This window comes from Salmo salar, chromosome 17 (genome assembly GCF_965601325.2).
Source record: "Salmo salar chromosome 17, fSalSal1, whole genome shotgun sequence".
In the NCBI taxonomy this organism is placed as follows: domain Eukaryota; kingdom Metazoa; phylum Chordata; class Actinopteri; order Salmoniformes; family Salmonidae; genus Salmo; species Salmo salar.
Genome location: NC_138307.1, coordinates 8,901,541 through 8,954,962, shown reverse-complemented (window position 1 = coordinate 8,954,962; position 53,422 = coordinate 8,901,541). Strand labels below are relative to the sequence as shown.

Sequence of the window (53,422 nt, the reverse complement as noted above, 5' to 3'; positions counted from 1 at the left end):
AGGAATACCTAGGATAGGATAAAGTAATCCTTCTAAACCCCCCCCCCCCCTTAAAAGATTTAGATGCACTATTGTAAAGTGGTTGTTCCACTGGATATCATAAGGTGAATGCACCATTTTGTAAGTCGCTCTGGATAAGAGCGTCTGCTAAATGACTTAAATGTAAATGTAAATGTAAGTAAAAGGTTGATGGCCAATACCCTAGATATATACAAGGTGTATTAGTATCTAATGATATTATATTATAATGCCATTCACAAGCACACACACACACTCTGTGATACATTTCTCCTCAACACCAATTTGCATTTATTACAGGGCAGATTCATCTATATGTATTAGCTTCATAGTAAAGGTCAACAGAGCAAAAGTCCCAGTTATACACCTCCGAATAACCTGGTATGAATCAGATTTGATTTGAGGGCATAGCCACAGGAAATAGGGGTGCTGCAGCACCGATGACAAATCTGCATTAAAAAATCATTAAAAAATATATATATTTTTGAAAATATAATTTCTTCACAAAAGTAGTGCACTGGGCCTTTACTAGTCCTGTATTAGCAGACCGATATAGCTGTCTGTAGCATGAACAAACTTTATTTTTCAGCATCCCCTCCCCCCACCCAAACTACTTCAATCGGCTATGTTTAAGGGGATCTAGGGGACTGGAGGTTACCACAGCACAGCACAACACCAGACCCTCCTGTCAATCCCTTTCTATAACTCCCTGGCACCCTCCTCAGTCTCGGGGTAGGAAGCGCAGGTTGATGGGTTTGGATGGGATGAGCAGTGTTCTAGTCTTGGGCTCTGTGGTCGGGGCCCCATCCTCTGGCTGGATCTCATAATGCTGCATCAGCTGTAGAGGGGGTACAAGAGTTCAAGTTCAAGGGTTTAGTGTTAATGAGCCACCTGGTTGTCTGACGTCTCTCTAGCCAGAGAATCAGTTTACAACCATAAAATTAAGTCTCTATAACATCCCATGCCAACTTGGATAGTAAAAGCAGAATATGGGCCCCGCTCATAAAAATGGGTTTCGTCACACCTGTTGTAAGTGTTGCACACTTAACTTCCCACACACTCAGATTGCTTCTGGGGATTTACCATTAGCAAATCACCACAGATGATGGACGAAATCCAACAACAATCACCTCCAACAGTCTGTGGTAACTTCATTTTGACACTGATGGCTTTTTGTTACTCAACATTCCTTGGAAATCTCAATTCAATACTTCTCTTACTCACCCTGGAGAGGGCAAAGTACATCTCTAGCTCTGCCACTCTCTTGCCCACACAGGCTCTCACGCCCACCCCGAAGGGTATAAAGCTGTAGGGGTGGTGTTGGTACGACTCTGGGTCTCCTCTCAGCCAACGCTCAGGCCTGAAACACTCTGCATCCACAAACTCCGCCTCGTCATGACTGGCAGCATAGTGACACAGATGGAACTGGGTCTGACAGAGAGGAATAGGAAGTAGTAGGCATACAGGAAGTAGAGCGACTGACAGAATTTCATAGAAAATACATCTCATCCTTTGGGGAAAGAAATAGAGATTTCTTAAGTATTGACAAAGGTGAAAGAGAGAGATGTTTATCTTTCTCTCTTCATCGCCTGCCCCTACCTTCTTTGGGAACCAGTAGTTGTCCACAACAACTTCATTGTCTACGGTGAGACGGCCATTCCCTGGAACTACAGGGTACATCCTGCAGAGAGAACAGCTTCAACAACATGCGGAGCCTCTGTAGGACTGCTTTATATAAACCTTTGTGTGGCTAGGAATGTTCAGTATACCAGACCTGCCAACCCTTTAGAGTACCAGACGCACACAGCAAATTGGAGATTCAACTCGCAAATTTAGTGCAAAGGCATTTTAGAAGCATTACCTCTATAGCTAATACTGGACACTCATTATTCTTTCATCGCGCAGTCTTCTAAACTCCCGACTCCATTTAATGCCAAGATGTTTATATTTATTTTGGATTATACTTTTGTAATGCTTTTTGTGATGTGGATCATAATTACAGTCTATCAGGTTGCGTGATCCTCGTCATGTTACGTGTAAAATACAACTAATGGGACGCAGAATTAAATGTACATCACACTCGCACAAATGCGACCAGTTACTTTTCGTATTTGCATTTCATTTCTTTCACTAGCAAATGAACTGCTGGCACTTCAGAGCCCACTGAATGTCCATCTTATGTTCTCTAACGTTAGCTTGAAACCATTAGTGTTTACCTTCCCACAACACACGGAGTCCAAAAGGGATTTGTCCATGTGTTTACGTACAGCATCACAACAAGCAGGAGGGGCAGACACCGGGTAGCTACGTCCAATAATGATGTATTCATCTCCATGTCCGTTGACACAAACTCTGTACATGTCTGTGTGTTGCAGCTCGAGATTTGGGATGTTAGTGGATATATCTTTATTAAAATGTAAATAACATCAGGCCCTATTCATTACCCGCGTACACGGACAGAGATTTGCGTAGTTGGTATGCAAAATGCGTGCATGTTGACAGGTCTGGTCGCATTGGTATTTGATACACCTAAATACCAGAGAGTTGGCAATGGCAGGTTGTGATTCTGACCTAGTTGTTGTTGAGCATTTGAATCATTAGAAAATCAAGGACACACAGGATAAATGGCTATGACCATATAGGAAGAGGTGGAGGGGGGCCAATTTCCTTCTATAAGCCTGTCATCCAGGACCTCTATACCAGGCGGTGTCAAAGGAAGGCCCTAAAAATTGTCAAAAGACTCCAGCCACCCAAGTCATCGACTGTTCTCTCTGCTACCGCACGGCAAACGGTACTGGAGAGCTAAGTCTGGGAGCAAAAGGCTCCTGAACAGCTTCTAGCCACAAGCCATAAGACTGCTAACTAGTTCACCAATAGTTCACCTGGACTATCTGCATTGAACCTTTTTGACACATACTTACTCTAACACATACACACACTCACCCACAGATAACATGTACACACAGGCACACATTTGCCACACACACACACACATCACATACGCTGTTGCTTCCGTCTAATCTATCCTGTTGCCTGGTCACTTTACCCCTACCGATATGTACATCTCTACCTCAATTACCTCATACCCCTGCACATTGACTCAGTATTGGTACCCAGTGTACATAGCCAAGTAAATATTACTCATTGTGTATGTATTCCTTGTGTTACAATGTTTTTTATTTATTATTATTAAAAATATATATAGTATTCTGCATTGTTGGGATTAGTTCACACCTGTTCTTTACGAAGCATGTGAAAATTAAAATTTGAACACAACATTCAGGTTATATAAGGACATTTCTACCCCCCCCTTACATAAGCTATCCAAAAAGCATGCCCCATGCCTCTACCTTGACCCTCTGCACTCCGAATGAAATGCCAACATGTTATCTCACTTATCAGTCATCATCAGTATAATTAGGGAAAGGAAAATGCAAGCACACAGGCACACAAACTCTTTGACCAGGCATGCTCAAAACAAGAGGCCAGTTGCAGGTCGCCGTTCTTGGCGTGTGTGTGTGTGTGTGTGTGTGTGTGTGTGTGTGTGTGTGTGTGTGCGTGTGCGTGTGTTCATCTCAGAACCTGTGTGTGTGTACGTGTACATGCATCCGTGCCTACGTGCGTGTGTGTGTGTTCACCTCAGAGTCTCCTTGATGACAGCCTTCAGGTAGGGCATCCTGCTCAGGTCCTCTGATCTGGGCTGCTGTCTTCCCGGACACACGGACGTGATCTCACGGTACAGCCTGTCCTGGGACGCGGCGTCGCGAGCCAACTGGTACAATGCCCACGACAAGGTGTTGGACGTCTGAGGCGAAAGGAGAAGGATGGTAGAAAGAAAGAGGGGTTTACTTAGAGTGAAGTGATATGATATATACTGAACAAAAATCTGAACGTAACATGTAAAGTGTTAGTCCCATGTTTTATGAGTTGAAAGAAAAGATGCCAGGAATTGTCCATACTCACAAAAAGCTTATTTCTCTCAAATGTTGTTCACAAATTTGTTTACATCCCTAGTGAGCATTTCTCCTTCGCCAAGATAATCCATCCACCTGACCGGGGTGGCATATCAAGAAGCTGGTTAAATAGCACGATCATTACACAGGTGCACTTTGTGCTGGGGACAATAAAAGTCTGTTATAAAATGTGCAGTTTTGTCACACTACACTGCCACAGATGTCTCAAGTTTTGAAGGAGCGTGCAATTGGTATGCTGACTGCAGGAATGTCCACCAGAGCTGTTGCCAGAGCATTGAATGTTCATTACTCTACCATAAGCGGTTTGATGATGTCAACGTTGTAAACAGAGTGCCCCATGGTGGCGGTGGGGTTATGGTATAGGCTGGCATAAGCTATGGACAACGAACACAACTGCATTTTAGCAATGGCAATTTGAATGCACAGAGATGCCGTGATGAGATCCTGACTGTTGTGCCATTCATCTGCTGCCATCACCTCATGTTTCAGCATGATAATGCACTGCCCCATGTTGCAAGGATCTGTACACAATTCCTGGAAGCTGATGTCCCAGTTCTTCCATGGCTTGCATACTCACCAGGCATGTCATGCATTGAGCATGTTTGGGCTTATCTAAATGACAGCGTGTTCCAGTTCCCATCCATATCCAGCAACTTAGCACAGCCATTGAAGAGGAGTCAGATAATATTCCACAATCCACCGCCTGATCAACTCTATGTGAAAGAGATGTGTCGTGCTGCATGAGGCAAATGGTGGTCACGCCAGATACTGACTGGTTTTCTGATCCACGCCCCAACTTTTCTCTCATATTCTTATTACTTTTACCCCTTTTTCTCCCCAATTGGTAGTTACAGTCTTGTCCCATCGCTGGAACTTCCGTACGGACTCAGGAGAGGCGAAGCTCGAGAGCCATGCATCCTCCGAAACACGACCCTACCAAGCTGCACTGCTTCTTGACACACTGCTCGCTTAGCCGGAGGAAACACAGTACAACTGGCGACCGTGTCAGAGTACGTGTGCCCGGCCAGCCACAGGAGTTGCTAGAGCGCGATGGGACAAGGACATCCTGGCTGGCCAAACCCTCCCCTAACCCGGACGACGCTGGGACAATTATGCGTCGTCTCATGGGTCTCCCGGTCGCGGCCGGCTGCGACACAGGCCGGGATCGAACCCGGATCTGTAGTGGCGCCTCAAGCACTGCAGTGCCTTAGACCGCTGCGCCACTCAGGAGGCCCTACTTTTTATTTTAAGGTATCTGTTACCAACAGATGCATATCTGTATTCCCAGTCATGTGAAATCCATAGATTAGGGCCGAATAAATTCATTTCAATTGACTGATTTCCTTATATGAACTGTAACTCTGTAAAACCTTTGAAATTGTTGCGTTTTCGATTTTTGTTCAGTATACTTTATCGTCCCTGAGGGGAAATTTGACTTGGACAATTAAAGTGCTGATGTTTCTAAAAAAAAATTATTCAAAGTTGAGAGAGTGGTGGAGGCTGTATGAGAGACAAGTTATCAGTGATCATCAACATTTATTGACATCAATTCATTATAAAAGCAGCAGAGGAAATGACTTTGGAACAGTAGATCAATTCAAGTGACATCTAATCATTGAACAAGACCATCTCAAGTGAGAACACCGATTTCCAGTGAGAAAAACACATTTATCTCCATGACGTAACATAAAGGTTGAATAAATGGAGCTTGAGGCTTGTGTTTTATCCAGCAACAGATCCCAGAAAGCAACAAAGATAAGCAAAGACAAGACCAGACTGCACCAGGAAATGCAGCCAGGCAGGTCTACACGGACAAGTTCTGGCCTGGTTTATCAAGACTGTTTCAAGGACAGCTTTTTTCCATCTACGTTACATTGCAAAAATGATGCAGAAAAATTAATCCATGCTTTTGTCACTTCTAGGTTGGACTACTGCAATGCTCTACTTTCCGGCTACCCGGATAAAGCACTAAATAAACTTCAGTTAGTGCTAAATACGGCTGCTAGAATTCTGACTAGAACCAAAAAATTTGATCATATTACTCCAGTGCTAGCCTCTCTACACTGGCTTCCTGATTTCAAGGTTTTACTGCTAACCATCAAAGCATTACGTGGGCTTGCTCCTACCCATCTTTCCGATTTGGTCCTGCCGTACATACCTACACGTACGCTACGGTCACAAGACGCAGGCCTCCTAATTGTCCCTACAATTTCTAAGCAAACACCTGGAGGCAGGGCTTTCTCCTATAGAGCTCAATTTTTATGGAACGGTCTGCCTACCCATGTGAGAGACGCAGACTCGGTCTCAATCTTTAAGTCTTTACTGAAGACTCATCTCTTCAGTAGGTCCAATGATTGAGTGTAGTCTGGCCCAGGAGTGTGAAGGTGAACGGAAAGGCACTGGAGCAACGAACCGCCCTTGCTGTCTCTGCCTGGCCGGTTCCCCTCTCTCCACTGGGATTCTCTGCCTCTAACCCTATTACAGGGGCTGAGTCACTGGCTTATTGGTGTTCTTCCATGCCGTCCCTAGCAGGGGTGCGTCACTTGAGTGGGTTGAGTCACTGACGTGGTCTTCCTGTCTAGGTTGGCGCCCCCCCTTGGGTTGTGCCGTGGCAGAGATCTTTGTGGGCTATACTCGGCCTTGTCTCAGGATGGTAAGTTGGTGGTTGAATATATCCCTCTAGTGGTGTGGGGGCTGTGCTTTGGCAAAGTGGGTGGGGTTATATCCTGCCTGTTTGGCCCTGTCCGGGGGTATCATCGGATGGGGCCACTGTGTCTCCTGACCCCTCCTGTCACAGCCTCCAGTATTTATGCTGCAGTAGTTTATGTGTCGGGGGGCTAGTGTCAGTCTGTTATATCTGGAGTATTTCTCCTGTCTTATCCAGTGTCCTGTGTGATTTTAAGTATGCTCTAATTCTCTCTTTCTCTCTTTCTTTCTTTCTCTCTCTCTCTCTCTCTCTCTCTCTCGGAGGACCTGAGCTCTAGGACCATGCCTCAGGACTACCTGACATGATGACTCCTTGCTGTCCCCAGTCCACCTGGCCGTGCTGCTGCTCCAGTTTCAACTGTTCTGCCTGCGGCTATGGAACCCTGACCTGTTCACCGGACGTGCTACCTGTCCCAGACCTGCTGTTTTCAACTCTCTAGAGACAGCAGGAGCGGTAGAGATACTCTCAATGATCGGCTATGAAAAGCCAACTGACATTTACTCGAGGTGCTGACTTGTTGCACCCTCGACAACCACTGTGATTATTATTATTTGACCATGCTGGTCATTTATGAACATTTTAACATCTTGGCCATGTTCTGTTATAATCTCCACCCGGCACAGCCAGAAGAGGACTGGCCACCCCTCATAGCCTGGTTCCTCTCTAGGTTTCTTCCTAGGTTTTGGCCTTTCATGGGAGTTTTTCCTAGCCACCGTGCTTCTACACCTGCATTACTTGCTGTTTGGGGTTTTAGGCTGGGTTTCTGTACAGCACTTTGAGATATCAGCTGATGTAAGAAGGGCTATATAAATACATTTGATTTGATTTAGTGTTTGTACGGTTACTGTGTATCTGTCTGTGGTTATGTGAGTGTATGTGAGAGCATTTTGTACCCTCTAAAATAAATACAAAGTTACGCCGCAAATATATGTCTACAAACTAAAGTAAATGGTTTCAGTATTTATGGCCTGGGGAGAACCGTGTAATCTTAAAGCCAAAATACACCTCCACCCTACAAAAGCCTCTGACTCCATCACTTCCCCCATTCCCTAGGACATGTCCAGTAGGCACAAAACAGAATAAAACATTTTGAAATGTAGAGGAAATAATATAATTTTGCCAATGAGAAATTCACGTGTTCGTTTTCCATTTCAAAAGGTTTGTTTACGGTGTACCCTACTGAACGTGACCCTGCTGTTATGAATGGCACCACCCTCCTTTCTGTATGACCTCCCATGACCCTCTCCTCTCACCGTGTCCACTCCACCCAGCAACAGCTCTGTGATGCTGATGTACACCTCTCCCAGGGTCAGTTTATCACAGGACAGCAGGTAGGTGAGATACATCCCGTCCACCTGCTTCCCAGCCAGCACCTGGGCATCCATCTGCGCCAACTTATGGTCAATGAGACGTTGAGCTGAGGGTTTATGTAGAAATCAATGAACACACACATTCATTTAGGGGACGCACACAAACACACACACACAAAATTAGTCTCAATACTGAACATAGCTCAACAGTTAGTCTCCCTAGGCAGACGAGTTGCCTCCCACATTAACTTCTTGGTGACAGGGGGCAGTATTCGGAAATTCAGATTAATAATGTGCCCAAGTTAAACTGCCTGCTACTCGGGCCCAGAAGGTAGGATATGCATATTAGTAGATTTGGATAGAAAACACTCTGAAGTTTCTAAAACTATTTGAATGATGTCTGTGAGTATAACAGAACTCATATGGCAGGCAAAAATCTGAGAAAAAATCCAACCAGGAAGTGGTTTGTAGTTTTTCAAGTGATTCCCTATCCAGTATACAGTGTCTGTGGGGTCATTTTGCACTTCCTAAGGCTTCCACTAGATGTCAACAGTCTTTAGAACGTTGTTTCATGCTTCTACTGTGAATAGGGAGAGAATAAGAGGTCCTGGAGTCAGATGACTGAGAGAATGACATGAGTTCAGTGGCGCGCCCTCACGTGAGAGTTAGCTGCGTTCCTTTTCTTTTCTGAAGACATTGGAATTGTCCGGTTGGAATATTACTGAAGATTTATGATAAAAACATCCTAATGATTGATGCTATACATCGTTTGACATGTTTCTACGAACGTAAATAAAACTTTTTTTTAACTTTTCGTCGTGACATTTTGCACGCGCTTCCTGCATTTGGAGTAGTGGACTAAACGCCCGAACAAAAAGGAGGTATTTGGACATAAATGATGGACTTTATCGAGCAAAACAAACATTTATTGTGGAACTGGGATTCCTGGGAGTGCATTCTGATGAAGATCATCAAAGGTAAGTGAATATTTATAATGCTGTTTCTGATTTTAGTTGACTCCAAAATGGTGGGTATCTGTATTGCTTGTTGTTGTTGTCTGAGCGCTGTACTCAGATTATTGCAAAGTGTGCTTCCGCTGTAAAGTTTTTGGGAAATCTGACACAGCGGTTGCATTAAGGAGAAGTGTATCTATAATTCTTTGAATAACAGTTTAATATTTTATCAACGTTTATGATGAGTATTTCTGTAAATTGATGTGCTCATTCACCGGAAGTTTTGGGAGGCAAAACATTTCTGAACATTACACTCCAATGTAAAATGTTTTTTAAAAATATAAATGTGAACTTTATCGAGCAAAACATACATGTATTGTGTAACATGAAGTCCTGAGTGCCATCTGATGAAGATCATCAAAGGTTAGTGATTCATTTTAGCTGCATTTTTGTTTTTTGTGATGCCTCTCCTTGCTTGGAAAATGGCTGTGTGGTTTTTCTTGTCTCGGCGCTGTCCTAACATAATCTAATGTTATGCTTTCGCCGTAAAGCCTTTTTGAAATCGGACAATGTGGTTGGATTAACGAGAAGTGTATCTTTAAAATGGGATATAATAGTTGTATGTTTGAGAAATTTGAATTATGAGATTTTTGTTGTTTTGAATTTGCCGCCCTGCTATTTCACTGGCTGTTGAATAGTGTGTCCCACGGGTGGGACGCTAGTGTCCCACATTTCCCAGAGAGGTTAACAAAGTTCCCACATAGGTCTGCGATTTCCGACACTTCTCAACAGTGCTTAGCGGCTGACAGTGGCTGACGTGCAAGTGACAGGGCAAGCTATTGTGCAATAGAAATAATCGTACGCTTGCATTGTGGAGGTCGAACCTACCATGTCTACTTTCCACCTACACATTTGAGTCCGCTTGTCGCTCAATAGAAGGAGCCCCTGACATTATTTACAAACATACCTACATTCACCAGGTCGTCCCAGGCTTGGATAAATCGTTTCCAGTAGGGCAGGACGTTGCGTGTCCAGATCGGGAGGAAGAGGACGGTCTCAGACAGGGTTAGCATGTCGTTGGCTGCAGCGATGAACCTCAGCGTGTCCTTAGGGATCTCCTCCTGCAGACAACCCAGCCGCGTCTCAAACAGGATGGAAGAGATCCCTGCAGGGACGGAGAGAACACAGTCAACAATGACTACACAGAGCTGGTGGGATTCTCGGTATCCTAGAAGCCATCTCCTGCCGTTGTGTCCCTGAGCAAGGCACTTTACCTAAGCTGCTGACTGTGGCAGACTCTGGCTTCCAACCCCACTGGGTGTGTGTGTGTGTGTTTCTGAAGAGGTTAAAAGCATAAAAAAATACTGAATGAACCAATGATATCACACCTTCAAAGCCAAACTTGTAGAGCTCTGCGGCGAGGTCTGGTACGGTGGTGTGGTCCTGACTGCGGAGGCGGAGCGTCTCAATACGCTGTAGCAGGTCCCCTACCACCTGGTGGATGACAGGCGCGTACGCAGATACCTCCGCTAGCTTCAGCATCTTTGGATTCAGGACACTACGGATACGGTACCACTGTGGGCCTTTACTGTAGGAGAGGAGAGGAGGGGACAGGAGACAGGAGACAGACAGTGAATCTACAGTAGATATTCAGAATAAAGGGGTGGAGGTATATCTACAGGTAACGGCCAAAATAAAGGAAAAACTTAAGTAAATGAAGGATACAAAGTATATTAAAAGCAAAAGCAGCTGCTTCCATACAGGTGTGGTTGCTGAGTTAAGTAAGCAATGAACATCCCAGATCTCAACCCAATTGAACACTTATGGGAGATTATAGAGCAGCGCCTGAGACAGCGTTTTCCACCACCATCAACTAAACACCAAATGATGGAATTTCTCATGGAATAATGGTGTCAAATCCCTCCAATTGAGTTCCAGACACTTGTAGAATCTATGCCAAGGCGCATTCAAGCTTTTCTGGCGACTAGTGGTGGCCCAATGCTCCATTAAGATGCTAGGTTGGCGTTTCCTTTATTTTGGCAGTTACCTGTAGGTTAGATTGATAATGTTGGAGGTGGAGGTACTACTGAAACAAATTTACCTGTAGAGTTAGGGTTTCCTCAAACCAGACCAACATTGCTTTTACCCAAGGCAATGATTTATTACCAATAACTGTCATAGTGTATCTGTGAAGCATAGGGTGTAAGCAATGTTCCCTCTAAGCTGCGCACCTCCTCCAGAATGCCACGCAGAAGAAATGCCATGCAGAGACGCAAGAGATTGAACTTCACTGAGTTCGCCGCATTAGTTTGCACTATATAGATTACCGTTTTTTCTGTGATCGAATCAAATTATAAACTGGGTGGTTCGAGCCTTGAATGCTGATTGGCTGACAGCCGTGGTATATCAGACCGTATATAATTACATTGGTAACCAGTTTATAATAGCAATAAGGCACCTCGGGGGTTTGTAGTATATGGCCAATATACCATGGCTAAGGGCTGTATCCAGGCACTCCGCGTTGCCCTTTTTAATGCAACAAAACAAGTTTAACTTTGCAAGATTGAGTCTGTGATTTATTTGTAGGCAGAGCCAGTGTGCAGCAGAGTATAATTATTTTGGTGGGATGGTAGCCCATGAGCGCTTTTCAGATCAGTTCAGAGCACGCATGTGCACATTTGTTGATATTCTTTGCTAGTTAGCGAGTTATTTGCCCAGTTATTGATAATTATAAACTGGCTGGTTCGAGCCCTGAATGCTGATTGGCTGACAAGCGTGGTATATATCAGACCGTATACCATGAGTATGACAAAACGTTTATTTTTACTGTTCTAATTACGTTGGTAACCAGTTTATAATAGCAATAAGGCACCTCGGGGGTTTGTGGTATATGGCCAATATACCACGGCTAAAGGCTGTATCCAGGCACTCCATGTTGTGCAAAAGAACATCCCTTAGCCGTGGTATATTGGCCATATACCACAACCCCGTGGTGCCTTATTGCTTAAATATAGGTCAGCAATGGGGAGTAACTGCTTCCTACAAGAGCACAAAACGCGTAGGCCACATTTCAAGCTCTCTTTGAAAAGCTAATCAGCTTAAAAGCTTACATCTTAATTAAAGGGGCAGTGTTGTATTTTGAGACATGCTTGCATATCCTACATTGTCTAAGTCGCTGTGTGGTAATAATAATAATAAATTGTATTTTGTAAAGTGGTTTCTTGCATCATACAATACACTGTACTGTCACCCTAGTGTCACAGACCAAGTAAAACATTAATATCAAGCGTTTCATAATGTAAAAACGTTATTAAAAATCGAATTCAATATAGGCCTGCATTGAACATCACATATATGTTACCATAGGCTGTATCACAGAAATCAAAAGCTATTTCCATGTGAAAATGTTATGGGATTTGTGCCATTGGTTTTGTTGGTAGGTCTACATTATGCTCAAATAGCCACAATAGCCTATTGGCTACTGTCTAAAACTGTAATGGTACAGCCGCAGTGTTTACTGTAAACATGTGCCGGAAGTTGCACAAAATCCTCACAACATTAACGTTTCCGCTCACGAGCAAATATTTCCTCAGTGCCCCAAAAAATGAGGGAACAGTGGGTGTAAGTATTATCCATTCCCTTTCCTACACCCAATCTAGGAATAGTCCTTGACGTGGTTCATCGGCCACTCACTCCACATGGAGTCCATAGGCCTGTCCCCTCATATCGCGGTACTCCTTCCAGTGTGGCAGCTCTGTCCGGACCGGGTAGCGGCCCTCCTGACGGATCACCTGGGATATAAACTCTGGAGACGCCACGTTCACCACATCAAACGGGCCGAACCGCGAGCGCCAGATGGGCCCGTACAGTTTCTTGTGTTCAACCTGGGTTGGGGGCAAAGAGAAGATATTTGATTCTGGAAATGTACACAAAGATGTTGGAAATGCACAGTGAGAAAGTCCTATATTATTATATTTAATATGAATTAATGATTCACAAAATATACATAGAGTATACGAAACATTAGGAACACCTGCTCTTTCCATGACACACTGACCAGATAAGTCCAGGTGAAAACTATGATCCCTTATTGATGTTACCTGTTAAATCCACTTCAAACAGTGTAGATGAAGGGAAGATGACAAGTTAAAGACGGATTTTTAAGCCTTGAGACATGGATTGTGTATGTGTGCCATTCAGAGGGTGAATGGGCAAGACAAAAGACTTAAGTGCCTTTGAACAGGGTATTGTAGTAGGTGCCAGTTGCACCGGTTTGAGCGTGTCAAGAACTGCAACGCTGCTGTGTTTTTCACTCTCAACAGTTTCCTGTGTGTATCAAGAATGGTCCACCACCCAAAAGACATCCAGCCAACTTGACCTAACTGTGGGAATCATTGGAGTCAACGTGGGCCAGCATCCCCGTGGAATGCTTTTGACACCTTGTAGTCCATGCACTGACAAATTGAGGCTGTTCTGAGGGAAAAGGAGGTGGACTCAATATTAGGAAGTTTCTCTTAATGTTATGTACACAGTATATTTACTAAAAATAACAGTATATAAACTACTTATTAACCTAATTAGTCAAATCAACCTCTAGTTTAATAAACCATCCAGGTGCATAACTTTGGGGGTCATAATCCCACCAATATCAGAGCCAATTTGACCTCCTAAATAATATGCTATGATCAATTTGATGGATGTGAAATGATTTAACCACCATAGGTACTGGCTTTCTACACAGTACTGCTAAATTCCAAATGTTATGACTGGATCACCCCTGCTGCCAATTATGCTTTCGGTTTGGTCCGGCCCGTGAAGGGAAAACAAGTTGCACAAGGCTTGAAAACCTTTAATTCTGTGAGCTAACTTCTAACAAATAAAGAAGTACAGTCATATTTAACATGGTCAATTCGTACAAATAGAATTATAGAAAGCGACATCTCGCATGTGTCAAAATGATTGATAATTTGTGGCATTGTGGGGGGAAAGCACTCATGTTTATACAACCTAATAATCGTCATGAGAATACTTCCAGAACCACCTTAATCTTTTATTTAAATTAAGAAAATGTACAAACTAGTTTGGCCTACCCTAGTCTTTATTGATATACATACAGGTACAGTTGAAGTTGAAAGCTTACATACACTTAGCTTGGAGTCATTAAAACTCGTTTTTCAACCACTCCACAAATTTCTTGTTAACAAACTATAGTTTTGGCAAGTCGGTTAGGACATCTACTTTGTGCATGACACAAGTCCCTTTTCCAACAATTGTTTACAGACAGATTATTTCACTTATAATTCACTGTATCAATATTCCAGTTGGTCAGAAGTTTACATACACTAAGTTGACTGTGCCTTTAAACAGCTAGGAAAATTCCAGAAAATGATGTCATGGCTTTAGAAGCTTCTGATAGGCTAATTGACATAATTTGAGTCAATTGGAGGTGTACCTGTGGATGTATTTTAAGGCCTACCTTCAAACTCAGTGCCTCTTTGCTTGACATCATGGGAAAATCAAAAGAAATCAGCCAAGATCTCAGAAAAAAATTGTAGACCTCCACAAGTCTGGTTCATCCTTGGGAGCAATTTCCAAATGCCTGAAGGTACCACGTTCATCTGTACAAACAATAGTACACAAGTATAAACACCATGGGACCACGCAGCTGTCATACCGCTCAGGAAGGAGACGCGTTCTGTCTCCTAGAGATTAACGTATTTTGGTACGAAAATAGCAAATCAATCCCATCAAACCTTGTGAAGATGCTGAAGGAAACAGGTACAAAAGTATCTATATCCACAGTAAAACAAGTCCTATATCGACATAACCTGAAAGGCCGCTCAGCAAGGAAGAAGGCACTGCTCCAAAACCGCCATAAAAAAAGCCAGACTACGGTTTGCAACTGTACATGGGGACAAAAAATGTACTTTTTGGAGAAATGTTCTCTGGTCTGATGAAACAAAAATAGAACTGTTTGGCCATCATTATGTTTGGAGGAAAAAGGGGGAGGCTGCATCATGTTGTGGGGGGGGCTTTGCTGCAAGAGGGACTGGTGCACTTCACAAAATAGATGGCATCATGAGGGAGGAAAATTATGTGGATATATTGAAGCAACATCTCAAGACATCAGTCAGGAAGTTAAAGCTTGATCGCAAATGGATCTTCCAAATGGACAATGACCCCAAGCATACATCCAAAGTTGTGGCAAAATGGCTTAAGGACAATAAAGTCAAGGTATTGGAGTGGACATCAAAGCGCTGACCTCAATCCTATGGAAATTTGTGGGCAGAACTGAAAAAGCATGTGCGAGCAAGGAGTCCTACAAACCTAACTCAGTTACACCAGCTCTGTCAGGAGGAATTCACCCAACTCATTGTGGGAAGCTTGTGGAAGGCTCCCCAAAACATTTGACCCAAGTTAAACAATTTAAAAGCAATGCTACTAAATAAACTTCTGACCCACTAGGAATGTGATGAAAGAAATGAAAGCTCAAATATATCATTCGCTCTCCTATTATTCTGACTTTCACATTCTTAAAATAAAGTGGTGATCCTAACCTACCTAAGACAGGGAATTTTTACTAGGATTAAATGTCAGGAATTGTGTAAAACTGAGTTTAAATGTATTTGGCTAAGGTGCATGTAAACTTCCGACTTCAACTGTACATGTGACATTGCACAGCAGTAAACAGGTCTATTTCACCATTGTTATGTCCTTCTTGATTTCAATAGGTAAGGGAAACCAGGTACTGGTGTTTACATACTGTTTCTTGATTGAGTAAATTGTATTCTTCTACCATATTTTTGTGTAACAGTAGTATAAATGCATTCAATTGGCGGAGGTGAGACTGAAAAAGAAAGCACTGGTTGAGAGAATGCTGCAGTTATCAATTGTGATCATGGTCACAGCTCTATTGAAAACGTATCATTCTACACATTTAATGTCCGTTTCATTGTGGACTTTCACCTGAAATTAGATGTCGGCCTACCTGCATCTAGCTCAGCAAACCATGTCAAAATTGAATTGCATTTATAAACCCAGATTTTAGTCAGTAGCCTATGCCTATTGAAATAAGTAAATCTCGCAAATAGGCCATTTATAACGGTTTGTAGTCTTAACATCTGCCACAAAATAACGGCAGACCATGTACCACCTGAATGACCTCAAAAAATAATTAATTTTCTAATTACGTTGGTCACCAGTTTATAGAAATAAGGCACCTCAGGGTTTTGTGGGGAAATACCACACCTCGGGCCTTATTGCTTAATCATAGCAGTAGTCAAATTAAGTTACATCGACATCCTTTCATGGAAAATGATCTGGACAGTTTAATAAGAGCGATTTAGCTCTTCTCTTGCAACATTCTTAAACTCACATGATTTATAATTGTGATGGAAAATCGAATTTAGTTTCTTAGTCTACGTCGTTAAAAATGACGTCGATATAATTTAATTCCCTCGATTACGTGCACTCCCTACACGTACGCAGCTGGCCATACTTGGATGAGAGAGTAGCAGAAATTGAGCGAGGCACTGTGGGATTAATTTTACCTGCATCGCATGGCTCTTATCTGCATATCCCTTCACGAACAGCCAATACACCGTCGTGGCCAAACTAGGTCCATGTAGATCGTCTATTGTTTTGTACTTCTCCGGGGTTGTTTCAATCGTTGTCTGCAATTTTTGTCCTTCTTGTCTGCTGGCTCCGGACTTGAACCTCCGACCGCCAGACACAAAGCCGTCCAGCACCACTGACAGTTTCTGGCCGTGGTGAACTGCGAGTTGGAGCGGCCTGGTCACCGCCGCAGGGCTACACATGTTGAATGTTGCGCATAAAAAATTATTCTATCATCTGTGGCTTTTTAATACAGTTTGACCTGCAGCACATTGGGACTCGCCCATTAAGTTTCACATTTCAACGTCACATGCACAAGTACAGTGAAATTCCTTTCTTGCAAACTCAAAACCCAACAATGTATTTATCAATAACTATGTAATACTAAAAATAACGTTAAATCAAAACACGAGATATAAAAACAATAACACGATAAAGCAAGCATACTACAATATATACAGGATCAGTTCCAGTACCATATTAACAAATGTGCAGGGATATTGGGTCTATAGAGGTAGCTATGTATAGGGGTAAGGTGACTAGCCATCAGGATATATGATAGAGTAGCAGCAGGGTATATGATGATGTGAGTGTGTTTAGAGGCAGTATAAATGTTTGTGAGCAAATGATGGAGTGAGTGTTTGTGTGCAGTAGTGTATAGGGCCCTGTACGTGTGCAGACAACTCAACTCAGTCTGTGTAGCCATTTAGTTAGCGGTCTTATGGGAATAGAAGCTGTTCAGGAGCCTGTTGGTGTCAGACTTTATGCACTGGTACTGCTGGCCGTGCGGAAGCAGAGAGAACAAATAGTCTACGGCTTGGGTGGTTGGAGTCTTTAATGATGTTCCGGGCCTTCCTTTCACACCACCTGATATAGAGGTCCTGGATGGCAGGGAGTATGGCCCGTGTTATGTACTAGGCTGTCCGCACCACCCTCTGTAGCACCATGCAATCTAGGCCGGTGCTATTGGCATACCAAGCAGTGATGCAGCCAGTCAAGATGCTCTCAATGTTACAGCTGTAGAACTTTGAGGATTTGAGTGTCCATGACAAACCTTCTCAACCTTCTGAGGGGCAAGAGGCGCTGACGTGCCTTCTTCGCGACTGTGCGCGGACCATTTTAAGTCGACACCGAGGAACTTGACTTTCGACCCACTCCACTGCAGTTCCCTCGATGTGGATGGGAGCGTGCTCGTCCCCCCCTCCGTGTCCCGTAGTCCGCGATCAGCTTCTTGGTCTTACTGACATTGAGGGAGAAGTTGCTCCGGCCCCCTCATTGTCACCAATGATCAGGCTAACCCCCGTCGTGTCGCAAACTTGGTGTTAGTCGTGGGTGATCAGGGAGTACAGGAGGGGACTAAACACACACCCCTGTGGGGCCCCCCATGTTGAGGGTCGCAAGGCAGAGGTGATGTTGCCTACCATCACCACCTGGGGTCAGCCCATCAGGAAGTCCAGGATCCAGTTGCAGAGGGAGGTGTTCTGTCTCAGGGTCCTAAGCTTGGTGATGAGCTTAGAGGGACAATGGTGCTGAACGCTGAGCTGTAGTCAATGAACAGCATTCTCACCATAGGTATCGGTCTTATCTAGGTGGCTCAAGGCAGTGTGGGTGTGAGACTCAGACCTGTCACTAATTGTGTTTCACAAACTCGGTCCCACTTTTTGTTTTTTTGCCCTAGCACTACACAGCAGATTTAAATAATCAAAGCTTAAATGAGTTAATTATTTGAATCAGCTGTGTAGTGTTAGGGCAAAAACCCAAACATGCACCCTCTGAGGTCCCCAGGAGAGTTTGGGAAACACTGCTAATAGCTCATACACTTCACATGGAGCCAAGAAATCACAAGAAAATAGTTTGATAAATGACAGTGCAAATGATCAAGTTTCACGGTTGTCCATTAGCGGAAAAACTGGTTATACTTGCCTGTCAACAACATGAGTGTCCTAAAAGGTTCACATGATGCAATCAGAGCTGTAGTAGGCCGGTCACTGCCTTTACAAAATAATATATTGTGCTCACAAATCTCAAAAACATGTTAAATACATTTTTGTGGAAAAAAAAATAAATAAAAAGTAAATCTTAGAAAAACAGGTGAAATAAATATATTTTATTATTTTCATTGTCATCATAATTATTAACACATCAAAGTGCCAACAGACTGACAGTCTCCCAACCCTTTTCCATCAAAATGTCTCCTCTCTTCAGCATTCATTTAGAGGAGCCAATGGGCCTTAGCCTGGTCCCAGATCTGTTCTTGTTTACTCCATTGCTATCATTTGACAAGCCAAACAATGAGTGACATGGAATTAGAATGATGGCACAGACAGACTGGCACTCAGGCTAAAACCAATGGGCCTCCCGCCACCATTGTTCCTCTCTCAGGATCCAACCATGCATAAAATCTCCCATTTAAAAATAAAAATATATATTAAAAAAATTATGCATACCACTGATATACAGTTCTGATATAAACAGGCTTATTGGTCACAAACCAAATGGAATTATAAACATGGCTTCTTTTACAATACACAGAAAACAAATGTGAGGGATATAAGTGTAATCTTTCTTTTTAAAAAGGGGCACATTTTTTTCTTCTTCAACTATATATTTTTTTACAGTCCGAATGCGCAAGGCATTTTGGGCACCCCCAGTGTCCTTTGAGCACAAATTGCAGTACACACACACACACACACACACACACACACACACACACCCGAGAGAAGTGCTTACAGCACCCTGGAGTGGCAGCAGTTGCTTATAAAAGCACATATTGGTATAGTCCGTCTGTATCTTGTTGCTTTTCAAGAAGAAGCAGGGGAATACCATGTGGTTCCTTATCATATGTATTTCAGTTCACTGCCTATTACTTTAAGTCTTTCCTGAATCCCAAACCCACCTGTCCAACCCTCTCAGATCTACACAAGTAAGGAGCAGGGGCCAGGGATTGATTGGTTTGGGATTCAGGCCTCGTCTACCATTCACTACTATCACTAACTAACAGTCCCTCTGAGTGGGGATGTGAAATTAAACCAACTGAAGGACAGCCACCAAGTCTGTGTTCAGAGTTAGAATAGACTTGACTTCTCATTTCAACAAGGGAGTGTTAATCCACAATGGTGAATGAGGCCACCTGGTGGTGAGAATGAAACACTACATTCCTGACTAAGATCCTTGTGCAACACAACCACAAACATTCACATACAACACGCACACACACCCACTCACACCCAAATACACAGAAGCAAAAGTATTACAATCAGTGTAAAAAATCTGAAGTCTTAAAAAAATGTGCAAAAAAGGTCATCGCTAACAGAAACACAAGACAGTCTATGCTCAACAGAGTAGAAGTCCGTCGTCCAATGAGTAACCTTGAAGAAGCGAGCGGTAGAGAACGCATTAAGTAGCAGTTTTAAATAGTGCATGTGGCGTCATTATTTCTGTTGACAGTTGATCTCAGCGAGTCCCAGGGCCAATGGAAATGTTCCGTTTCATTTTTACAGGCAATGCAGGAGGGTTAGGAAGGGGTCTAGCTTCCTGGGACCAGATTAGCTGATGATAACACGCACGGTGGCTATTTTGCTTCTCAGACTAAAAGAAAACAGAGTCCAGAACAGTGGAGTCAGTGACAATTATTTTTCTTATCCAGTTTAGCAAGCACTCCTTCAGCGCGCGAGATAGACCGGATTTAGTACCTTGTGGTGCTATGGTTGAGGGGGAGTTAATGCCTAGGTGATGGGAGAAATGCTCATATTTCATCATATTTCAGGCTAGTTGATCAGTAGGTTTCCCGAACTCCTCATACAAAAGAGCTTGTGTTTCCATACCGAGAGTACCTCTGGGTTAGCTTACAGGCAATGACAACACCCCCTGGAGTCAAATAGACAGCCACTTCCATCACTAATTAAAAAAAGGACGACATTGTCATCCAATACCTATCCTATTGCATCTAGAAAATATGGGTAAAATATGTGTCTGACATTCACTGTGCCAGGCAGCACAAAACAGTTAGCACTGCTGTGATTTTAGATAAGTCTACTTGTAGTAATGTTGAGGTGTGGCTGAGTACAGCACTGAAACCATGGATTTACATCTGAATAAAAATGTCAGAGTATTCTCAAGCAAACAATTTCAGGTACTCGAGTACAAGCACAAAACAGGGCTGCTGGCAAAACCATCTTGCAGTATGCTATCGATTGCGTCAATTCTTGTTTTTTTATGAGATTTTCAGTGCACTTGACACACTCCAAACAATAAAACAGAGTTTGAAATGTTGTCATTTGAACCTGCTATATAGTTGCATTTGCACATTTCCAAATCTAGAATCGAGTACTCAAGCCCATCCCCAACTGAAACATACTGAAAACTGCTCTGGAGTGTGTGCGCGCGCATGCTAAAGGAGTGTTTTGAGAGGAGCAGCGTGTGAGACATGACACAGCACATACTACTACAACATACCAGTACTTTCTTTCGCAAGGCATTGTAGGGCAAGAGGGCACAATAGTACCAGATGGTGTCCAACACTGTGGAGTATAACTGAGTATTCACCAGTACTGTCGAGTATTGATATTGGCATAATTGCAGAGCTTTTTGCTGAGTACTGTTCAGTGCAGTAGTATCTTAGTCAAGATGTAAACTGGCTAACGGCGAGTGCTTCAGCACAAAGTAGTACCTGATAATAACATACAGTATGCCTACAACTGAGTAACAAGCATCCTAATTGGCAAGCGGTTCTCCACTCTTCCTGTTTTAAAAACGCCATAATGTACCTTTGACCAATCAACTAAGGCCTGCCTAAACTTTAGGCAATCAACTGGCCTCATAGTACCACACGGCCAATCAGAGTTCAGATGCATTTCTGTTAAGAACTGAAGCACCAAACCCATTATGATGAGCACTCTAGGTTTCTGCTTTGGTGTGTCTCGATTGTATCTGATCTGGGGTCAGAAAGAGACCCATGACCCCTGGTGAGGAGAAGGCAGAGAACAGTGCCACAACACTTGGATATGATCCAAACCGTAAATAGGCTGGTACTCGTCTGATGCATACCGAAAACGTTTCAACTAGACAAGTTCCTACACTGCTAAAAAAGGCACACGGCAAAGAACAAAAGGCTGGGAGGGGATTTGACAACAGACCCTGACAGACAGGCGACCTGACTGACACAGCAGACAAGACAGACGGACACTCACAATAGTCGCGGGACAGACTGAAGTAAAGCGAGGGACCCTAGCAACAAAAGCATTTTTTCAGCATTGAGAGAATGTCTACAGTATAAGTAAGAAGAACCGTTGAGTTCTGGGTGTTCTACATGGACTGTGAATGTGCAAGTGAGGGGGGAGCAACATAGGCAGCAGTGTGACAGGAAGCGTGTGTGGGGGGGGAGGAGTGTTCTCCTCACCCGGTGTTCTGGTTGTGGATTCGATAGCAGCATGCTATGGGTTTTCAGCTGTACATTCTGGGTCGAGTCAGGACCACACTAGGGGTGCGTTCAGCAGGACACAACGTTGTGAAACGCTCAGATCGATATAGCATGTAGAACAAACCTTCCTCTAAGACATGTAGAATAAGGAATCGTTTCGGCTCTAGTCATGCTACTTCTATCTGCAACGTGTTCCACAACGTCTGCCTACTAAACGTGGCCCAGATTATCATGATCATCACCTCAAATCTCCACTAAGGTCCAGATCAGAAACACCGACGTTGACTCAGTGAGCTAAGCACAGAGTGACTGAGTCCCACTCCACAATCAAAAGCAGGAGATATTAATCATAAAAACATTTTCAAAAAAGGTTATTTTGTCGTCTTGGTTGAGCAACTTACCATATTTCTGAAATTAAGGTGCAACTTTTTCTCTAAATGAGTTCTTTCATTAATTCCTCCTTGCCAGTCTCCTAAAAACAGAGACGGAGGAGTTGTAGTCCCCACCGCTACCCACCTCATCCAATCACCAGATGGATACCTCCCACCAAGTCCTCTCTGGTCCAATGGGGGCTTTCTGTCTGGAGCTGGGAGGGTGGAGTCAGGGGGAGTCAGAGGCAGCGAATCATCTAAGGCCATCTCTGGCAGTTCAGGGGTCAGAGGGAAGGGGCTAGTGAACAAAGATGTGCCTCAGAAGATCGTCGGCCGAGGGCCTCAGCTTGGTCTCCACGAAGATGCGCTTGAGGAAGTCGCGGCCGTGGTCGGAGACGTGGGCGGGCAGCGAGGGGTTGGTGGGCTGGGTGGCGATCTTAAAGATGGCCGCCATGGCCTCGAACTCAGCCCAGGGGGGCCGCTGGGTCAGCATCTCCACCACCGTGCAACCCACACTCCTGGAGAGGACACCACTGACATTAGCCAACATCGTCATCATCATTCTCATCATCAACAGTTGACATGACATCCCACCAGAGAAGGCTGGTGGGAGGCGCTATAGGAGGACAGGCTCATTGTAATGGCTGGAATGGAATCAATGGAATTATACCAAACATATTGATACTCCGCTCCATTAATTCCATTCCAGACATTAAAATGAGCTCGTCCCACCAGCCTCCACAGCATCCCACTCAACACATCAAGATCATTATTGGTTCTCATCTCACCAAGATTTACATGACAAAAAAGGAGACCCTTTTTCTCAGTGGCTGTTACTCTACTATAGCCTTCTACCCGAGGCCTCCTACCCGAGGCCTGCTACCCGAGGCCTGCTACCCGAGGCCTTCTTCCCAGATCCCCTCTCCTTTCTGACCACTAACTTAAAGACACTTCATTGGAAATCATATGAAACCTCTTAAAGGTGCATTGCAGTTAAACTAGATTTTCATGTTCTGTTATGATATTTCCACACTATGAGGTCAAAATAACAGTCTGAAATTGTACAAATTATAATGAGATTTGGGTGTAAGAGCGGTTTGAAAAAAAAGCCTGGAATTTCAGCCTGTTCAGGTGGGATGGAACTTCTGGCCCAAATGACAATAGGATCTGATTATAATAGACCAATGACTGGTCATCTGGGTAAGGGGGTGGGCTCTAGACCATCCTATTAGCCAATCAGGGGTGTGTATACAAATATATTCAAATGTATGTTCCCTAACACCCACACGATCAGACAGAGCAAGGGCGAAGGGACGCTCAGGGAAATACATGAAAAAAAAAAATGTATGAGTTATTTTCATAAAATTTTAGCCATACAGTGATTATAAAAAAAAATACAAATACTGCATGTGGGCTTTAAGTCTCAGCCCGTGGTTTGAAAGAGGAGTCTTACCAGATATCAGCTTTCCTGCCATAGCCCTCTCCACTGATCACCTCTGGGCTCATCCAGTAGGGAGTACCAGTCACTGACTTGATCCCTGTTCCTGACAGACAGATGGTCTGTAGCCGCCTGCTCGCCCCAAAGTCCCCCAGCTTCACGTTTCCCACAGAGTCCCGCAGAATGTTGGCCCCTGGAAAAAGACGAAAGGACAGGAAGAGGTAAGGTGGTGTAGATGCATTCTCTCATAAGAAACTACATTACCCAGAAGTCACTGCTTGAGTTACAGCAATGTTCCCCTCAATATCCATCAACATTCTGTCATAAGCACTACATGAACCAGAACATGGGCCCAGAACTCAGTCACGATAATGGTCCTTCCTATCAGAATCAACAACATTTTATTCCAATATTCCATCCATTTATCCCTCTCTCCTTCTGTACCTTTGATGTCTCTGTGGACGATCATGTTGCTGTGGAGGTAGGACACTCCCTCCAGGATCTGATGGGTGTATCGACGCGTCACGTTTTCCGTCAAGGCCCCGTACGACTTCAGCTGGTCTTTGATGGAGCCCTGGGGACAGAGGGTGACCATATGGGAGTTAAAGCAACCAGCGGGTCCGTTCCAGGTCAGCTGTGACACTTCACTGAAACAAATACAACCTGGAACACAGCCGACGTCGCCACACTGGTGGTCGGAGACAGGTTTAAGTTGGTCTAAGTCCAGTTATTCAACCGTATACACACACAGACACACTTACCCCGGGCATGTACTCCATAAAGATGGACAGAGTTCTCTCGTTGGAGTCTCGTAGACAGCCGTAGTACTGGACGATCCGTTCATGGCACAAGTTCTTCAGTAACTGGATCTCACACTCCAGGGCACTTACCTCCTGCAGATAGACAAGATATATTGAGTACACAGTGTACACAACTCTCGACACACACAATCTCTGTTCCACTCACCTTGCTGGTCTCGGGACTCTCTGGGTCAAACTGGACCTGTTTAACAGCCAGCTCTCTGCCAGTGTCTGCATCGTAGCACAGGAAGACCCGGCCAAACGCACCCTGACCCAGCAGCTTACCTAGCCGCCAGTTCGTAGGGGCACGTGGAGCTGGGCAGACATGGGGGAAATCAGTCAGGTCATTTGTGTGCGCTTATAAGAAATACATTTGTTGCAAAGTGCTTAGCAGCTACCTGGCCAGACCAGCTATCCTTCCACCTGAACTTTCTTCCATTCTTCCACCAACACAGAAGTATTCTTCTCTCCATTCTCAATCTCTCCTTTCTCTCCCACCCCTCCCTATTCTCTCCCTCCAGCCAGCTCTACTCACAGCGGCTGGGTGGGCTGATGTCCATAACGGAGAGGGTGGGGTTGGGTTCGATGTCGCTGCCCCTGCGTCTGCGACCCCCGGGCTCCTCCAGGTCTGGGGTGAATATACTGCTGCCACTGCTGGTGCTGGGAGACTGCTCTGTGGGGCTGAAACTAACCGGGGAATGGAAACCGTGGACCTGGGTCCGCCGCGCTCGAGGGAATGTCTTACGCCCTGCAGGGGAGGATGGGATAGGGACAATGAAGGTAAACAACAATAGTTTTCTGTGATACTCTAAAATAAAGAATCGGACTCGGGACACCCGGATTTAAGGTTGAATTGAATATGACTTTTGTTTAAGAGAGGGTCTGTTTTTGTTTGTTCCCTCACCATCACTGTAGTCCTGAAGGCCAAAGGAAATGTGGTATCGCCGTGGGTAAGTGCCCCCTTTCCCCGACTTCTCAAACACTGGAATATCATACTCTGGGTAAACTTGGTGGTTGTCTGGGTAGCTCTGTGCCCGGGGCATACGTGACTTAGGATAGTTATCACTGCAAGGAAATACAGGAAGAATACGTGCTTTAAAAACAGTTCGATTCAGAAGATGAAGTGTTGAAGGTTACCACAATGCATGCTGGCTATGTGGTTCTTAGCTGGATGTTCACCTGTCCAGTGGGCTGTCCAGTGAGGGACAACTCCCCGATGCAGAGTTCTCTGGACTGCTCATTGACAGAGGGTCCAGCATCTAGAAAGGAGAGATTGAGTTTGTGACTCTGCTGTCATTTGTCATACTCTGAACATGTTAATAAAAATGTTCATAACAGTGGTAATGAAGGACAGTTACGAGTAGGGAAGAGTGTTGGGACTAGGCCTTAATATGACTGTTCCTGATCTGGGCCCGTCTCCATCTTTCTCCAGTTTCGGAGGTGAGGTCATAGAGATAGATGACTCATCTTTGTATCTGTGCCATTATGGCATCTGTGAGAGCATGTGCATCGCCATTGAGGCCATCTCCATTTTAAAGTAGTCCATTTTCTTCTAATGTGTATTAAAAAAAAAAGAGTGAAGCTAATATTTGTGATTTACCACCACCAGCAGTGCTGGAGTCCTGGACAGAATTGTGTGTCACTCATTTATTACAGCCCCTAGATGGCGGTGATGTAGCTTAAAAGCCATTTACAAACCATAGGCATCCCAATTTGAAGAAGACAACCCTCTGATTGGCTGATCTCTCCCAACCCATAGGAATCCCCAAACAGTTGACTACTTTAAAAATGGTGGAAGCCCTAAATGGCAATGTCAATGCTAAAACGGGTTAGATGGATAGAGAGTCCTCCATCCATCTCTATTGGTGAGGTTACCTGGTCCATGCTTTCTGGAATGAACTCTCCCTCGCTGTTAATGCTGGTGAAGGAGCCGTTTCTGGCCATCTGCTGGAGGGCATCGGGAATGTAGCCTGGTGGGGGGGAGCTGCGGTCCCCGGAGTGGGACCCTGGATGAAAGAGAATTACATACATTTCTAGCTGAAGACTTACTACTAAACTGGTGGTGAAAGACGATGTGTTTTGGATGTGTCTAATGTCATGAAGCAAATGGATTTGGAGAAAGAAAGAAATGGAAAGTATTTACTAGAAGGACAATTTCACAGATGAATTCATGAATTACACACACACAGATATAGTTGTCATTGAAAACACCAGAGTTGATGACCCACCTATCAAAGCCAGCATGCTTTTATTGTCTGTGGCCCTGAAACGGGTGTTGTCCAGGTCTTCGTGTGGGGGCAGCAGGTCCATGCTGGACGTGGAGGTCTGAGAGGAGAAAGTAAACACCATCCATCCATATTAAAAACAGCTTTACTATACAACCGTTTCTTTTACAGAATAAAACAATTCTGTTATGTCAGCTTAAACAAAGGTCTTAAGATGATTCATTCAAGTAAATACTCAAGAAAGTGTGCTGAGCATAGTGAGCTGTTGATGGGTCAATCAGCCAGTACAGTAGTATGCTATGGATTGTGTGCGATTCCCTACAGTCACTGTGCTGTGATACGATCTGGGCCCGTATCCACAAAACATCTCAGAGTAGAAGTAATGATCTAGGATCTGTCCACATTATCTTATTCATTATTATCTAAAAGGCTAAACCGATCCTAGATCAGCACTCCAAACTCTGTGGTGCTTTGTGAATATGGGCCGTGAACTGCCTGGTCCTAACCTGAGAGGAGGCCTGGAGCACCAGGAGGATCTTCAGGCTCTTCATGTGGACGCTGCGATCCAGCAGCTCCACGGCCTTGTCCAGGTCATCCTGAGTGGTCAGAGGAATCACCAGCTGGGAGGGAGGAGCGGAGAGAACCACAGAGAGGGAAACAGACAGATCGGATTAGAAGAAGAGGAAGAAATGAGAGCAAAACGGCAGGAAGAGAAGGAAGTGAAATAGAAAAGAAAGGTATTGGTAGTTTCTCTCAGAACAATTCATTATCTCGCTCACACATGTTGAGGATTGGCGTTTGGTGCTTATTTGACTGCCAGAAACCAACACTGACTGAGGCTGGGCTATATGGCCCAAATATCATATCACTGTAATTTTTTTATTTTATTTTTTTAAATTGGACGGTATTTTATGTTATGAATAATAAAAGTTCTACATTTGCTTTATGACTCTAGAAAGTGGCAACACATACATCCTAAGTGATTTCAATGTGTCTTTCTCCAATCTGATGGTTTTATAGTGTTCAATTCAACCAATTTTTTTACCCCTGCATTTTAAATCAATTTCTGCATTTCTTGCACTCATTTGAGATCAGCACGTAAGGCTGCACAATATGGGCAAACAATCTAGGCTTTATTTTTAACCAAATGTTGCAAAACAAAAAACATTTCTCATAAGAAACTAGCTCCCTGGTATACAGAAAATACCCAACCTCTGAAGCACCTTCCAGAAAATTGGAATGGAAATGGCGCCACACCAAACTGGAAGTCTTCCGACTGGCTTGGAAAGACAGTACCGTGCAGTATCGAAGAGCCCTCACTGCTGCTCGATCATCCTATTTTGCCAACTTAATTGAGGAAAATAAGAACAATCCGAAATGGATTTTTGATACTGTCGCAAAGCTTACTAAAAAGCAGCATTCCCCAAGAGAGGATGGCTTTCACTTCAGCAGTGATAAATTCATGAACTTCTTTGAGGAAAAGATCATGATCATTAGAAAGCAAATTACGGAGTCCTCTTTAAATCTGCGTATCCCTCCAAAGCTAAGTTGTCCTGAGTCTGCACAACTCTGCCAGGACCTAGGATCAAGGGAGACACCCAAGTTTTGTAATACTCTATCTCCTGACACATTGATGAAAATAATCATGGCCTCTAAACCTTCAAGCTGCATACTGGACCTTATTCCAACTAAACTACTGAGAGCTTCTTTCTGTGCTTGGCCCTCCTATGTTGAAGATAATAAAGAGCTCTCTATCCACCAGATGTGTACCTAACTCACTAAAAGTGGCAGTAATAAAGCCTCTCTTGAAAAAGCCAAACCTTGACCAAGCAAAAATAAAAAACTATCAGCCTATATTGAATCTACCATTCCTCTCAAAATCTTTAGAAAAAGCTGTTGCGCAGCAACTCACTGCCTTCCTGAAGACAAACAATGTATACAAAACGCTTCAGTCTGGTTTTAGACCCCATCATAGCACTGAGACTGCACTTGTGAAGGTGGTAAATGACCTTTTAATGGCGTCAGACCGAGGCTCTGCATCTGTCCTCGTGCTCCTAGACCTTAGTGCTGCTTTTGATACCATCGATCACCACATTCTTTTGGAGAGATTGGAAACCCAAATTGGTCTACACGGACAAGTTCTGGCCTGGTTTAGATCTTGTCTGTCGAAAAGATATCAGTTTGTCTCTGTGGATGGTTTGTCCTCTGACAAATCAAGTGTAAATGTCGGTGTTCCTCAAGGCTCCGTTTTAGGACCACTATTGTTTTCACTATATATTTTACCTCTTGGTGATGTCATTCGGAAGCATAATGTTAACTTTCACTGCTATGCGGACGACACACAGCTGTACGTTTCGATGAAACATGGTGAAGCCCCAAAATTGCCCTCGCTAGAAGCCTGTGTTTCAGACATAAGGAAGTGGATGGCGGAAAATGTTCTACTTTTAAACCCAGACAAAACAGAGATGCTAGTTCTAGGTCCCAAGAAACAAAAAGATCTTCTGTTGAATCTGACAATTAATCTTGATGGTTGTACAGTCATCTCAAATAAAACTGTGAAAGACCTCGGCGTCACCCTGGACCCTGATCTCTCTTTTGACGAACATATCAAGACTGTTTCAAGGACAGCTTTTTTCCATCTACGTAACATTGCAAAAATCAGAAACTTTCTGTCCAGAAATTATGCAGAAAAATGTATCCATGCTTTTGTCACTTCTAGGTTAGACTACTGCAATGCTCTACTTTCCGGTTACCCGGATAAAGCACTAAATAACCTTCAGTTAGTGCTAAACATGGCTGCTAGAATCTTGACTAGAACCAAATAATTGTATCATATTACTCCAGTGATAGCCTCTCTACACTGGCTTCCTGTTAAGGCAAGGGCTGATTTCAAGGTTTTACTGCTAACCTACAAAGCATTACGTGGGCTTGCTCCTACCCATCTTTCCGATTTGGTCCTGCCGTACATACCTACACGTACGCTACAGTCACAAGACACAGGCCTCCTAATTGTCCCTAGAATTTTTAAGCAAACAGCTGGAGGCAGGGCTTTCTCCTATAGAGCTCCATTTTTATGGAATGGTCTGCCTACCCATGTGAGAGACGCAGACTCGGTCTCAACCTTTAAGTCTTTACTGAAGACTTATCTCTTCAGTAGGTCCTATGATTCAGTGTAGTCTAGCCCAGAATATACTATTGCACAAACATGCTGATTTAGGTCTACACCATCCCTGGTATTATCAGGCTGTTTAGCTAGTTACATTTGCTCTGCCTCAGTACATTTATTCGCTAGCTAGCCAGCTAACTAGCCATTAGCGGCAAACAAGATTTAGGCCCAACTTGCTAAGAAAAGACAAACTAGCTGTTTGCAGATGTAAGAAACACAAACTAATCGTGTAATTATAGAACACTAGAGGACTTATATTAAGAAGCAAAGTGAAAACCTCATAGCTGTCATCAACATCATTGTAGCATCTGCTGCACTGACCATGCAGACTGACCATGCAGACTGACCATGCAGACTGAACGCAAGTGTCTCATGGTTTACTGTGTTATATTATTATTATGAACCAAACAAATACAAACGCAAGTACACAAGCAAGTGTCTCGTGGTTGAGGAACAACAAATGCGCTCCTTCAGTGACAGGGGCTAGGTCTGCGTGGAAAGCGGCACGGAGAGAGATGACTCAAGTAGCAACGTAAACTATAACAATGGACGTTACACACGGCATATCACAAGGTCAAGTTAAAACCAAAACTAGTCTGGGCATCAATACTGGTCTATTGTAAAATACGGTATACCGCCCAGCCCCACTGTGACTTGGTGATGATGTTATTGTGATATGTACCTCATTGTTGGTGTAATGCAGGTCCATGACCTGACCGAAGGCCACTTTGGCTTTGTTCCCCAGGTCATCCAGCCTGACTGGGCGAAAGAACTGCAAGATCCTCTTCTCCCCTTTGTACTCAAACTTCACTCGCACATCGTTCTGTATAAATACACAGACACACAGAGATCAGTATTCATGAGAGGAAAGGGAATGAGGAAGAGACATGCCATTCATTGTGTTGAGACTATTCTCTGATGAGGGCCAAGTGGAGAAGTGGACAGACCTGATTTTTGGGTGAAAAGGCCTTGGGTTTGCCCAGGTCAGATAGAGTCATGGCAGGGCGGCTAGAGCGGTGCAGTTCGGCCAGGTCCTGCATTATAGAGTTCAGAGCCTCCTGTTCATCTGTTTGGGGCAGATAGAAAGCTCAGAACAGAAAACACAGAATAGAAGCCATAGAACAGAAGCCATAGAACAGAGAGTACTGCAAAGCATTCCCAGGGCAACTTAGATGATCAGATATGGCCTAATATCATGACAGTTCAGATGTATTACAACTGCGTCTATGTGTTGGGAGGAAGTGTGAGGGAGGATGTACACATACTCATCTTGACACGTTGATTCACCCAGGAGTCCAGGATAGAGGATTCTCCCATCAAAGGGGTTCCTTTCTCCTGTAAAATCTGAGTATTGCACACCAACAGAATTAGTCACTCACTAGCAAACGAATTAAACCATGAATCAGACTGCATTGCTAGCTAAATATTGTTTACATTGGGTCGGGCCATTTGATTTTATTCACACACACACACACACACACACGGTAGAAGTGGTCAGAAAGTAACTTTTTGGACCTGAATGCCGAAACATTTAGGAGATAGAGGTGCTTAAAGATGAGCCATTTTGCACACCCCCACCCTACCATGTCTTCATCACCGGAAAGGATAAACGGTTCAGTTTGATATACATTTTAAAGCTTACCAACAGGGTTGTCAAACTAGTTTAATAAAATGTATTTTAACGTCAATTATATAAAAACTCGTATTTTAGACCCTATTTTACATCTGAGATGTTTGTGTTGTGCCCGCCATCGGTTGAGACACAGCACGCTCTTGAATACAGGGTGGGTGTGATAAATGTACTAAAATGGGAATAACATTTCAACTTTCAAAATGGTAGCACAAAGATGATTGGATGTCCACACATCAACAAAAAAAAATATTTAATGGAAATATAATTTGTTTTAAATTATACTGGTCAGTCCTCCATAGGAAACCTATTGAAATCACAGAAATATAGATAATAGAACCAACATTCCCATTTAAGTTGACATTCGACGGTGGGTGGACCAGCTACCATCTTTGTGGTAGTAAATGGAAGTAAAAATGTTATTTCAATATAAATGCCTATGATGCACCAGTTAAATTGCAGTGGTCTGAAATATTTATCTATGATTGACATGACACCCACCCTGTATTCAAGAGTGTGCTGTGTAACATGCAACAACTTAAAAGATTTTACTGAGTTACAGTTCATGAGGAAATCAGTCAATTGAAATATACTGAACAAAACTATAAACACAACATGTAAAGAATTGGTTACATGTTTCATGAACTGAAATAAAATATCCCAGAACTGTTCCATACGCACAAAAAACATTTCTCTCAAATGTTGTGTACAAATTTGTTTACATCCTTGCTAGTGAGCATGTCTCCTTTGCCAAGATAATCCATCCACCTGACAAGTGTGGCATTTCAAGCGGTTTTGTCACAACACAATGCCACAGATTTCTCAAGTTTTGAAGGAGCGTGCAATTGGCATGCTGACTGCAGGAATGTCAACCAGAGCTGGTACCAGAGAATTGAACATTAATTTCTCTACCATAAGCCGCCTCCAAAGTCATTTTATAGAATTTGGCAGTACGTCCAACCAGCCTCACAACTGCACACCATGTGTAATCACGCCAGCCCAGGACCTCCACATCCAGCTTCTTCAACTGCGGAATCGTCTGAGACCGGCCATCAGGACTTGCTGATGAAACTGGGGAGTATCCGTCTAATTCTGATTGGCTGGGCCTGGCTCCACAGTGGGTGGGCCTGGCTAACAAGTGGGTGGGCCCCATCTTAAAAAAAAGAAATGGGCCTCAGGATCTCGTAGCGGTATTTTTGTGCATTCAAACTGCCTATCGAGCAAATGCAATTGTGTTCGTTGTCCGTAGCTTATGCCTGCCCATACCATAACCCCACCATGTTGACATCAGCAAACCACTCACCCACACGACACCATACACATGGTCTGAGGTTGTGAGGCCAGTTGGACTTACTGCCAAATTCTCTAAATCAATATTGGAGGCGGCTTATGGTAGAGAAATGAACATTACATTCTCTGCCAACAAATGTTGAATAAAATTATATTTGAGCCTTCAGCTGGTCAAAATTTGCGACAAAATATCCACATGAAAGTATTATTAAACAGACATCAAAACGTGGGTCTGTGTGTGTGGCAATCAAAATGACCGAAGGCACATGCACAAGACGGAAGTACATGCATGCATTCAAACTAACAGGTCTTTAAATGGTTTTGCATGTGGCAGGTAATAGAAAATTATACTTTAGTAAGTTAGGTAAACAATACTTTCCCATGGATATTTTAACAAAAATGTTGAGCAGCTGAAGGACCAACCGCACAAACAACCGGTAGATTAAGTTCAAATATAATTTTATTCAACACTCTGGCTTGTAAGGAAAATGTCCACAATTTTGCTGTACTTTGTTTTAGACTGTATACCAATTGGTATCAAAGTCTGATTTATTAGGCAATGTAGGGTGGGGTATGTGCAATTTCACGATAACAGTGTGACAGAGACTTTTCACATTAAAATGTCAAACAAAAAACAATTGCAAAGCAAAACAAACCATAGAACTTAATGCACAATGACTACTTTCAATTTGCACTTAACATTTTACAAAAACAGATTTACTTGAACAGTGCAGGTGTAAACTTCGGTAACAGAATGACGGTTTATGCCATCATTCTGTTACTAAACTTTGCATCTACACTGTTCTTTATAAGTGAATGTGTTTTTGTAAAATGTTAAGTGGAAATTGTTAATAAATACCAAACGTTAGTCCTTTCTGAGTCTGACAAATCTGAGTCTCAGTGTTACCGTGTAATTGTCCGTGTGCAAAATTGGTTCAATTTGAGCACCCCTCTACCTACTAAATGTTTTAGCATTGTGACCACCTCTACCATTGGCAAATATTTAAAGTGTCATTAAAACCAAATGGGGTGCGGTCAAAAAGTGATTGAAATCAAATGGAACAAACCCATATGAGGCTGTCGTTCAAGCTAGTTAGCAATGCAAGCTTCTCTAGCTAATTGAGTTGTAACATTCGGATCTATGCCTATGGTCATTATCTCTCTAAACACTTCGATCCAAATCAACATGAGACAAATTGCTAGTTTGCACAGCGAGCCAGTCGGTTCATGGCAGAAGTTGACAGCTAACTAACGTGTTAGTTGGTTATCGACGTAGACATGCATCTGTGCTAGCAAACTGATATTATCTGACAACAATCAACAATTTGCAAACGATGGCTAACGTTGGATTACATCGCCTGACAGGGAAGTTGTCGAGCTAGCTGGTTAACGTTAGCTAGTTCATTTTATTCCTCGGTTAACTTGCTTGTTACCGGTACGTCGCTAGTTAGCTACGTGACGTGGGCCACACACATCGTGAAAATCAATTCGTCAAGTACTTTCTTTCTGGAAATTGTAACGGTGAACTAAAATGGTTCTAATTTACCTGGGTGGATTCTGTATCTTCACTTCCTCATCCACAGGGCCAGCGACAAGAGCCCCGGCCCCGCGGATAGCGGTCTTTGAGAAAGCAGAAGTTTAGAGTCCGCTTCGAACTTTACTTGAGTCCAAGGCCCGGAGTTTCAGGCCAAGATATCACTAACGCTCGTATTGTGCAAGATGTTCTTCGACGTGAAAACGGACAATAGCGATGTGCACAAATTAAAACAAGCATTTGAATATCTATCCGTTGACGAGAACTTAATCCACACTTCTGTTTGATTGATAAAGCTAGCTACATGAAAACGGTTCTACCAACACAGCTCTGCTGCAATCTTCCCCCGATAATAACAGCAAGCCTAGTTGGAAGAGTCCAACCACAACACACGTTTGTTGATGTCAGAGAAATGTGTGTGTGCTTCTTGTTTCGTCATCAAAATATGTGGTCGTTCGATTTGGCTGTCAGATTGATAACACAGGCAGAAGGGTTAACCTAGGAAAAAGAAAAATAGAGTTATAAATATATTTGTTAATAACTTGCACTCCTAGTCCTGCACTTCATAGTTAAAATATTCATACAATTATGATAGAATTCTCACATTATTCAGTTTTGATTCATAATAGGTCAGAATGCATTGCAATGCACCTCCAATCTCACTATGTGCATTGCTATGCACTTCCAATCTCAATCTTCCAACGTTTTTGCAATTTAACCCTGGCATTCACACTTGGGCAATACAATTTAGCTACAGTATTTAAATCATGTTCCGGGTTGCTTCTACAGTGCCACTAGGTCTCCAGCTGGCGAATAGTTAGTGATGCAATGGCCAAAGCACAAAATTAAAAGGACTCTTATTTAGAAAAACAAACTATTCACTTTCTGTGGAAACATAGGCAGGACTACTTCTGTGGAAGATGTATGGGGACGATTAAGAGGATGAATGGGGTCAGACGAGATCGGGATCTCCCTGTGCTGAAAAGTGGGTAGACTGTTGCAATGAGAGACATGGAGAAGGCAGAGATATTAGCTCAGACATTTATGAAGGTGCACAGCTCAAATAATCTAACGGAAGAGGGACAGCGTTGGAAAGAGAGGGTCAGAGGAGAGAAGGATGAGATGTGTTACATCATGGGAAAAGAATTGGACCTTTACAATAAGGTGTGGCAGGACGAAATACGGAAACCAGGGAAAGACCCTATTAATCCATCAAGTTATAAACCGATAGCATTAACATCTCATGTCTGTAAACTTTCAGAAAGGAGGATAACAGAAAGGCTGACGTACTTCCTGGAGAGCAGAGGCCTAATGTCATCAGATTCAGGAAAGGCAGGGGAACGATGCATCCTGTACTGGGTCTAGTCAGTCATATGGACGGCACAGGCAAATAAGGAGGTGGTGGTAGCCATTTTCTTTGATTCAGAGAAGACCTATGGTATGATGGGGGAAGGGGGGCCTGCGTATCAAACTGGATAGCATGGGGGTTGGAGGAAGGGTTTTTATCTGGATAAAGGACTTCCTTTTTGAACGATCAATACAAGTGAGGTTGGGGAGCTGTATGTCAGAAAGCTATGAGGTAGATAATGGTGCCCCCCAGGGAAATGTGATTAGTCTTTTGTTGTTCTCCATTATGATTGATGAATTATTCTCCAGGTGAGATCAGATATTGGGAGGTGATTGTTTGCGGATGACCGGGCGCTGTGGAAGAGAGGAAGAAAAATTCCCCCATACAGCCGAGAGAGTTCAAGAAGCAATCGGAGAAGTTGAGCAGTGGTCCCTCAGGTGGGGCTTCAAGTTCTCCGTTGAGAAAACACAGACTGGGTTTCCTACTAGAAGGAATGTCCAGGAGGAAATATACCTGAAGCTCTACGGGAGGAAGCTGGAGACGGTGGAAGTGTTTAGGTTCCTGAAGGTCTGATTCGAAACACTCGAATGACATGGGCGGAACATATTAACACAGAAGTTATCAAAGGAGATAAAATATTGAATGTGATGTGTTGCCTGTCAGGAATGGAGCGGGGGGGGGGGGGGTCGGAGAGAATGGGGTTAAAAACGTTATATATAGCAATATCAATGTTATCACTGGACTATGGTAGTGTAGCATATGGATCAGCAGCTCTGACATCTTTAAAAAAGCTAGGCGTAATCCAGGCTCAAGCTCTAAGAATATGTTGTGGAGCAGTCAGGACCTCCCCCGGTGGCAGCCACATTGCCCGTCCTAATATTGATATATTTCTTAACTCCATTCTTTTACTTTAGATCTGTATGCATTGTTGTGAATTGTTAGATATTACTGCACTGTTGGAGCTAGGAACACAAGCATTTCGCTACACACGCAATAACATCTGCTAAATATGTGTATGTGACCAATACAATTTGAATTGATTTGAGAGATGCCGTTAAAGTTGAGAAGATAATAACTACCCATGGCATATTGGGTAAATCTTCAAGGACATAAAGTCACACATCCTGGAAAAAAGGTGGTCCTAGAGTCCTGGGAGCATAAACGAGATCTGAATGCAAGTTTTAGGTGGTTAGGTAAGGGCATGGTGACTGTTTGTATGCTGTCTTGAATATACTGTATTCACTGATGGATCTAAGGACCCTAAAACAGGGAGGACAGGTGCAGCTTTTAGTGTTCCTGAGTTTCAGGTGGCAGTGACAAAAAGAGCAACGGGCCATTTATCCATATACGCAATGGAGTTGCTGGCTATGCTCTTGGCTGCAGAGTGGGTGGAGGATAGGCCAGACAGGATAGTCAACTGCTCTGACTCGTGCAGCACTGAAGAGCTTAATTCCTGTCACAAAGCAGACAAGATGTATTGTATGACATTTTGCAGGGACTTTTTAGGGTGAGACAGATGGGGGTATTTGTGAGGTTCCTCTGGGTAGCAGCTCATGTGGGAGTAGAGGGGAATGAGGAGGTGGATGTTCTCACCAAGCAGGCTCTCAAACATCCTAATGTTGACATGGACATGTCAATCAGTAAAGCAGAAGCTACGTGTTAATAAGAACAGTGGTTAAAAACAAATGGAAAGCAATGTTGAACAGGGAGGGAAAGGGAAGAAACCTGTATAAGATCCAGGAAAATGGTGGGGGCAGGGATGTCCTCAGGTTGAGAAGAGGGGAGGAAAGTGTAGTCACAAAGCTGAGACTGGGATACACAAGGCTCAACAGTACATTGAAACTGGTAGGAAAACATCAAACTGGGAGATGTAAACACAGTCAGGAAAACATGGAGACAGTGGAACACATGCTATTTCAGTGCCAGCAACATGGGAGGGAAAGGGAGTATTTAGATTTAAGGAGTAATGGTGTTGAAGAGACAAGATTTTATGAACTGTTGAGAAAATCTTCAGAGGATGTAGTGTTTAATTATGTACTTAGTTTCGTTAAGGAGACGAGAATAATGGGTAAGATTGAGCCCTTCCCTATTTCTGCTCCAGTAATCCAGTCCAGTTGGGGGCGGTAATGCACATTAGAGTTAGTTCCCAACCACCATATTAAAACCACAGACGAAGAAGAAGAACTATTCATTTTCCGGGTCACTTTATTAATGGTACCTGATTCTCAAAACAGCAAGAATCCCGAGGCAGTGTTTAAAATTTTAACTAAACATCACAAGAGCAATACCATGTCAGACACGGTAGGGGTACGGTTTAACTAACGTCTTGCTTGTCTGAATTGGTTGAAGAGACAGAATAATGGTTGAGCAATGCTAGCTAACAAGCTACGTTAGCCGCTATGTGGGCCGAGAAGAGTAGTGTTTGCTAACACAAGCTATCTACTGTAGGTACCTAGATCGAAAATAGTGCCACTGACTGCACGAACGGTATAACATTATGTTTTTACTTTTACAAGATTGTAGCTAGCTATATGTCACCTGGTTCTCCATTTTGGTCTACTACGTACCGATTCAACTTATTCTGTTTGGCAACCATGGAGAGATTCGTGACATGTTGACAGTGCAGTAGGCTGGCTGATACTGTTGTATGTACATAATAATGTTGTATGTACATGTCAATGGGACACTTATTGCAGGAGTCAAAAGTTGTTAATTTCTGTATATTCCAGGAGACAAAACCCTCAAGTGGAGATGGAAGTGAGAAGAAGGATGGAGAGTACATTAAACTGAAGGTGATTGGTCAGGTAAGATAATATGGAGAAGTGTGGATGCATCTCAGACAGCAGAGTTTGCTTCCTTGCCTCTTTTCCTTTCCTATACGTGCTAATATGAAAGGACACTGGGGGCGCCATAGGCCTTTTCTCATTTGGGAAAAAGTCTGTCCTCCCTCTCTCCTCCGCCCTCTCTCGGAAACTGTTAAGTGGTCGAGGAGAGTGCCAATTTGTTAGTAGGCAAATAGAAGAGGGTCCTCCCTTCCTTGATAACCTCCTTTTGGTAAGTAAGCACAAGCAAATATTTTTATAACTAGCTCATTGTTCTTTCTGTGGCACAAGTGTATCCTACCTGAGTCCTTAGGACAGGTTTTGAAATTTGCCACACTCCCTTTGAATCAGCCAATGTTTTCTCAAAGGAGAAAAACATGCAAACATTTAAACCATATGCTACTCATCCTTTTATCTATAAAATGTATTTCACAACTAGCAACATTAGTTTTTATCACTTTATACATTTATTTTGCGATTCCACCCTGTAAACGTCATTTGCCTGATGACAAACCATTGGAGGAGTCTCATTTCATATTAGTGCATTTCCGTCCACTTTCCATCTCCTCGGTTACCTTTGACCTTTTTCAAAAGGAGGACGGAGGAGAGAGGATGCAGCAGTTGAGTAAAACCAATTGAGAAAAGGCCATATCCTGGACTAAAAATAATTTTAAATGGGAATTCTCCATTGATCTTGCTATTTAGTCCTGGACTAGTCTGGGAAAGCACCCCTAGAAGCCTGGCACATGACTATGTTGTGTTCACCAGTTAGGCAACAACAACAAAAAGCCTAATTCTATCTTTACTTTCAGGACAACAGCGAAATTCACTTCAAAGTGAAGATGACAACACATCTAAAGAAGCTAAAGGAATCGTACAGTCAAAGACAGGTAGTTATGAAGCCAAACGATTGTCCCATCTCGTTTTGACAATGTGGGTCAGAACTTCAGAATGAATGTCATCATGTTCCCAGTATCTGATGCAACCATGTGTGATTCCTTCCTGCAGGGTGTACCAATGAACACCCTAAGGTTTCTTTTTGAAGGACAGAGAATCTCAGACAACCAAACCCCCAAAGAGGTACCCCAACCCGTCCCTCTTCCCTTGTATCATCCATACAGCTAGTAGCCTGGGTGCCAGGCTGTTTCTCTGGCACCCAGGTTATACAACCATCACTGTCTTTTAAAATAAACCTTTTCTTATTTATTACATTTAGGTGACATTTCAATTTGTTTTCGGTGAACCTTGAACATGCTTGCAGATAAACTTTCCCCTGCATCATTGTCTGACTTTCTCTCCCTCCCCAGCTTGGAATGGAAGATGAGGATGTCATTGAAGTGTATCAGGAACAGACCGGTGGACTTTGGCATGATTAGACTTGCTATATTTTTTTCTCATTTTGAATTTTGTATGTATTTTGCTTTTGTGCTTCGCACCATCTGGATCACACACTCTATTGGAGCTTCCATGTGTGAGGGCACAAAGAACGGCTGTGTTAGAATGGATAGACGATCTGTTCTTTCTCCTTTTAAACACCTCGCACAATCATTTTTTCTCCCTCCTTTACAATTCAGGTAACATTGTAGTGCAGACAGTGTCATAGCTGAATGTCCCCTATTGAGATGACATGCATACAATGACTGGTTTTCTCTACACTCTGCTACACATGCTTCTTTCGCACCTAAAGTTGGAATATACCGCCTCTGAATGCTAAAGCATTGTTTTGAATCTGTTTAAAAGTCCCAGTTTCCTACCACTGATGGATATGGTCTAATGATATATAAAAATGTTTTTATGATCGTGATGTATATTTTGCATCCAGTATTTGTGTTTAATAATTATTAACGTCTGTCCGTAGTCAGGGTTCCCCAACTGGCAGGCCGAATTTGGCCCGCGGGTGAGTTTATTTGCCCGCGGGCCAAAAACAATATTTTTAATTGTTGGACATAAGACTGTAAAAACACCAGCGAACCTGCTACAAGTGATTTTAATTTTGGATATCTGTTTCAAAGAGAGAGATGTGATCATATACACATGTAAGCAAGGCTTGAAATTATGTTTTAGTCAGATATATCTGTTTGGGTTTCTTGGTCAATGTGCAGTCTCCAAATTATTCGTAATTATGTTCTGACCACCCGTTCAAGAAAAAAATCAGCCCGTGGCTGAATCTAGTTGATGATGCCTTTCTTTTTATTTCTATTTGAGTTATGTTCATGTTCAGATAATTAAGGGGTTAAAGTTTCTGTTTATTCTCTGGCCTCTTCTTGGATTTAAATGTTTTTTTCTTGTTTGTCTGTCTTTTTTTTAATCAAGATAATCTTGCTGTGTTGAATCACAACAGTAGCGACACATAGTAATGTCAATGCAACACATGACTCCTTATGGAGGCATTGATCCGGATGGTTTGAAGCAGATCATTTTTCTTTTTTTGAATAAAATGTTTAACAAAAACAGGCCTGATAGTTTCCAACTTTGACACATGTATACCAACCAAGAATGTCCTGAATTAGGACTCCTGGATTCCTGTCCACCAGAGGGAGCTCTCATGTTTTTGACAGTGACTGAGTATTTATTTGACATCTCACATTCCATGATACATTATGAAAACAACTTTGGCCATGGACATAGTCACATGCAGAGGGAATTTACCATGCTGCCTATTCTCCATTCAAGGCCTCGGGACAATATAAAAGCAAAATAGTCTTAAAAGAACTGTCTAGTGTGGGGTTGGTTGTGATAAAAAATTGAATGTTAGTTGGAAATGTCACTTTTACTCCAATAACGTAGCAGTGATGCTTCTCAAAGCGATTTTTAATGTTTACTAAATTCTTACCTGGAAGAGGCCAGTGTGGAACTGTAAAGAGGGAGGTGTACATCACCGCGCTGCAGACGAAGCTAATATTTATTTGTAAAGCATCCCATTTCATGGAGGCCCAGGGAAGGGAGGATGGCGTGGAGTTTGAAGGGGGGAAAGGAAGAGGTGGGGGAAGAGTGGAGGTTGAGTGAGGGGGAGTAGAGTCATTGACCAGTGACAGGGTAAGAGAAACAGCAGAGAGAGTGCAGAAAGAGAGAGCGGGGGGGGGGGGGGGGGGGGGGGGTCAGGCAGAGAGACTTAGGGTCAGGTCAGTAAACTGTGTGTGTATATATATCAGGCCCTGGGTTAAGACTGCCTGGAGGAGATCTGGTTTCTAAGCCTGGGATACCTCACAGTGGCAAAACACTACCAGATGTGGGCCAGCCAGGAGACAGGGGGAGGGGATGGTGTGTGTGAACTCACGATATGAAGAGTGAACATGTCTCAATGCTGTATATCAACTCAGTTACACATGCACATACAGCCTTTTGCTTTTGCCATTGTGCTCGCAGAACACTGAAAGTTGCTCAGATTTGTGGATCCTGACCAGTTACATCACCTTATAGAAATGTGAAACACAGCAAGAGATAATGACCTATAATTAGCTTAATGTTTTGTCAGGTTAACGTGCAAAAAGTCCATACTCTTTCAATCAGATTACATTGACTGCAGGCATCTGTCCTTGATTGGACTGCAATATCATTTTGGTGTTTGCAACAGTTTTAGAGCAAATAAGATTATTCCCCAAATATTTATGTTGTTCAACAAAATCACATCTGCTTGTTGGATTAAGTACTCTTGTTTCTGTTGCACAGGATGCACGTTCAGGTCATTATTGTAGGCCTACTGACATCAGTTTAACACAACACGTAATAGATACAGAACAGATAACACAAAATGTTGTCGAAAAATTATTCTGTTACACTCCGCCCTACCTAGGACACACAACCAAAACAAAAGGGGGAGAGGTGACCTCAAAACAAGAGAAGCCAAAAAGGCAGATCTCACATTTCAGCAGGAAAAGGGGGAGATCCGCTCAAGGCAATGTGTTGATTTCTTGTTCGTAAGCTTTAGGGGCAAATCTCCCTTTAACTCATCATGCTAGTTATTTTTCTACAGAAATACCCTCTTTATCAATGGCTCTGATGTATTGACCTGGCACCATTGGAGAGATGCTATTCCACAGCCAAGCAGAGTGAGTAAGAAGTTAGACCTGGAGGATAGAACAGGAGATAACCAGAGAAACTAAATAGCAACATGCTGTATAACAGGGTAATGTGTCCACACTACAGACAGTCTTATAGGGAGTATTGTGCAAGCAGATGTTAAAAGTAATTGAGGACATTAGGTGTGGAATTGTTGATATACCAAATAATGTTAAAACAGAATCTCTATGCCTTCATTTAGAGCATTCCCTTCATTCAACTCATTGGATACATTTTAGGAAGTCGTCACAATCTCGCTGGTTTTACATTGCCTCGTTCAAGGATCCGTTTTAGACTTTCAAAACGTATGCTTAAAAACATCCAAAACGAACAGCAATGACGTTCAAGTGACCGCAGGTTAAAAACGTCATCATTTTATTCTGTGAAACTGTACAGATACAAGCCATATTGCATTAAGAAACATCCAAGTAGAAACAGCAAGATTATAATTCTTATAAATACATATGTTCTTTTGAAAAAGAGTGAATATTTACAAAATGTGGCCTGTAACGTGGCAATTTAATAGCGACATCTTACAGCTAGACGACGTCCCAAATGGCACCCTATGTAGTTCACTACTTTTGACCAGGTCCCCTAGGGCTCTGGTCAAAAGCAGTGCACTATATAGGGAATAGGGTGCCATTTGGGACAGAAACACTATACACAAGCATAATAAGCATAATACAACTAAAAAAAAGTGTGTGTTAGACATTTCTCTCTGTGCCAAGATGAATGTTCTCAGATGTCTGCAAGTTAGCGTAAAAGTAACATCAGCCACACGTAACAAAAACAGGTACATCAATTTAAAAGTACCGAAGCAAGGAATGGAATGCACATATTCCAAAAACCTTTGTAATTCCTTGCAAAACTTAACATACATTGGTCTTGACAGACATTAGCCCTGTATCCCTTGTTTCTCCTCGGATGAGAAACTCACTTCATAATACAAAATAGTTCTAGACATATTCAAATGTCATGGCAAAACAGACTTTCTTTGTTGCTCCTGTTACATCACTGGGTGGCACATTGTGGTTTAAAAGTCATGTTTAAATGAGATTATAGAATGTTTTAAAATGTTATGGGGGTTACTGAAAAGTTAAAACCCCTCAAATATTGAACAAATGTTCAGTCAATGGCTCATAGGGTTGTAGGAGGGACATTCTCAAAGTAAAAGTACTTTTTTTCAGAGTTCAAATGTCCTATGTCCAATAGGAGATAGGAAGGGATATGCTCAGTCGGTTTCATCAAAAATAAAAAATAAAACTCCTCCACATTAACCTTCTAGAAAGTTCATACGGTCGTCTCTCCTTGGTTGCGGTTACTGAGCCGTTTGTAAAACCTGCACCAGCTCTGTAATGTTTTCCCTGACCAGATCCAGAACCCAGACGTGATGCCCACGATCATCGTCATCAGGTACTTGATCATGAACACCGTGAAGTCCGGGGTCATCGGGGCAAAGTTGTTGGCCGGGCACGGCACGGCGAAGCGCTTACACGTCTGCATGTGCCAGGTCTTCTCCCATTGGTCGCGGAAGGCCTGCTCGTAGAAGTAGCAGGCGATGACGATGGTGGCGGGGACGGTGTACAGGACGCTGAACACCCCGATTCTCACCATCAGCTTCTCTAGTTTCTCCGTCTTGGTGCCGTCGTGCTTCATGATGGTTCTGATGCGGAACAGAGACACGAACCCGGCCAGGAGGAACGAGGTTCCGATGAAGAGGTAGACGAACAGGGGGGCCAGGACGAACCCTCGTAACGAATCCACGCTGTAGATGCCAACGTAGCACACCCCTGTGAGAAGGTCCCCATCCACTTGCCCCATGGCCAGGATAGTGATGGTTTTGACAGCCGGTACCGCCCAAGCCGCTAGGTGGAAGTATTGCGAGTTGGCCTCGATGGCCTCGTGACCCCACTTCATACCAGCAGACAGGAACCAGGTGAGGGACAGGATGACCCACCATATGGAGCTAGCCATGCCAAAAAAGTAGAGGATCATGAAGAGGATGGTGCAGCCCTCTTTCTTGGTGCCCTGGGCCACTGTCTTGTAACCGTCCTCTTTAAACTTGTCTATGCAGACCACTTTATCCTCCAGGAAGAAGCCTGCTGTATAGGCCACCGCCACCATGAAGTAGCAGCCTGAGAGGAAGATGATGGGCCTCTCCGGGTAGCGAAACCTCCTCATGTCTACAAGGTATGTGAGCACAGTGAACAATGTACTCACACAACACAAGATAGACCAGATACCCACCCAGAGTTTGCCGAATTTCAGTTCCTCCTCGCGGAAATACATTAGTCCGTTGGGCTTGGTGGACTCGCATGGGGCACCACAGTCTTTCACCCCCAGGAATTTGTAGTTGAGGTAGGTTGGGACCTGAAGTTGTAGGGGACAGGAGAAGGGCTGGGCAGCAGGGCGACCGATGTTTGGGGGTAAGGTCATGAGCTCAGGCAGGTTGGGAGTGGGGTCCGAGGTAGGGATGTCCGTGTCTGAAGTGTTTTGACCCACACAGATCTCCCCAGCGCCGTGGACTGGGAAGTTCTCGCAGCGGAGTCTCTCTGGCCATTGAAACCCGAACTTGTTCATGAGCGCCTCGCAGCCCTGGCGTGCGCGCTCGCACAGTGATCGGCATGGGGGGATGGCCTGTTCTAGAACTGTGCACACCGGTGCGTACATGGAACACAAGAAAAACTTAAGGTCCATGGAACACTGGACTTTCACGAGCGGGTAAAACTGATGGACCTCCAGCCCCGCATCCTCCTGGTTTGTGTGTCCCAAAAGATTCGGCATGATGGTTTGATTATAGGCAATGTCTGTGCAGAGGGGGATGGAAATTGGCTGACAAAAACCGTGTTCTGGTATAGAAATTCCTTTCTCGCCATGATACTGACCGGTACACGGCTCCAGCATTATGCAAACCGTCAGCAGCGCGCACCCCGTTATCCAAATCCACTCACAGGTTCTCCTTACCGTCATGATAGCAGCCCCTGTGTTCAGAACAAAAAAAGTCTCTAAGAATATTACCCCGGAGCTGCAAAAAGCCCAAATCAATTTCAGTCCACAGAAGGTTGAAATGTCCTCTCTTCTCCCGTCTATATAAAAATGGGAAAGGAGCCTAAAGTTAAAACAAAGTTAAATGCTTGAAAAATGCCCTCGGTCGCTCTCCCCACATTCCTTATTCCAGTGTTCACAGAACTCTCCAAGAAAATGGAGGATTGCTGGTGAGGGATTTATTTATTCCAATCAAACCACTGAAAACCTGGGAAATTCCAATAGTCGGTTGTTTTTTTTGCAGTTCGTTTATTTACTGACCTGGTTCTTCGTATTGGAAACAAACGTATGACTTGGAAATGGAACGAGTTGACTAATTTCTTCCAGATTCCCACAAATCTTCGTTACATCACATTATAGGTTGAAGCAAAATTGAAGTCTGCAAAACCTCATGGTTTTCCATCTCGCCTTTACAACTCAGCCAATGTTCAGCTCGAGGCGCATTAGTAGGCTACGATTAAACCCGGCTCAAAGTCTGTTGTAAAAGGCAAATCTCTTCAAAAAGTACACCACTACTCGTCAAACTATTTCTTCCCACAACGCTAAGACCGTGATCTGCCTTCTGGAGAAACTTGCAAGATTGAATCCCCACACGCTACAGAGTTTGATCGGTTTCTTGGTGCCCACACATGCGTATTTTCAGGGGCGCCTTGAAACCACACTTTCTCCACCAATTGAATGATTTGTTTTCTCTCCCATCTCGTCATTGATTGGAGTGAAGTGAAAAGGGTGGAGTTTAATGCTATCTTCAGCGATACAGTGGATGAGCTTCTTTTTTTTCTTTTTTTTGTAACCTTTTTTTGTTCATCAATTAAAATATAAAAATGGTTTAGAATATATATATTTTTTATTCTATGTTGGGAGCGGGCTATAGATAATTTAGGAGACATTCAAGCATTAGAAGTTGAAAAATAATATTAGACCACCTATCCTGCTCTTTACAGCTTCTTAGACCTACATGAAGTAATTTATGTTCTTTTGCATGCCCTATATCTCATTCTGTTTGTCAGGATAGTGTCCAGGGTTAAACTCGTAAGCCAGGCCTCTGACAAAGTAGAGCAATAATTGTAATATTTATGGTATTGTTTATTTCAGAGTGGAGCCCAAAGTTTCTGGGAAATCATCTTGGTATGTGGACTGCGAAAACTGTTAGGCAGCCAAGAACATTTTACTCATGACTTGAATCTCCATTAAGTATCTTTTATAATTTTGCCCATGGCTCATTCATGAAATATAATTTTAAGTTGTTTGTTTGTTGAGTTTTTCAAAGCAAACATGTCCTTATAATGTAATTCTTGGTGGATGTCAGGTCGTTTTTTGGATGGTGTTAGAGATGGCCTTGCATGCCTCTGATAGAGTCAAGCTAATAGGCTGCTATTGTTGTAATGACCGACGCTGGAGATGAGAAGCAGGTACGGGGATTCAACATTTATTCAGGAACAGACAGGTAACAAAACAGGAACAGCGTCAGCACCCGGGTAAACAACGACAAATGACAATTAATGCAGAAGCCGGGAACAGAGCGGGGAACCAGACAGATATAGGGGAGGTAATGACAGAGGTGATTGAATCCACGTGAGTCCAATGATCGCTGATGCGCGTGACGGGGGGGAAGGCAGGTGTGCGTAATGATGGTGGCAGGAGTGCGTAATGCTGGGGAGCCTGGCGCCTTCGAGCGCCAGGGAGGAGGAGCGGGAGCAGTTGTACAATTGTACCCTATTGTATGGTAATGTATTAATGTTTATACAATTTTTTGCCTCTCGTTATTCTTAAAGATTCTTCATCTTTTCCTATTGAATGGATATCTTCACACCCCCAACAGTGATTATCATGAGATAGCAGCACATAGCCTATATGATGTAACCATATGATGTATCATTTATGTAGTTACATAGTAGTAGTCTATATTCTTAGAAAAAAGGGTTTCAAATGGGTTCTTCAGCTGTCCCCATAGGAGAACCCTTTTTGGTTCCAGGTAGAACTCTTTTGGGTTCCATGTAGAACCCTCTGTGGAAAGGGTTCTACATGGAACCCTTACATTTTCCACCTGGAACCGAAAGGTTTCTACCTGGAACTAAAAAGGGTTCTTCAAAGGGTTCTCCTATGGGGACAGCCAAAGAACCAGTTTAGGTTCTAGATAGCATTTTTTTTTCGAAGAGTGTGGGTATTGATTTTTCCTACTTTCCTACATGGTTTTCATGAAGCTTGCTGTTTTGTAATGTGTGTGTAATATAATGACTGTTTGTTTTCTGTAGAGATGGTGGTCCACTGAGTTGGGAGAGCTTATAGGGAGGAAATGCCTTGATGTTTTCCATCCAGCATATGGATTCGCTGTTGCTCTCTCTCTCTCTTTCTTTCTCCTACATTCTGTTTTTCAATCAAGGTTCCCAGAGCAGAGAAAGCCATACCGTACTACCCCTCCCCTCCTCCCTCCATTCCCCTCAGAGAGACCAGCAGAACATAACCCCCGGGGTCCGCAAGTACAGCTATGTATTTATACCATCCCTCTGAATCTATGCAGCAAACCATATGGGAATGTTTTTGACTCAGGGCTGAAAGCAAGCTGCGTTGAAAAAGAGAGAGCTCTGTGTGTGTGTGTGTGTGTGTGTGTGTGTGTGTGTGTGTGTGTGTGTGTGTGTGTGTGTGTGTGTGTGTGTGTGTGTGTGTGTGTGTGTGTGTGTGTGTGTGTGTGTGTGTGTGTGTGTGTGTGTGTGTGTGTGTGTGTTTATACCTCAACTGTCACTGCAGTTTCTCAATGGGCCCTACTAGCCTAAAGACTACCACTGTTCCCTCTCCTATATGAACACATTATAGACCTTAACCCCAATCTCCATCTGTTATGAATGACTATACAGATACAGTCATTGGGACCTGTATAAAACACCGTATCCAGGGACACACGCATGCTGATTCACGCTGTGGAAGGTCAATCTAATTGGGTTTCTATTCACCAGATAATCTAATGCTGTGTGTCCTTATAATGTTATCTAACTGCTACACCACTATTGCCGATATAGTGCACTACTTTTTACCAGGGCCCATTTGTGATGCAGACTCCAGTTCTGTGTGATGGGTGTCTTTAGAAAGTTCTGTTTTTGCTCTGCTTTACTGGCAACGGTGTGTTATACTTAACACTACGCTGTGGCTGCTACAGAACCTTAGTAGGTGGCCTCTCCTTTTTGCCATCCTGTGTCTGTTGATTATTACCAGGGAGTGAGAATGAATATCTCACTGCTCAATCTTGAAACATTGATGGGAAATGTTGGTGAGAGTGCCTTTGTCTCTATGCTGGGGAGGCAGGTAGCCTAGTGGTTAGAGCGTTGGACTAGTAACTGAAAGGTTGCAAGATCAAATCCCTGAGCTGACAAGGTAAAAATCTATTGTTCTGCCCCTGAACAAGGCAGTTAACCCACTGTTCCTAGGCTGTCATTGAAAATAAGAATTTGTTCTTACCTGACTAGTTAAATAAAGACAAATAAAAAAAGATATATATTTCACCTTCATTTAACCAGGTAGGCCAGTTGAGAACAAGTTCTCATTTACAACTGCGACATGGCCAAGATATAGCAAAGCAGTGCGACACAAACAACACAATAGAAAAATCTCGATATAGTGTGTGCAAATGTAGTAAAATTAGGGAGGTAATGCAATAAATAGGCCATAGTGGCGAAAAAATTACAATTTAGCAATTTAACACTGGAGTGATAGATGTGCAGATGATGAATGTCCAAGTAGAGATACCAGGGTGCAAAGGAGCAAAATAAAATAAATACAGTATGGGGATGAGGTAGTTGGGTGGGCTATTTACAGATGGGCTGTGTACAGGTGCAATGATCGGTAAGCTGCTCTGACAGCTGATGCTTAAAGTTAGTGAGGGAGATATAGGACTCCAGCTTCAGTGATTTTTGCAATTCGTTCCATTCATTGGCAGCAGAGAACTGGGAAGGAAAGGCGGCCAAAGGAGGAGTTGGCTTTGGGGATGACCAGTGAAATATACCTACTGGAGCGCGTGCTACTGGTGGGTGCTGCTATGGTGACCAGTGAGCTGAGATAAGGCGGAGCTTTATCTAGCAAAGACTTATAGATGACCTGGAGCCAGTGGGTTTGGCGACGAATATGAAGCAAGGGCCAGCCAACGAGAGCATACAGGTCGCAGTGGTGGGTAGTATATGGGGCCTTGGTGACAAAACGGATGGCACTGTGATAGACTACATCCAATTTGCTGAGTAGAGTGTTGGAGGCTATTTTGTAAATGACATCGCCAAAGTCGAGGATCGGTAGGATAGTCAGTTTTACGAGGGTATGTTTGGCAGCATGAGTGAAGGATGCTTTGTTGCGAAATAGGACGCCAATTCTAGATTTAATTTTGGATTAGAGATGCTTAATGTGAGTCTGGAAGGAGAGGTTACAGTCTAACCAGACATCTAGGTATTTGTAGTTGTCCACATATTCTAAGTCAGAACAGTTGAGAGTAGTGATGCTAGTCGGGCAGCGATCAGTTGAAGAGCATGCATTTAGTTTTATTTGCATTTAAGAGCAGTTGGAGGCCACGGAAGGAGTGTTGTATGGCATTGAAGCTTGTCTGGAGGTTTGTTAACACAGTGTCCAAAGAAGGGACAGAAGTATACAGAACGGTGTCGTCTGCGTAGAGTTGGACCAGAGAATCACCAGCAGCAAGAGCGACATCATTGATGTATACAGAGAAAAGAGTCGGCCCGAGAATTGAACCCTGTGGCACCACCATAGAGACTGCCAAAGGTCCGGACAACAGGCCCTCCGATTTGACACACTGAACTCTATCTGGGGGACCTTGAGCGTGGCTGAGGTGCACCCATGACCCGTTCGGAAACCAGATTGCATAGCGGAGAAGGTACGGTGGGATTCGAAGTGGTCGGTGGTCTGTTTGTTAGCTTGGCTTTCGCAGACTTTAGAAAGGCAGGGTAGGATAGACATAGGTCTGTAACAGTTTGGGTCTAGAGTGTCTCCCCCTTTGAAGAGGGGGATGACCGCGGCAGCTTTCCAATCTTTAGGGATCTCAGACGATACGAAAGAGAGGTTGAACAGGCTAGTAATAGGGGTTGCAACAATTGCGGCGGATACTTTTTAGAAAGAGAGGGTCCAGATTGTCTAGCCCAGCTGATTTGTAGGGGTCCAGATTTTTCAGCTCTTTCAGAACATCAGCTATCTGGATTTGGGTGAAGGAGAAATGGGGGAGGCTTGGGCAAGTTGCTGTGGGGGGTGCAGAGCTGTTGACCGGGGTAGGGGTAGCCAGGTGGAAAGCATGGCCAACTGTAGAAAAATGCTTATTGAAATTCTCGATTATCGTAGATTTATCGGTGGTGACAGTGTTTCCTAGCCTCAGTGCAGTGGGCAGCTAGGAGGAGGTGCTCTTATTCTCCATCTATTGAACAATGTACAGTATGCCAGAGCTTGCCAATAGTTTCTCTTGTACACTGTTCAAGCAGTATATTTTAATTCCAACCGGCTCATTCAACCACAACAATACGTACACTACTGGTCAAACATTTTAGAACACATACTCATTCAAGGGTTTTTCTTTATTTTTTACTGTTTTCTACATTGTAGAATAATAGTGAAGACATCAAAACTGTGAAATAACACATAGGGAATCATGTAGTAACCAAAAAAGTGTTAAACAAATCAAAATATATTTTATATTTGAGATTCTTCAAATAGCCACACTTTGCCTTGACGACAGCTTTGCACACTCTTGGCATTCTCTCAACCAGCTTCACGAGGTAGTCACCTGGAATGCATTTCAATTAACAGGTGTGCCTTCTTAAAATCGAATTTGTGGAATTTCTTTCCTTCTTAATGCGTTTGAGCCAATCAGTTGTGTTGTGGCAAGGTAGGGGTGGTATACAGCCCTATTTGGTAAAATACCAAATCCGTATTATGGCAAGAACAGCTCAAATAAGCAAAGAGAAATGACAGTCCATTACTTTAAGACATGAACTTCAGTCAATACGGAACATTTCAAGAACTTTGAACGTTTCTTCAAATGCAGTCGCAAAAACCATCAAGCGCTATGATGAAACTGGCTCTCATGAGGACCGCCACAGGAAAGGAAGACCCAGAGTTACCTTTGCTGCAGGGGATAAGTTCATTAGTTACCAGCCTCAGAAATTGCAGCCCAAATAAATGCTTCACATAGTTCAAGTAACAGACACATCTCAACATCAACTGTTCAGAGGAGACTGCGTGAATCAGGCCTTCATGGTCAAATTGCTGCAAAGAAACCACTACTAAAGGACACCAATAATAAGAAGAGACTTGCTTGGGCCAAGAAACACGAGCAATGGACATAGACCAGTGGAAATTTGTCCTTTGGTCTGGAGTCCAAATTGGAGATGTTTGGTTCCAACCGCCGTGTCTTTGTGAGATGCGTGTGGATGAACGGATGATCTCTGCATGTGTATTTCCCACTGTAAAGCATGGAGGAGGAGGTGTTATGGTGTGGGGGTGCTTGCTGGTGACACTGTCTGTGATTTATTTACAATTCAAGGCACACTTAACCAGCATGGTAACCACAGCAATACGCCATCCCATCTGGTTGGCACTTAGTGGGACTATCATTTTTTTTTTTCAACTGGACAATGAGCCAACACACCTCTAGGCTGTGTAAGGGATATTTTACCAAGAAGGAGAGTGATGGAGTGCTGCATCAGAGGACCTGGCCTCCACAATCCCCCGACCTCAACCAAATTGAGATAGTTTGGAATGAGTTGGAACGTAGAGTGAAGGAAAAGCAGCCAACAAGTGCTCAGCATATGTGGGAACTCCTTCAAGACTGTTGGAAAAGCATTGAGAGAATGCCAAGAGTGTGCAAAGCTGTCATCGAGGCAAAGGGTGGCTAGAATCTCAAATATAAAATATATTTTGATTTGTTTAACACTTTTTTGGTTACTACATGATTCCATATGTGTTATTTCATAGTTTTGACGTCTTCACTATTATTCTACAATGTAGAAAATAGTACAAATAAATAAAAACCCTTGAATGAGTCGGTGTTCTAAAACTTTTGACCGGTAGTCTAGTTATGAAAAAAGTAAACTGAAAAAGAAATCTGATGAAATGGCGAGATTAAGTTTAGCTGAACTGAAGAACTGATGACACTAACTGAAGTTTCACAGCGATGAGACTTCGTTAAGGAAGTATGCAACACTATCTGCACTTCAAACCATGCAGGGTTCCATCACAGCAGGATATCTGCGCAAATCTAACCCATCAATCAATTAATCATGTCTTAGAGCTCATCATCAATGACTGATGCTGTTCGGTTATTGATTAATTTACAGTATTCCATGAATTAAAAACCTTTCCCGGCCTACCTCTAGAGTGTGTTTTAAAAAATAGATCATAGTTAGAGTATAGCAGCAGCATGTAAATTTGGAGACGGAGAGAGGTGAGTATACTCCACGCTGAGCTCCCAACATCAATCATACAGAGCCTAGAGGGTCAAACAGAGAATGGCCATTTGAAGTCATTCCATTTTGCTCCGTTTTTTGGGTTGATTCTTTTCAGTGTGTCAAATAGTTATCTTTTTGCTTTCTCATAATTTGGGTCTAATTGTGTTGCTGTCCTGGGGCTTTCTGTCTCTCTCTCTCTCTCTCTCTCTCTCTCTCTCGCTCTCTCTTTCCCCCTCTCTTTCCCCCTCTCATCTCTCTGACTCTTTCTT

At 43.3% G+C, this 53,422-nt stretch overlaps 4 protein-coding genes across 4 annotated transcripts; 1 reads left to right on the top strand and 3 right to left on the bottom strand.

The window, feature by feature from the left end:
- Positions 1–281: 281 nt before the first annotated feature.
- Positions 282–16,962, bottom strand: LOC106575170 (sterol 26-hydroxylase, mitochondrial). Its single transcript, XM_014151444.3, has 9 exons — positions 16,513–16,962; positions 12,656–12,846; positions 10,351–10,550; positions 9,930–10,127; positions 7,953–8,116; positions 3,657–3,823; positions 1,618–1,699; positions 1,243–1,449; positions 282–856 (listed from the first exon to the last, which is right to left on the bottom strand). Exons 1-9 carry the CDS (start codon positions 16,777–16,779, stop codon positions 740–742), a joined length of 1,593 nt encoding a protein of 530 aa, XP_014006919.1. The 5' UTR covers positions 16,780–16,962; the 3' UTR covers positions 282–739.
- Positions 16,963–18,668: 1,706 nt separating this feature from the next.
- Positions 18,669–34,836, bottom strand: LOC106575171 (mitogen-activated protein kinase kinase kinase 2). Its single transcript, XM_014151445.3, has 15 exons — positions 34,462–34,836; positions 31,261–31,339; positions 30,943–31,061; positions 30,678–30,818; positions 27,336–27,449; positions 26,833–26,929; positions 26,480–26,610; positions 25,784–25,863; positions 25,509–25,669; positions 25,140–25,352; positions 24,771–24,919; positions 24,566–24,697; positions 24,249–24,378; positions 23,820–23,997; positions 18,669–22,884 (listed from the first exon to the last, which is right to left on the bottom strand). Exons 2-15 carry the CDS (start codon positions 31,310–31,312, stop codon positions 22,665–22,667), a joined length of 1,917 nt encoding a protein of 638 aa, XP_014006920.1. The 5' UTR covers positions 31,313–31,339; positions 34,462–34,836; the 3' UTR covers positions 18,669–22,664.
- Positions 34,837–37,965: 3,129 nt separating this feature from the next.
- On the top strand, positions 37,966–40,422 carry LOC100194604 (SMT3 suppressor of mif two 3 homolog 1 (yeast)). The gene is given in 5 exon segments (NM_001139689.2): positions 37,966–38,098; positions 38,527–38,601; positions 39,432–39,509; positions 39,628–39,699; positions 39,927–40,422. Coding segments are annotated over 5 exon segments (384 nt in total). The 5' UTR covers positions 37,966–38,008; the 3' UTR covers positions 39,996–40,422.
- A 3,285-nt stretch (positions 40,423–43,707) lies between these two features.
- Positions 43,708–46,258, bottom strand: LOC106575172 (frizzled-7-A). Its single transcript, XM_014151446.2, has 2 exons — positions 45,985–46,258; positions 43,708–45,659 (listed from the first exon to the last, which is right to left on the bottom strand). The coding sequence occupies exon 2, from the start codon at positions 45,646–45,648 to the stop codon at positions 43,969–43,971; it is 1,680 nt and encodes a 559-aa protein (XP_014006921.1). The 5' UTR covers positions 45,649–45,659; positions 45,985–46,258; the 3' UTR covers positions 43,708–43,968.
- Positions 46,259–53,422: the final 7,164 nt, after the last annotated feature.

What these genes read in the sequence shown, in the direction of transcription:
- LOC106575172 (XM_014151446.2), bottom strand. Translation starts at nt 45,648, where the DNA reads ATGACGGTAAGGAGAACCTGTGAGTGGATTTGGATAACGGGGTGCGCG.
- LOC106575170 (XM_014151444.3), bottom strand. Translation starts at nt 16,779, where the DNA reads ATGTGTAGCCCTGCGGCGGTGACCAGGCCGCTCCAACTCGCAGTTCAC. An exon ending in ACTACTGGTTCCCAAAGAAG is followed by an intron (nt 1,450 to 1,617) that starts GTAGGGGCAGGC and finishes CCTCTCTGTCAG; the next exon opens with ACCCAGTTCCATCTGTGTCA. An exon ending in TGTACTTTGCCCTCTCCAGG is followed by an intron (nt 857 to 1,242) that starts GTGAGTAAGAGA and finishes CCCCCTCTACAG; the next exon opens with CTGATGCAGCATTATGAGAT.
- LOC106575171 (XM_014151445.3), bottom strand. Translation starts at nt 31,312, where the DNA reads ATGGGAGAATCCTCTATCCTGGACTCCTGGGTGAATCAACGTGTCAAG. An exon ending in TGCATTACACCAACAATGAG is followed by an intron (nt 27,450 to 30,677) that starts GTACATATCACA and finishes CCTCCCTCCCAG; the next exon opens with CTGGTGATTCCTCTGACCAC. An exon ending in CCTTCAGGACTACAGTGATG is followed by an intron (nt 25,353 to 25,508) that starts GTGAGGGAACAA and finishes CCTCCCCTGCAG; the next exon opens with GGCGTAAGACATTCCCTCGA.